Source organism: Ahaetulla prasina, chromosome 1 (assembly GCF_028640845.1).
Source record: "Ahaetulla prasina isolate Xishuangbanna chromosome 1, ASM2864084v1, whole genome shotgun sequence".
NCBI classification, from domain to species: Eukaryota; Metazoa; Chordata; class Lepidosauria; order Squamata; family Colubridae; genus Ahaetulla; species Ahaetulla prasina.
In genome coordinates this window covers 79,929,738-79,982,408 of record NC_080539.1, presented here as the reverse complement: position 1 = coordinate 79,982,408, position 52,671 = coordinate 79,929,738, and the positions used below count along the sequence as shown (strand labels likewise).

Genomic DNA, 52,671 nt, shown 5'->3' with positions numbered 1-52,671 from the left:
ATTCTGGGAGTTGAAGTCCACAAGTCTTAAAGTTGCCAAGGTTGGAGACCCCTGTGCTAAATGAATGTTTCTTTGCTGAATTAATCCAACTGCCAACGTTCACACATGATATGCCAAAAACTAAGCTAGATTCCAGCCGTACCGACCTATTAACGTGACAACTGCACTTAATTGATTGTTCTAACCGAACGCGTATACCTCAATGGAAAACACAACTCCAGTAGCAACAAGCAGCCGCAACAAGCAGCCGCGCCATAACTTTAAAAGACAAGATCCAGCCTCGCGCCAAGCAAAGCGCTTGTACTACAGCGCCCAAGTCGCAGAGCGGTGAGCCACCAAGGCAGGCTCGGTTAAGAAGTCCTTCGGCCGCGCGGCATGCCGGACCTTGTGGTCTACGCGGGTTCGTCGACTTTTCCTCGTTCTCGCGAGGAGGGCGGGATCGAGGTGGGGCTTGGGAAGCGCGCGCGGGTTGAAAGCTTCGCGCGCTGGGTTGGTTTTGCCGAGTGGCCGTAAGTGTCTTGTCGCCGGGTGACGGTTCGGCGCTGCCCCGATCCCAGCTGTTGCGCTCCTGCATCAGGTACCGGGGGGCGGGGGGGCGATGGGGCACCACATTTTTCATTCACGGGCTTTGGGTTTCCCAACTTCAGCAGCTGGACGAGATAGCGTCCCTACATTAAAAGGAAAGTAAGATCGTCTCCCGGGATATTTCCGACCCAAACTATTGTAGAGATTATGCGTAGGGCACACTGCCCGTGTTTTAGTAAAAAACAACAACACGTTGCAGCTTTGTCTCTCGTCCATTGAATGCAAAGTGATTAAGCGCGGGTTGTCCTTTGAATTCAATGGCGCGGGTAAGAATCTTGATGGAGAAAACAAGAAAAGAAAACTTTGGAATCTTTTTATCTAGGGATCTTTGTTGTTGTTGTTGTTAGTTGTGAAGTCGTGTCCGACCCATTGCGACCCCATGGACAACTTTCCTCCAGGCCTTCCTGTTCTCTACCATCCTCTGGAGTCCATTTAAACTCATGGCTACTGCTTCAGTGACTCCATCCAGCCACCTCGTTCTCTGTTGTCCCATTCTTCTTTTGCCCTCAGTCTTTCCCAGCATTAGGCTCTTCTCCAGTGAGTCCTTCTTTCTCATTAGGTGGCCAAAGTATTTCAGTTTCATCTTCAGGATCTGGCCTTCTAAAGAGCAGTCAGGGTTGATCTCCTCTAAGACTGGATAAGGGATCTAAGGTCTTTATTAAATCCATTGTTTTCAGTGCCACTTAGAGTGCGTGGCTTGCTGCTGCAGAATCGGCACTTCTGCTTAAAACTTTACTTGCAGAGGATGTCTGCTTCAAAGGAAAGAATTTATCTACTTTCATACATTTTTCCTTCCCTTTGCCTTCCTATGAAAGGGTTGGTCATTTGTATTGTTTTAGAGATTTCTTGTAAGCTTGTGCAGGGAGAAAGCAACAACTTGGACATGAGAAATTAATTCAGCAGCTTTCCAAATAAAGTGAATAGCTGTCATTTTTTCCTTAGAAGTTGTGTTACTGCTAATTCCCCCCCCCCCATACTATGTTAGATCAAAGGATTTTATGGATTTTGGAGAACATGAAAAGAGAGAAAGGTATGAACTAGAGAGGAGAATATGTCTTGCGCCTGTGGCAATCTATTCCTGAAAGTTTATTCTAATGTCAGAAAATGCTCATTTATCAAATTCAGAATCAATTCTCAGTACAAGTGAATGTGAATGCAAGTTCTGTTGGTGCATGCTACAACATATCAGTTACCAGTTACCAGTTACTAATATTTAATATATTTTATTGATAATTTCTCTGATTAATCAAATTAATACATCTTGGTGAGGGTATAGTAGAGCCCCTTTTGCGCTAGAGGTCTATTGCCACTTTGGAAATCTTATCGATGTGGGTTGTAAAGTTTCCTGGCCCAGCTCAGGAGCAACTATGAATCTGTTGGCTTTGTGTTTCTTTACTTTGCTTGCAGAATTCAAGTGATACAATACAATGGGAATCCAAGGCTTGCTCCAGTTTATCAAAGAGGCAGCTGAACCTACTCATGTAAAGAAGTACAAAGGACAAGTAGTTGCTGTAGACACTTACTGCTGGCTGCACAAAGGAGCCTATGCATGTGCAGACAAACTAGCAAAAGGAGAAGCCACAAATCAGTATGTGCAAAACTATTTGACTGATAGAGTGGGTAAAAAAGTTACGGATGTGGTGGGGGTGCCTGTAACCATTTTTAGCTTTCAGGCTTCAACAGGCTTCTAGGCCAACTGAAAGGCTGCAGAAGGTTTTTTTGGTGACATTACAGGGGAGGCCAGACCTATTTTCAAAGATTTGGGGGTGTTTAAAGCTGGATATTTCTGCATTTCACATGAAAATTCATATTTCCAACCTTTGGTGATTTTGCTGCCAAATTTCAGTGATATGCTTCTCTTACCAACTTTAAAGGGTAGAGATTAATCTTTTTTTCAGTTTCCCCTTAAGTTTCCATGTTTATTTATGTGTTCTCATGCCAAAAATTGTGGTAGCAAAAAACCCCTGCCATTTTATCACCAAATTTTGGGCACAAACTAAGAGTGCTTGGATTAGAAATGACAGATGCATATGGATTGAAGGTGCACAGCCATATAATCCCTTTAAGCATTTGAATGGATATTCTGAGGCTGATAAACTGTGAATTTTAATCCTAAATTTGAAATAGAGTTCACTGTACAGGAAAGATAGTCTCATTCTGAAAGCTGCATAAATGCTGCCCACCATTGTATTCCATCAGTAAGATGGGAAAGTTGAGCATATAAGTATGTTGTTAAATGCATGAACTCAGAAAAATAACAGAACTTAATTGCTTTTTGATGTTAATTGCTTGTGAGAATTTTAAATACAATTTCTTAAATCCCATTTAAAAATAGTAATAGTAAATAATTATGAATAGTTGGTGCATAGGATTACAGCCTGAATTAAAAAAAAATTGGAAAAGAGATAATCTTTTTTAATCCATAGGCTTTTCTTAATTTAATATACAAGATGAAATATTTTTCTCTCGTATGATGTGTTTACTACAGTTAATTAAGTCAGATGACATTATTTACTTCTGTAAGCTAAGTATTTGACTAGGCACAAAATATAGATTTAACTACATTGATACAAGCTGCAACCATGGCTGATCATGTTGCCACCCTAATCTAGTAACAATTTTGTTGTTGCAAGCGGAAGTTGGCTTTGTTATGCAAACTATATGTTATGTTTCAAGATGTCATGACAAATGTATGAGGCTGGTGTTTCTTTTCACAGATACGTAGTTTATTGCATGAAATTTGTTGATATGCTTTTATCATTTGGAGTTAAACCAATTCTGGTATTTGATGGATGCACTCTGCCTTCAAAAAAGGAAGTTGAAAAAGCAAGAAGAGAGTAAGTTATTTTGTGTATACTAAGAAGCTGGGGGTGTTCCTTTTTTTAATCTTTCCAACTCAACAGAATAGTGGAAAGAAACTGGGATTCTGATTTCTGGCAGAATAATACTTCAAAAACAAAGTTGGACCAAATTCGGTAAGAAGGGGCAAATCAGCAAAAGAAAGATTGAGATCAAAATGGACTGGATCTGACCGGGCAGTACAGAGAGAGAAAAAAATCCCCAAAGTATTCTCTACAAGTTGGGAAATGTGTATGTATCTCCCTACTATTATTAAATAATAGCAATGAACAAGAGCTATGGTGACTCAGCGCTTAATGACACTGGAGATGGTCTCTGCTCCAACAGTTTAAATCTTAGCACTTCATGTCAGGGTGAGTTCCCATCATTCACCTCAGTTTCTGTTCACCCAACAGTTTGAAAGCGTCTTCTATGTGAGTAGATAAATAGGTACCCCATTGGTGGTGAGACAAGTTGGTGCTCCACTCAGGCAGTCAAATTCCTGTCTACTTTGAACCTTCCAGATTGTGGCGTTTATTTGTTAGGCAACTCCAGAAGGGGCTGTGGTTGCTGCTGCAGGAAAAGTCACTCATCTCTCTTTCTGGTACAAAGCCCTTCTGTGGCGCACCTTGTCCTACAACAGAGCTGGTAAATTGGCAGCCAAAGTATTACCGGTACTCTGCAATAGCATTATGGTCTTCTAGCTAATGTAACAATACCATATGCTAATAACAATAATAGTAATGAACATTATTACTGGACTTTATATTGTTGATTATTGTTGTCTTTTATATTTGATTCTTAAGCTTTTATATGGTAAATCTCAAAAATGTAAGGATATTTTTGGGGAGAATAGCACAATATGCTACTTATTTGTTATGAATGTGAGACTATTAGACAATGTACCGTTATGTTATGTTATTTTGAAGAAAACGACAAGCAAATCTCCTAAAAGGAAAACAGCTGCTCCGTGAAGGGAAATTATCAGAAGCAAGAGAATGCTTTGCTCGCAGCATTAATGTTACCCATGCAATGGCTTGTGAAGTGATTAAAGTAAGTGTTTATATCAGCAGGTTCCCTACTATGAATTTCACTTTTCATGTCTTTGATTATGACATTTGCCTTTGCTATCAATCTTAAGCTTGCATAACTTAGTTTAGAGCTAGACAACGAATTGTGCTCATTTTATTGTAACCTTTAGTGGTGTATTTATAATAAAAGATATAATTTGAGACAAAAGCATTTTTCCACAATTACTAAATTAAAACGTTTACCATCACAGCTGGGTGGAATATATCTCCAGCCCCCCTCCACCCCTTTTTTTTTTCTGTCAGGGATACATATAAACCTAATACTGATCTGATTGCTGATCTATATAAAAATGATCTATATAAAAATGTATGGACCATTAGTAATCTGGTATGCCTGGGTTCTTTTAGAACTCGAAGTGTATTTAGGTTTACAAGGATGGCAGTTGATAACAGCCTTTGTACAGTCTTTTCATTTCTCCTTTACTTCTGTTTCTCCACTCCCCCCATGTGGGTTAGACCGGCAACATGTTCCCCAGCAAGAAAGTGTGGGTCCCCTCCCCAGGTTTCTATGGGCCAACTCTGTGGGAAGAAAATATTACTGTAACTAAATAGTAAAAGCTGGTTCAAGGACTAGAAAAGTACAGGTAGTCCTCGACTCACAACAGTTCAAAGTTACAATGGCACTGAAAAAAGTGACTTATGACCATTTTTCACACTTACGACCAATGCAGCCTCCTCACAGTCACGTGATCAAAATTCAGATGCTTGGCAACTAACATTTATGATGGTTGAAGTGTCCCAAGATCACGTGATCCCCATTTGAAGCCTTCTGACAAGTAAAGTCAATGGGGAAGCAGGTTCACTTAACAACTGTGTCACTAATTTAACAATTACAACATTCACTTAACGATTGTGGCAGGAAAGGTTATAAAATGGGGCAAAACTCATTTAACAAATGTTTCACTTAGCAACAGAAATGTTGGGCTCAATTGTGGTTGTAAGTTGAGGACTACCTGTATAGAGAGAGTAATTCATGAATTCAAGAAAGTGGGGCGAAAGCAGCTAGATTTAATTAGGTTAGGTTAGGTTAGATTAGATTAGATTAGATTAGATTAGATTAGATTAGATTAGATTAGATTAGATTATAGAAATCCACTTTCAGCATGTGATTTATCCAAATCACATTTGTCCAAAGAGATACAACTTGAATATTGCGACTAGAGTCCTGGAGAGCTAGTATTCTTTGTCCTAACCTCAAATACTAGCTTTCCAGAATCCCAGTCTCAATATTCAAGTTCTATCTAGCAGGTGAACTATGTATTTATTATAAAGTAGTTTTGTATGTTAATGTGTGGTAATGTGATGAGCATTTTGAATGTTGCATTATTTTTGTTTGTTTGTTCGCAGGCTGCCCGAGCCCAAGGAATAGATTGTCTTGTCGCGCCTTATGAAGCTGATGCTCAGTTAGCTTATCTGAACAAAGCTGGCATGGTCCAAGCTATAATTACGGAGGATTCTGATCTCCTCGCTTTTGGATGCAAAAAGGTAGAAGTCTTTATGGAATATCACTCCCTGATCCTGTTTGGTCCAGTGCAGGGTCTTCATTGCTCATCTGCCTTTTGCATTCCCTTCCCTTGCTAGCGTTAAATATAGCAAAATGTTATATCTTAAATTAGTTAAGGCAGACTTGAACAACCAGCCTAAAAAGAGCTAGCAAGATGGTTTAGAAATTGGCAGTGTGCAATTTATACAATAAATTTCGATAGAAAGATCGGCAGTTCAGCTGTTTGAATCCCTAGTGCCGTTTCTTGTCCCAGCTTCTGCCAACCTAGCAGTTCGAAAGCACATAAAAAATGCAAGTAGAAAAATAGGGACCACCTTTGGTGGGAAGGTAACAGCGTTCAATTTGCCTTTGGCATTTAGTCATGCCGGCCACATGACCACAGAGACATCTTTGGACAGCACTGGCTCTTCAGCTTAGAAACAGATGAGCACAGCCCCCTAGAGTTGGGAACGACTAGCACATATGTGTGAGGGGAACCTTTACCTTTACCTAATTTATACAAACGAGGTTCGATGCTTAGACTTTACTTTTTTCCATATGAGGGAGAATTTGCTTTCATATGCTTAGATCCAAAACTTGATATTTCTAAAGAGAAATCAAAATACTGTGTGTGTGTGTGTGTGCATATGAACACATGTGCTTGTAAATATACATGTGTGTGCCCTTGAAACATTTAATTTTGTTGTTATCCTTACAAGAAGGTGGGTGACTATTATGTTGAAAAACCATAGTTTATTAAGAACATTTAGGGAGTTCATGAACAGAAGTGAAAATAAAACTGGGGACTTTTGATTTGTGATGCATCTCTTTGGCACTATTTTGTACATCATCTCTGCCCTGAACTAAGAAGTATTTGTGATAAGGGCATGTAAAATAGAATGTTCTGCTAATTGCTATGTAATTAATTTCTCGTTAGGCTTAAAATTAAAATAACATTGTAAAATAGGACTCTAATTTTTTATTTAATCCAACTGTAAAATCCTCCAAAGTCTTGCATCAATTCAGTTAATGTTTCCTTACTTCAAAAATATGTCAATAGTGGTTTTAGTGTGCAGTGCCAGCAGTACAAACTGTGACCCATCAAGTCACATGAAATGTGTATTTTTGTTCTTAGCCCTCCTTCTGCCATCTGCGGTATGAGGCAAACCACAATATTGTATACTATGTACAGTATATGCAAAGTTTTCAAAACGCTACAAAAGTGTTGTATAAGCCTGGTTGATATTTGTCAATATCCCTTGGCAGGCATTTGACAAAATGGTTTTCAAGAAATATTTTTACTACATCTGAGGTGAGTGAGATTAGGTTTTTAGCTGTAGCAAAAAGAGAAAGAAAAGCTTAATGTATGTGGCTGCACTCCTACCCTTAATTTAGATAAATGTTAAGAATATTGATACTAGATAAATACTAGATAAAATTAGTAACGTTCAATAGCATCAAAATGGTGAGTGGGTTTTTAGAGCAGGGTCTCCAACCTTGGCAACTTTAAGCCTGGAGGACTTCAACTCCCAGAATTTCCAGCCAGCTTTGCTGGCTGGAGAATTCTGGGAGTTGAAGTCCTCCAGGCTTAAAGTTGCCAAGATTGGAGACCCCTGTTTTAGAGCAATCAAAGCCCCTTCCCTTTTTGCATGCACATTGAAATGAGGCAGAAGTTTGAACACCTGATCCTACCTATTATTTTGATGCAGTTTATTCACCTGGTGGATGTTCCTTGAATATACATAGTCATTCATGATTTTGTTTGCATTTCAAGGTGTTTCTTAAAATCGACAAATTTGGAAATGGCTTAGAAATTGATCAAGCTCGCCTTGGAATGTGCAAACAGCTTGGGGATGTCTTTACAGAAGAGAAATTCCGCCACATGTGTATTCTGTCTGGTTGTGACTACCTTCCATCCATTCATGGTATTGGCTTAGGCAAGTCTTGCAAACTGTTAAAGATAGCCAATAACCCGGATATTCTAAAGGTAATGGGTTCTTTGCACCTTGATTTATCTTGTGTTTTCAAAAAAATCTCTATGGATAATGAGGAAAATCTGCTCTAAAACTTCAAAATGGTGCTTTCTTCTGATAAGGGTTAAGGAAGAAACAACCCCTTGAAGCTCCTTTATGAAACAATATGGTTCCCTGGATTCAAATGGTGGAGCTTCAACAGGAAAAGGGGATTCACCCGAGAAAAACTTTTGAGTTGGGTTTAATGTCATGAATTCTCCCTCTGGTACAGGGGTCTCCAACTTTGGCAACTTTAAGCCTAGTGGACTTCAACTCCCAGAATTCCCCAGCCAGCTTTGCTGGCTGGGGGATTCTGGGAGTTGAAGTCCACCAGGCTTAAAGTTACCAAGGTTGGAGACCCCTGCTCTAGTAGTTCTTCCCATTTCAGAATCATATTTTAAATTCCATCTCATGCTAACATTTTCAAAACCTACTTTTCTCACTTGGCTCTTGACAGTAAAGTAACTACTATTTTTGGTTCTGAATAGATAATGCATTAGCAGGGAAACAGTCAAGGTAAAAAGTGAAAGTGGTTAGAATGAGGGGGGGACAGTTAGACCAGAGGTCTGCAACCTTAAACACTCAAGGAACCATTTGGACCTATTTCCCACAGAAAAGAAAACACAGGGACCCACAAAACCTGGGTGGGTGTGGCCAACTCGACATAACTCACTTCCACCAGTCACATGACACCCACTAACCATGCCTACTCAGCCGGTCATTAGGGCAGAGAACTGGTTGTTAAAAAACACCAGGAACCACAAAACCCTTTTGACATTTCTCTCTCCCTCCCTCCCTCCCGCCTCTCTCTCTGTATCTCTCTGTCTCTGACTGGGAGGGGAGGGGAGGGGAGGGGCCAGTCAGTGGTGGGATCACTGGATAGGGAGCCACAGCCAAGGGCCCAAAGAGCCTCGTGGCTCCAGAGATGCAGGTTGCTGACACCCGAGTTACACCAATTGTTGGTAGCCCACTTAAAGTACCAACAAATTTATTTATTTATTTATTTATTGTTTATATTTATATACCGCCCTATCTCCCAAAGGACTCAGGGCGGTTTACAGGCATTTAAAAAACAAAAAATACCATAAATACAATTCTAAAAACAATTAAAAAACTTATTCAAAAGCCTTAATTAAAAATATAAAAATTAAAATTAAAACCCAAGATAAAAACCACAAACTAAAATCTAACTCAGTCCTGCGCAGTTAAATAGATATGTTTTAAGCTCATGGCGGAAGGTCCAAGGTCCAAAGCTGACGAAGTCCTGGGGCAGTTCATTCCAGAGGGTGGGAGCCCCACAGAGAAGGCCCTTCCTGGGCGCCGCCAGACGACATTGCCTCGCTGACGGCACCCTGAGGAGTCCCTCTCTGTGAGAGCGCACGGGTCGGTGAGAGGTATTCGTAGCAGCAGGCGGTCCCAGATAACCCGCCCTATGCCATGGAGCGCTTTAAAGGTGGTCACCAAAACCTTGAAGCGCACCCGAAGGCCACAGGCAGCCAGTGCAGTCTGCGCAGGATGGGTGTTATACGGGAGCCACGAGGGCTCCATCTATCACCCGCAGCCGCATTCTGACTAACTGCAGCCTCCGGATGCCCTTCAAGGGAGCCCCATGTAGAGAGCATTGCAGTAATCCAGGCGAGACGTCACGAGTGCGTGGTGACCGTGCATAGGGCATCCCGGTCCAGAAAGGCGAACTGGCGTACCAGGCGAACCTGGTGAACGCTCTCCTGGAGACGGCCGTCAAATGATCTTCTAGAGACAGCCGCTCATCCAGGAGGACGCCTAAGTTGCGAACCCTCTCCATCGGGGCCACTGACTCGCCACCGATGGTCAGCCGGATTTAGCTGACTGTACCGGGATGCCGCATCCACAGCCACTCTGTCTTGGCGGGATTGAGCTTGAGCCTGTTTCTCCCCATCCAGACCCGTCGGCCTCCAGACACCGGGACAGCACTTGATAACCGTTGGGGTGGTCCGGTGTAGAAAAGTACAGCTGGGTGTCATCCGATACAGCTGGTACTTCACACGAAACCACTGATGATCTCACCCAGCGGCTTCATGTAGATGTTAAACAGTAGGGCGAGAGGATCGACCCCTCGGCACCCCACAAGTGAGGCGCCCGGGCCGACCTCTGCCCCTGTCAACACCGACTGCGACCGGTCGGAGAGATAGGAGGAGAACCACCGATAAACGGTGCCTCCCACTCCCAATCCCTCCAACCGCGCAGCAGGATACCATGGTCGATGGTATCGAAAGCCGCTGAGAGGTCTAATAGGACCAGGGCAGAGGAACAACCCCTATCCCTGGCCCTCCAGAGATCATCCACCAACGCGACCAAAGCCGCCTCCGTTGTAACCGGGCCGGAAACCGGACTGAACGGGTCTAGATAGACAGTTTCATCCAGGTGTAAGGAAACTGATATGCCACCATACTCTCTACAACCTTCGCGCGGCGGGTTGGAGACCGACGATAATTACCTAAAACAGCCGGGTCCAGGAAGGCTTCTTAAGGAGGGCCTCACCACCGCCTCTTTCAAGGCGGCCGGGAAGACGCCCTCCACCAAAGAAGCGATCGTAATCGCCTGGAGCCAGCCTCGTGTCACCTCCCGAGTGGCCAGCACCAGCCAGGAGGGGCACGGGTCCAGTAAACACGTGGTGGCATTCAGCCTACCCAACAACCTGTCCATGTCCTCGGGAGCCACAGGGTCAAACTCATCCCAAACAATATCGCCAAGACCACCCTCGAGCATCTCACCCGCGTCACCGCAATCTTGGTCCAGACCATCCCGAAGCTGAACGATTTTATCGTATAGATAACCGTTAAACTCCTCAGCACGTCCCTGCAACGGGTCATCCCGCTCCCCCTGATGTAGGAGGGAGCGAGTCACCCGGAACAGGGCGGCTGGGCGGTTATCTGCCGATGCAATGAGGGAGGAGGCGTAGCTACGGCTCCCTGCCCTCAATGCCACTAGGTAAGTCCTAGTATAGGACTTCACTAGTGTCCGATCAGCTTCGAACGGCTAGCCCCCCAGGACCCCTCTAGGCGCCTCCTCCGGCGCTCCATCCCTCTCAGCTCCTCGGAGAACCAAGGAGCCGGTTGGGACCTGCGCCGGGTCAGAGGCCGCAAAGGCACGACACGGTCTAAGGCCCCCGCCGCGGCCCGTTCCCAGGCAGCAACAAGTTCCTCAACCGAGCCATGAGCCAGACCCTCAGGAAATGGCCCAAGCTCCGTCCGGAACCCATCTGGGTCCATCAGGCGCCTGGGACGGAACCAACGTATCGGCTCCGTCTCCCTGCGGTGGTGAATGGCGGTCAGAAAGTCCAGGCGAAGAAGAGAGTGATCTGACCATGACAAAGGTTCAATGACTATTTCCTTTAAGTCCAGATCTCTCAACCACTGACCAGAGAGAAAAATCAGGTCCAGAGTGCCACCCCCAATGTGAGTAGGGCCATCAACTACTTGGGTCAGGTCCAAGGCCGTCATGGAAGCCATGAACTCCCGAGCTGCCGTCGATGACGAGCCGGAAGATGGCAAGTTAAAGTCCCCCATGACTAAAAGTCTGGGGGTCTCAACTGCCACCCCAGCAAGCACCTCCAGGAGCTCGGGCAGGGCAGCTGTCACGCAGCAAGGAGCCAGGTACGCGACCAGCAAGCCCATCTGACATCTATGACCCCATCTCACAAAGAGGGATTCACACCGCAATCTGAGGTACAGTGGTCTCCTCGGCTCCAGACTCTCTAATCACAACCGCCACCCCACCACCCCTACCCTGGCCCCTCGGCTGATGGAATGCCCGGAAACCCGGCGGGCACATTTGAACAAGGGGCACGCCCCCTTCTGTGCCCAACCAGGTCTCTGTAACGCCCATAAGGTCCGCGGCACCCCCCTGGATAAGATCGTAAATCAGGGGGGCCTTATTGACCACGGACCGTGCGTTGCACAACATCAGCCGAAGACCAGGGCTCTGAGGGTCCTGACCATCCGGGGAACGGGAGAAGTTTGAGGGCTCGGGACGCGCGATCGCCTGCAAACATCGAGCACGCGTCCCCATAACACGATATGAGCCCCCACTTCCGCCATATCTGCCCCTCCCCCTTACCGTGGAAATAGCACCACCCTCAGCCGATGGAACACAAACACCCCCCGTGACCCACGGACCTATTAACTTACCGCCACGAGCATTCTACATATACTTTTAATTACTGCCACATCTGCTTTGTCTTCAGCAGACCATCCTTTATGTATTCTAGCTGTTACCAACATCGAGTTATTCAGAGAGGGTCTAATGCTGGTTAATTTGCCATCTTAATTTGCCATAAGTTCTTGGGCAGGAGTGGGCAACCTGTGGCTCCTATTGAACTATAGCTGTATCCTGTATCTTATAAGTAGCCGTGTAGCTGTGCCTGCTAGAAGCTGTTGTTCAGCATCATCTGCAATACAGCTGGTTGCCTACCAGCATTCTGTGACATAAAAGCATCTTAGATAACAGGTGTAGTTCTGCTGCCTTTTCAGAGTTCTTTTAGGCCGGTTGTCACTTAATAAACAAATGGATCAAATAAAAAAAGGCCTAATTTTTCCCCTTTCTTAACAAGGCCCCTAAAATAGGAGAAGCAGCTCATTAAACCGCCCTTTCTCCATAACCCTGGATGCTAAGAGACAAGAGAATCTGTAGCTGCAATTGATAAATATATTTGTCACAGGGTGGCAGCACTTTGGATACAAAGGGAAAAAGATGCTTGGATGATAAGCAGGTTGTACTTGTTGGTATTTCCTTAAGCAGACGAATCATTTCATAGTATCATCAGCTGTGTGCTGCAACACAATTCCAGGAAAAGATGTGGCAGATAGACTCTACATGCACATTCTCACAAGCTCTAAAGCACCTTTCCCCCCTGCAACTCAGAAGTGTTGCACAATCAGCAGCTAAGAATTTTCCTCTGAGGAGTTCAAGGTCTCCCATGACGGATGTCCCTGGATGTCCCTGTTGCTCTGCGTGCAATCTAACTCAGTACAAGTCATTAAGTTGGGATGGGTAGATTTTATATTTATCGGGTATTCAGGCCATTGACTTAAAACATTTCAGAATTTGCCTCACAACAATATGTAAAGAGAGGCATATGGTTGTTTGTGTTGGGTAATAATTAGTGAAGGGTTTTGGCTTTCACAGCAAATTCAAGACTAGTCAACACGGTGTCATCTACTTGTTTCTTGTCACAGGAGAGTAGAAATTAAAATGGTGACATGTGAAGTATTTGGCTTGGATCTGGAACTAACTTTCCTTCTTCCCCACTTTACCCTCCTTTTTTCATCTCTTTCTTTTTCTCTGTTTTGTTTGTTTTGAGCAGGGCAGCATAACTATATCTAAGGGTTTTTTTTAAGTATTTTAATATAATTTAACAATAATAATGTATTTGGGGATAAGTTGCTATCACTGACAATCAGATGATTTCATTATAGTCAAGGAAGTGAATGTCAAATTTCAAATTTGCTACTGGTAGATACACACACACACACACACACACACTGCCTGTTAAAGATTCTGAATCAAATTAAATATTCCTTCCTTTCATTTATGTTTGTGCTAGATTTCTCCTTAAAAACCCTCTTTAGTGATACCTGTAGAAAGAAAATTATATTACACATTGGCTCAAGACCCAGTAAAAAGGTTAACATTGCTTGTGTGTTTCAAGGAGATTATTATGACAAAAAGTGTTCTATTCTGTCCTTGCTATTCAGTTGATTCAGAGGAGCAGGTTGGTTCTCATGGTAAATGTTCTTATTTAGGAATGCATCCAATTTATTTCCTCCCGCATTCAGGTAACTGAGCATGGCAGGTACCATTTTCTAGAGATGTGGTAAAGTTGGGTTTGTGTCCCAGCGTCTCAATATATTCAAAATCTACCAGTTCAGTTTATGGGGATTGGAACTGGATGGGTGGGCTTATCCAAGGAGTAGAATAACTCACAATAATATGCAAGTTATGCAAAATCAATCAGAATGCAATTCAGACAGACAATTTTAAGGAACCTTGATTCCCAGCTCAGTTTCTGTACTGGAAACCAGTTTTTATTTCTTCCTCTGTAACAACTCAATCTACATTATCGGGAGGTGATTTCTACTTTGTATCCTCCCATTTAAAAAGAGGCCATCATGCTTCCAGAGGCTGATTTGGAATCATCTAATTTAGGTAACCGTTTCAAGGAACTTCCATACAAAAGAAGTAATGGACTGGATTTAAATTTGCCCAGTAGACTGCGGAAAAAGTTGTCTAATATTGCGATTACACATCAGGATTCATTGAGGGACAAGTGATCCAAACTTCTTAACTCTTATTCAGAAAGCATCTTCTTTCTTCTATTGTTAATTCCCAATGCTTTTAACAATGTTTCTCATGGGGAACTCAGAGCAGAACCCAAGTAACCATAGACTGAATGATGGAAAGGAGTTAGAAGACTATGACCATTATCTTTCTTGACAAGTGAGTCTACTGATCTATTGATCAAGAAAAATTCTTTGCTGTGCTCTGAACTTGGCAGTTTCTGTTCAGGTTTGCATGTTAAATAGCCAGAAGCCTAGATGATCTACAAATGAAACAATCAAAATGTTGAAAAGTTGATATTTATGCAATTGCTACTTACCAAGCACATCTAAATTATACAGTGTTAAAGTAACCAAAATAACTTTACAATCTCCAAGGCATGTCACAACTTTTTAGCACCCCTAATGTTTGGAAATTGAAAGTTGAAAAAATTGACATGCCTTAATTTTCCCTACTAACTATAATTTAATGTAGATGCTTGCTCGTGTATCATTTCCTCACTGAGAGATTTGGACATTAGGATAGAGGATGGTTTTTCCCCCCTGTGAATGTATTTCCTGTTTCAGAGGATGTACCACTTTTCACATAGCAAATTTTCCAACCTCATGCAGCTATGGTTTGATTTCCTTTTCATACTGGGTACCTTAAAAGCAGTGGTGCTGCTTTTCTAGGCTTGTTCTCTATTTTAATGAATAGCAGAAAGAAGCTGTGCTCACATGATATCAAAAACACTTCTGAATTATCTTTGAAGTGAAGCCCTATTATTTTCTTACTATGTTTTTGATCTGTGCATGTTTGTTTGAATTATATTTATATTATATTGAATTATAGTTATAGTTGTAACTATAACTATTGTTATAGTTTTACAGTTTTGTAATTGGGAGAGAAAGGTTCTGTTTCATCCTAGAGACAGTTGTCCATCTTTTAGTTGTACCTATAGGGGGAAAAAAGAGGAACAGTTCTGTGCTTAGGATACTCTCTACTTTAGAAAATAACCTTTATCATAACCCAGATAATCTAGATTTTCTTCATGCGAAGTCCAAAGTACTGATATGTAGATTCATAAAAGTATTGGCTTAGATATTAACTTTCTTTCTAAACATCTGTTTCTAAGATCATTAGGGAATGATACGATAGGAGGAGAGATGATTGTGGAAATTGTCCCCTAATATGACTAAAGAGATTATTTATAAGCTAAGCACCTGTGTTTGTTATTACTCATGAGCACTATTTGTTCATTTTCCTGACAGGTCATTGAAAAAATGGGACAGTATTTAAAAATGAATATTTCGGTAACTGAAGAATACATACAAGGATTTATTCGTGCTAATAATACTTTCCTCTATCAGTTGGTTTTTGACCCAGTCAGAAGGAAACTTGTTCCACTGAATGCTTATGAAGATGATATTGATCCAGAAACTCTAGTGTATGCTGGAAAGTATCCTTTATCGAATAAAAATGTAATATACTTAGAGGGCATAAAAATGTCACCATCATTTCTGTCAGGTGGTAAAATTCGTAAGCACTGCTATTGCAAAAAAGGAATTGTTTTCAGATCAATTGCTATTTAGATTTGAATTGGCTTATGTCGATCCCCTTTGGAATAGTATTAAGCTTGAATAAATAGTAATGTTTTTTCAAATAATATAAGCCATTGTAAGAGGCCTGCCATTTCATAATCTCATTGAAACCTCCAGGAAAATGAAGTTGGGATTAAGTTATATGCAGTCTTAATCCTCAGCTAGTTATTAAGTTACTTATCTACTTAAAACAGAGGCTGAAGTTTGTTTTTCATATGTTGTAAAACTGTATGAACATTTCTATGTGAACTGTGCAGTTATGAACTCCATAAAATTAAACTATATAAAAAAGAAAGTTCTAATTAAAAGTGGTGCTTTTTCTGAGATCGATTCATTTAGATACTTCGATGATAGGACTGCTTTTCAAATTGCACTCGGAAATAAAGATATTTTCACAATGGAGCAAATTGATGACTACGATCCTGATGTATCACGGGTAATATTTTGTATCTAAAAAAATATTTTAATGGTCTATCAAGAACAATTTTGTCCTTGTGTTTTTCCTTGACTTTGAACTCAGATAAATCTGAAGTATATAGAGTTATAGGGGGAGCGGGATGACCCGCTGCAGGGACGTGCTGAGGAGTTTAACGGTTATCTATACGATAAAATCGTTCAGCTTCGAGACGGTCTGGACCAGAATTGTGGCGATTCGGACGGGACGGCTGAGGGCGGTCTTGGTGATATTGTCTGGGACGAATTTGACCCTGTGGCTCCCGAGGACATGGACAGGTTGCTGGGTAGATTGAATGCCACCACGTGTTTACTGGACCCGTGCCCCTCCTGGCTGGTGCTGGCCACTCAGGAGGTGACACGAGGCTGGCTCCAGGGGATTACGAGCGCTTCCTTGTTGGAGGGAGTCTTTCCGGCCGCCTTGAAAGAGGCGGTGGTGAGGCCCTCCTCAAGAAGCCTTCCTGACCCGCTGTTTTAGGTAATTATCGTCGGTCTCCAACCCGCTCATGCGAAGGTTGTAGAGAGTATGGTGGCATATCAGTTTCCCTTGCACCTGGAGGAAACTGTCTATCTAGACCTGCTCCAGTCCGCTTCCGCCCGGTTACAGCACTGAGACGGCTTTGGTCGCAGGATGATCTCTGAGGGCCAGGGATAGGGGTTGTTCCTCTGCCCTGGTCCTATTAGACCTCTCAGCGGCTTTCGATACCATCGACCATGGTATCCTGCTGCGCCGGTTGGAGGGATTGGGAGTGGGAGGCACCGCCATCGGTGGTTCTCCTCCTATCTCCGACCGTCGCAGACGGTGTTGGCGGGGGCAGAGGTCACCCGGGCGCCTCACTTGTGGGGTGCCTCAGGGGTCGATTCTCTCACCCCTCCTGTTCAACATCTATATGAAGCCGCTGGGTGAGATCATCAGTGGCTTCGGTGTGAGGTACCAGCTGTACGCTGATGACACCCAGCCGGACTTTTCCACACCGGCCACCCCAATGAAGCTATCAAGTGCTGTCCCGGTGCTTGGAAGCCGACGGGTCTGGATGGGGAGAAACAGGCTCAAGCTCAATCCTCCAAGCGGGAGTGGCTGTGAATGCCGGCACCCCGGTACAGTCAGCTGAGTCCACGGCTGACTGTTGGGAGCGAGTCATTGGCCCCGATGGAGAGGGTGCGCAACTTGGGCGTTCTCCTGGATGTACGGCTGTCTTTTGAGGACCACCTGACGGCCGTCTCCAGGAGAGCTTTCCCCCAGGTTCGCCTGGTGCGCCAGTTGCGCCTTTCTAGACCGGGATGCTTTGTGCACAGTCACTCACGCCCTTGTGACGTCTCGCCTGGATTACTGCACTGCTCTCTACATGGGGCTTCCCTTGAGGGGCACCCGGAGGCTTCAGTTAGTCCAGAATGCAGCTGCGCGGGTGATAGAGGGAGCCCCTCGTGGCTCCCGTGTGACACCTATCCTGCGAGGCTGCACTGGCTACCTGTGGCCTTCCGGTGCGCTCAAGGTGTTGGTGAACGCCTTTAAAGCGCTCCATGGCATAGGGCCGGGCTATTTACGGGACCGCCTGCTGCTATCGAATACCTCTCACCGACCCGTGCGCTCTCACAGAGAGGGACTCCTCAGGGTGCCCTCGGCGCGACAGTGTCGTCTGGCGGCGCCCAGGGAAGGGCCTTCTCTGTGGGGCTCCGCCTCTGGAACGAACTCCCCCCAGGACTCCGTCAACTTCCGGACCTCCGAACCTTTCGTCGCGAGCTTAAAACTCACTTATTCATCTGCGCTGGACTGGGTTAGTTTTAAATTTATGGGTTTTTTAATGGGTTTTTATTCTAAATTTTAATCTTGGCCAATTCAATAAGTTTTTTAACTGTATTTTAATTGTATTTATTGTATCATTGTGTATTTTAATTGGCTGTGAACCGCCCTGAGTCCTTCGGGAGAAGGGCGGTATAAAAATTTAAATAATAAATAAATAAATAAATAAATACATTTTATGCCAGGATTTGACATATTATACTAAAAATCCTGTATCAAAACTACAATTTTAAATGATATATTAGTTAACAACCACTTGGAGGCACTACAAAACTGTTTTTGTCCTTGCTGAGTCTCTTCAGGCATAAGTATCCTCTGTGCTAAATATTCTGTATTCAACCCTTTTATGTGATTTGAATTGACAGGACTTGCTTGTTAACTATGCATTAGATTTGACTTTATAAGTATCTTGGGTTGGTTGTCAATAAGTTTTAGGAAAGGAAGTTTCATAGACACAATGCTGAAAAGCCTTCCTTTTTTAAAAAATAGTTTCATATTGGAGAATTTTCTGATTTTGGTTTGGGTCTCATGTGATGCCTTTTTTGTGATTTTTTTCAGAAATCATGGGAAATTAGCATAATGTCAGAGAGAATTGGAAAAGGACAAGTGTACCTTACTTTCAAAAATAGGAGGAAAAAGACTCATAATTTCAGTCAATTTATATTGATATAAGCAAAACTCCAGGAGAGACTATTACGCAGTCAGTTTAGAAAATTGTTTTGAAAAAAACAGTGACATAAAAAGTATTTCTTATTTCTCATGTTATAAAGCAATTAGCTATCGTGTTTCCCCGAAAATAAGACCCTGACTTATATTTTTTTGAACCCTGAAATAAGCGCTTGGCCTTATTGCCATGAGCTCAAAAGCCCGACTGGGCTTATTATCAGGGAATGTCTTATTTGGGGGGGGAAACAGGGTATATATTCTTAATATTTAGTGTTACTATATGTTTTGTTGTTTAAATTCTAATATAAAATTTTGGTTAATGTCAGAAATAAATTTAAGTACCAAGATTCAAGAGAATCTTGACAAGTTGGAGCAATGGGCAGAAACACAGCAGATAAATTTCACCAGGCCAAATGCAAACTCCTGCGATCATATTTGGCAATAGTTCAGGCAGTACAAAAGAAAAAGATCTGATGTCTTTGTAGAACATAATCTGGAGAAGCATTGACAGCTGCAGGACATAGAGCTATTTTCAAGTGTCTGAAAGGCTATTGTATAGAAGACAATACAGTTAAACCAGTTTTCATCATCTGGAAAAACTAAAGCCATTGCATAACTAAAGTCATTATCACATAGGCAGCTGTAATTCAAGAGTTTCCCAGTTAGAAAGGTATTAAGGCATATATGAGTTGAAAAGATTGCAACAGTCAGTCTTTTCATTAGGCTTGATCACTGTCCTAGATTCCCTTTGTTCAGTGTCCAACAGCAAGGTACCAAAACATGATTGAGAAAACTCTAAACTAGTAATAAAATTATCTTCAGTGTAATTTAGAGAATCAGAGTAATATAACTTATGTTTTTTTTCTTCTTCTTTTGGTATAGCCTGAATTACCAAGAAGCCACAGCTGGGATGCGAGTTATACTCATGAGAAGTCATCCTATTTAAAGAGTATTTGGAGCAGGGACTACAAACCCTGTTTTACTGCAAAAAGTGTCACAAATTCAACACCTTTGCTAGAGAAATCCACTACCCGAGGAGTTGAGCGGCTAATTAACTTAAAAGGACTCAAGCTTCCTAGCAAAATGCTAGTGGCAAAAAGACCAAGGCATGGTATGATTGCTACATTTTTAAACACACACACCTATATATGTGTGTGTGTGTGTGTGTGTGTATGTGTATATATATGAAACAGTCTTAATCTAATTTTATCTTTAGCATGTAAATCTTGAATGCTCAATACAATGGTTAGGAAAAAATAAGCATTTACCCATAGCATCTTTCTTAATTCCTTATATATTTTTCTATATATCACCCAAAGGTATTAACAGAACACTGACATTTAAAAAAAAAATTTATTTCTTTTAACGCTTCAATTTTTCTTTTTCTCTTTTGGGGTAAACCAGTATATATCCATAATATTTGTTTATATTAATATCAATCTATTAAAAATGCTGATGTAGAGCTAGTTTCTAGTGGAATTAAACTTAATTCATCTTTTATATATTTAGAAGAAGCATCAGAAGAAGAACTGTTAAGCCAGTATTTTTTGAACTCAAAAAAAACCAAAACAGAAAAATGTGATGAAAACCAGCAACGTTTTAGTGGAATATCTGCAGTCTGTGCTTCCCAGGACTCATGCAAAAATAAGGACAATTCTTGTTTTCAGCCCAGGCTTAGAAATAAATTTGCCACTATTTTTCAAAAAGAGAATGAAAACAATGGTGCAGTGGTTGTTCCAGGAACCAAAAGCAGGTATGTGCCTTTAAACTGTATTCCCGCAATTTCAGTTATTTTTTTTTAAAAAGCAAAATATTTTTTTAAAGATCTTAAATACTATCAGTAGAATCAGATAGTCTAATCAGGACTATACACTATATTATCAAATATATATCACTATATTTTTCTACCTTGGCAACTTTAAGGTGTGTGGATTTCAACTCCCAAAATTCTCTAGCCAGTAAGCTGGGGAATTCTGGGAATTGAAGTCTACAAACCTTAAAAGTTTCCAAAGTTGAAAAACATTAGTCTATACAATTAGAGCCTTAGGAACACCTGATCACTTGACATGTCAAAAAGTGACATGAGGGATCTATGTGATTAATGTCTTCAACCCTTATAAGACTCTGTAGATATGCAATCATTTTTATGGACTTACATTTTAAAGCATTTCAATTATAAATTGCCAAAGAAAAGCTGGAGAGGCAAACAGTGACTTAATGATGAGGATGTGGCCATAAGCACCTCATGAATATTTTTTTTAAAAAAAAGCACTTTTAAAAAGTTAACTGCATAAACAAAGGTTGCCACTGTTTGATGGCAGTTCAAATACAAGTCAACTTTATACAAGCAAGATTTTACTTTGATTTCTTCCAAGGCATCTCCCAACTGAGATTATTCTAAATATTCTGTATTGGGTTATAGTTAGTAAATACTTTGCACACTATGTGAGCAAGCTCACATCACTTGATCCCTAGCCTCTGCCTACCCAACTGTTCGAAAACATGCAATATAGTGAGTAGATAAATGGGTACCACTTTGGTGAGACAAAACTTAGCTGCGTTGATGTGTGCTGAGAGTGGAAGCTGGCACTGGACTTGCGCGGAGGCGAGGCGAGGTGAGGCATTGTGGACTGAGGCAAGGTGAGACTGGAGGAGAGTCCAGAAGAGCCAGCTACCTGAGCACCCCTCATTGTTTGGTATAAAAGGTAGTTCAGCCTTGCAGTGCAGCAAGGATAGATGTGCAAGTGCCGAACAAAATGAACTAACAGTCTAGGTTTCAGGACTGCATTGTGTCTAACATGTAAATATTCCTGACACTGCACTCGCTCTCCCTCTCCCTCTCCCTCTCTTTCTCCCCCTCCCTCCCTCTCTCTCTCTTTCTCTCTATTAGTAAGGATGTCATTAGACACGGGCAATACTTTCTCCTGTTTATTTCTGATCTTATATATTCTGTGTATGGAAAAAAAAAACCAAAAATGTTATTTAGGTTAACTTAGAATCACAAAGTATTTTTTTCTTAATTGTAAGAAATAAAAAAGGCTATGCCACCAAACACTAATATGCATAGTATGTTGATGTAAAGCTATTTATTATTTCACTATAGAATATAATGAATTTAGAAAGCATGTTTCAGTGTTCTGAACCTCAAAGATTCTAGTTATAATGCAATTATGACAAAGTAGATTTGCTTTTATGTTGCAATGTGTTCAACAGATTTATTTGATTCATCTCCCGGCTTTCTGGCTGAATGACATGGCTTTCATGCCTTTAGGACCTGTGTTATATATGCATCATCTGATTCATAGATTTTTTTAACATTAAAAATAGATATTAACTAGCGTGTTTTGACATATTACATAAGCACTGTAAAATATTGAGAGTGCTAAGAAAGCATAGGTCTAGCATAGGTTGTTATAATTTACTAATTTCTAATTATTTCAGCATGTGTCCATAATTTTAATTTATATTCATAATTTCTTTTTTCAGTAAAACTAACATTTTAATATGATTAGATTAATGCACACAGCTTTTAATATTATGTCTCATTTCTTCCCATACTCGCTCAACGTATGTTAGGTTTTTTTGCAACATTGGAGATCTGCCTGAGACTGTATCAAAGAATAAAACTGACCAGCCTCTACAGGACAATGAGGCTGACAGTCCAACTAAGGAAATAAACAAATTAACAGAAGACCAGAGTCCCTGTTCATCGGAGACTGGAGAACGTCTCTTCTCAACCACACCTGGGGTAGGACAGTCCAGCTGTTTCACTTGGTCTAGAAGCTTTGCAGAGAAATCTTCGACTCCTAGCCTATCACAAAGCATAGCACTGCCAAAGCAGTATCAAAGACCCAGTAAAGATATAGGTAAAGACGATAGTGTGCCTAGCTCACAAATAACCTCACCAGCAAATAAAGAGTCTGATGAAGAGAAATCACCTTTAAAAGAACTGCAGTGTTCATCAAAACAGAATCTTGACAAGCTGTTGCAAAGCAAGGTGGATACTTCAGAAAAGTCCCCAGTGACCAAGAAAAATGCGACTCCTGCCAAAGTAAGATTATTCTATGTTTTAGTTAAGCAGTTTATTAAATTGTCATGGCACTCTCAAGGGATTGTCCAAATCTGTTCTTATTTGTTGCAATAGCTACACATCTGGCTCTCCCTTTATAAAATAACTTCTGTTTATGAAACCTCAAAGTCTGCCAGCCTGCCTGATAGTCTGTTTATTGCTGTAAACGAATACATTTTAATTTGATTAACTGTTAAAGAGTGTCAGAATGTGTTAAGCTATGAGATATTTTCATTTTCTAATAGACATTCTGATATATACCATCATTGGTTTTAATAGGGCTGACTTTCATGAAAGTTGCTATAGGATTATAACTGCTGTGTCACTTTTCTAGTTATTGGAAATTAATTCTAATATCACTTTTAAGAAGCATACAGTACTGGGTTGAAAAATCATAACTGTTTTACTCTACTTCATTTAGGCATAGCTTCAGCCATTTTACTTTTAAAAATAACATGGAGTTCACATTTAAGGTAAAATAATGCCTGTCTTTTTTTTTTAAATGGCAGGAATCTGACAGCAGTCCAGAACCAGATGATAATCTAAATTCTCAGATCCTTCCATTTTCAGAATGTAGAGATAATAAGAACACAGTTTCCAAAAATATGGTATATCTTTTTCATTTATAATTCTTGCTTTCTATCTAAATACTAAATTATGACTTGCAGACAGGACCTGTTTTTACATGTATGGATTAATTATAACATATTCTAGATATTACTTATGATCACCACCATCTTGTGATATAACTAAAATATTACTTCTGTTCTCCCCTCTATTACCTCAGAACTATTCCTAGTACTTTGAAAGTACAGGTAGTCCTTGACTTACAGCAATTCAATTAATGACTGTTAAAAGTTACAACGGCACTGAAAAATGTGACTTACAACTGTCACACACTGTCCATTGCAGCATCCCCATGGTCACATGATCAAAATTCAGATGCTTGGCCACTGACTCATATTTATGATGGTGTTTTGTTTTTTTTTGTTTACATTTATATCCCGCCCTTCTCCGAAGACTCAGGGCGGCTTACAGTGTGTAAGGCAATAATCTCATTCTATTTGTATATTTTACAAAGTCAACTTATTGCCCCCCCAACAATCTGGGTCCTCATTTTATCTACCTTATAAAGGATGGAAGGCTGAGTCAACCTTGGACCTGGTGGGGCTTGAACCTGCAGTAATTGCAGGCAGCTGTGTTTAATAACAGGCTTCTTACAGCCTGAGCCACACCGCGGCCCTGGTTGCAGTATCCCAGGGTCATGTGATCCCCTTTTGCGACCTTCTGACAAGTAAAATCAATGGGGAAGCCAGATTCACTTAACAACCTTGTTACAAACTTAACCACTTCAGTGATTCACTTAACAACTTGGCAGGAAAGATTGTAAAATGGGGCAAAACTTGCTTAACAAATTTGTCACTTAGCAACTTATGTGGTCATAAGTGAGGACTCCCTGTATATATAGGGTTGTTATATTACTCATGTTAGGATTGCAGTAGCTTCTTGCAAGTGATGTAGGCCTCTTGTCAAATAGCTAAAACTACAACTGAGCTATTTGATGTCAGCTTCAGATTTTAGGCTCTATCTTCTTTCACCTTTATTTTAAACAGAAGTAGATTGGCATCATATGCAAATTCAGTGAGCTTGGTTCAACCAAAGTAAGCTTTAAATGAAACCTGAAAATCTTTGATTTGACCCTCACATCTATCATAAAATCATTAAGTTGCCTAAGGCATCCCAGCTCAGACTGCCAATTGCAGTACAATTGATAAAGCTTATTTAATTAAGCATGTATGGAGTGCTTTAAATCGTGCAAATCTTATTATTTCAGATCATGTTATTTCTTTCACCTCTTGTACAAACAGGAAAGAGAGAATAAGGAACGTTGTCTCCTGAAGCTCACTTCAGAGGTGTATATCATGGTTTCAATCAAAGTTGTGCAGTGTTTTTTAAACTGAAAGTTACTTTATATGCTAGAACTAACTAAAACACTGTACTTGATTTCATTTTAAAATCAGATTTAGTTAACAGAAGTATAAGTTATATATATTAATAATGTTCCACTCTGATTGTAAGATTTTGGATTAGGTTGAACACAGCTGGTTTCAATAGTTGATCAAACATGGTAACTTTGGATTTTTTTTCTCTGTTTCTTTAATTTAGCTTCCTTAGTGGGAGAATATTGTTAATTTTCCTTTTGGAAATAATATTAGTCATTTGATCCCTATTGAGTAAAAATTCCGATACTGTATTTATCAAGAGGGAATGAACACTGAGCAATGAAGCCTCATATATAGATACACTGATAAGTTTGTAATGGCTGATATATGTTATTTTAACTTTTCTTTTGGTGATTTATTTGTTTTTTTAATTCTCTGCTGTAAGCCATTTTTAGTAAGGTTTGCCTACAGAATCCTCAAAATGTCATTAGTTGACTAAAATACTTCTTTATATTCTTCAGAATTATACTGACATCTTGTGGTTAGTTACTTCTTTTTCCTCATTCTTGAGGTATGTGTATATTAACCATTGTTTGTTTAATTATATTTCTATTTTAATAACATGGTTTGGATTATTATATTGTTTTCAGTGTGTTTTAATACTGGTTAACGTTGCAAAAAAAAATAGCTTGTCTCTCTCTCTCTCCCTCCCTCCCTCACTCATGCTCACTATAAAAATGCTTTTAGTAGTGTCAAGTCCTTGATGCTCTCTAAACTAGGCAGTTTCCTTACAGGGGTTTCATTGCCAAACTAAGTAATGTGCCTGCATTAATGATGTTACCTAGTTTGGTAATAAATGTCTGCAAGGAAACCACCTAGCTCAGAGAGCACCAAAGATCCCGTAGTTCATCCCTGATGTTACAAATATTTTCTTCTGTCAATGTCTACTCTTTACAGGAACAATTTATAAGACTTCACTAAAACAAAATAATTTTTTTACTCTCTCTCTCTCTCTTCAGATTCCTACACTATGTAGAACAAATTCTCTAAAATCTTCTATGGTGGCAAAACATAAATTACTGATGACCGCCAAAGTTAGTGGCTTAAGCAAGAAAAGAAGTATAAAAAAACACCACGATGCTGAAAACAAGTCAGGACTTCAGGTGAAAATTAACGATCTCTGGAAGAGCTTCCAGTTCAAAAGGTGAATCTCTTTTAATCTAAATGTTCATTTGTTTTATTTCAATGTTCTGTGGACAAAGGGAAGTATTGATGAAACAATATATGGTCCTAAAACATGGCATTAGCTTAATTACTTTTCAACAGAATAGTGCATTTATAGTCCTTAAAGTAACCATTTGAATCCCCAGAGAATTAAGTTTGTCTGCTGATGGAGGCTGCCAAGAATGGCTCACTTTAGATAAGAAAGGGGGGGAAACCATACATATTTAAGAGTATTCATTTTGCCTCTGATTTTAGGAATATTTGTTGAATTCCATCCTCTAAATGATTAAGAATAAAATATATATCAAGGAAACTTTTCTCTCCTGTGGTTGTAGCTTTATTAACTGCAGAATTCTTCTGTTGGCTTAATCTTTGCATTTATCAGATAATGGATTCAACTCTGATTTCTTTATATATTTCTTTACTCATAACAAAATATACATGTTCTAAGGGATTATTTTAAGGTCAGAACAAAACCAAACTATCAGTTATCTTCTTACCGATTCCTCTTCTATGTCTGCTAAAGTATTAATTTTTATCTCCAGGGCAGTTTTCAGAAATAAGTTTTCATTCCTTCTAGCCTCATTATTTTTCCATAAAGCAATTTCTCCTTGGCTTTGCTGGTACCTCCTGCTGCTGGGGAATAAAGAGCTTGCAGCTTCCTGAGACAAAAGCAGTATATTTTCTTCCCATCTTGGGTAACTGACTTTGGCAGGACTTACTTTCCAAAAGTAGTGGGGCGGTAATGGAGAGAGAGAGAAATCCAGCCAGCCAGTTGTTTTTATTGGTATGTAGTAAAAATGTAGCTCTGAGGAGACTGACAATAAATTCAATTCAGTTTAAACTTTGTTAATTCTCATCTATACCACTATTAACCATACATTTTTTTTTTGCTTGTAGGGAATCAGAAATACTACCTTCCTGTAGAAAATCAAAACCATTGTCTCCAATTAAAGATAACAATAACCAACTCCCTCCAGACACATGTGATGAAACTTTTGATAACTGCAATGGAAAATATTTCAGTGAAGTGGTACTGCAGATCTGAGCAATTTTGTAATCCCTGTTCAATTTCTGCATGGATTTAGATTATTTCTGGACACAGAAAAAAATCAAAGTAACACTTGTGTGTATATATATATATAGACTTCAGTTAATATTATCAACTTCTGTTTTGAAAGAAACAAAATGAAACAATATTATGCTTTTTGATGTATTGAATAAAATCTTTTGATACAAATAGATTGCTTGACTATATCATATGTATCAATGCAAAAAAAACATTTTGGAAAAAGTCAGGAAACTAAACAATGAATAATTTTGATTACAAAAGATCACGTTGCTAAACCTCTGCAACAAAGTGGGTCCAAATAATTCAATAAAGGAAGTAAAATCTGAAAAGTTAGGAAAACAGGTATTATATTTAAATATATAAGTTATATTTTATAATTAAAAATTTCTTACGTTGAATTTCAAACAACCATAATCAAGTGGGGATGATGGTGGATTACAAAGAAGTCCTTGAATGATGGCAGTTCTTTAAAATATCTAAATATATGCATGTGTACTCTAAAATTGAAGGAAGCGCTTCCCTCTTGTATCTCTGCCGAAACTCATTCATCACCCAAATTTGCTATTAGAACAATGAATGTTTCACATAAAAGGCACTTAAAATGCAATTACAGTGTGTATCCAAGTTGTAAGAGAAGGAATTGCTGGTCAAAATAAATTTGATTGTATTGGTTTGAGCGCACTGAGAGTTTAAAACACAGAATTTGGATTTAAGACAGTTTCACTTCTGGCCCAAACTACTTAGGCACTAGACAAAGGCTGCAACAAAATACAACCCGTAGGCTGTGTGTGATCTGCCAAGCAGTCGTCTGAGGTCTGCTAGTACATTTTGAAAAATATCCACTGCTATCATCAGGAAAGATTCATTGCCACCTGTGTTTTCCCAGTCACTTTCATCTTGAGAAACAAACATCTCAACAACTTCAGGCTTCACAGATACTGCCAACTCCAATATTGCCCTTCACTTCTAGCACCAAATAACTGACCGGCATGCCAGGTATTTCTTGTGGCCCACAATTCTATTTCTGTTATCAATCTTGCCCTTATAATAAATAATATGCTGTAATGTAAGTAATATGTTAAGTTTGTTGTTCATAAGATCACTTTAGTTTGTGTATCTGTCTGACTGAATGTTTTTATGAAATTTGTAGGCCTTTGGAGTTGGGTGGCCAATGCATTTAAATAAATAGAAATAATAGTTTCTCCATAAGTTGTGCAGGCGTGCACTGGACTGTTTTTTCATTCTCTCTATGTGAATAATAACCTAGATCAGTGATGGCTAACCTTTTAGCCATTGCGTGCCAAAAGCGAGGGGAGCGGGGAGGTTGACATGCATGTGCCCACACACATAATTCTATGTGCTCTGCACATGCGTGCATGATCCCCCCTTTGCGCCTCCCCTTTTGCCATGATGGTCCCGGTAGGCCTGTTTTTTGCTCTCCCCAGGCTCCAGAGCCTCTCTAGGAGCCTGGGGAGGGGGAAAATGGCCTTCTCCATCTCCCTGGAGGCCGGAAATGGCCCGTTTGCCAACTTCTGGTGGGACCAGAAGGCCCATTTTTTGGTCTCCACAGGCTCCAGATCCTCTCTAGGAGGAGTGGGGAAAATGGGCTGCCCCATCCACCTGGAGGACCTCCGGAGGCCAGAAATGGCCCGTTTCCAGACTTCCAATCCCATTGTTTCCGGCCTTCGGGGGGGTGGAGAAGGCCATTTTCTCCCTTCCCAGGCTCCTAGAGAGGTTCTGAAGCCTGGGGAGAGCAAAAAACGCCCCCCCCCGGCCCTCTGGAGGCAGGAAACAACCTTTTTCCCTACTTCTTGTGGGCCCAGAAGGCTTAAAAATCAGCTGTCAGTGCTCACATGCGCACCGGAACTGAGCTCGCGTGCCCACCGATATGGCTTTGTGTGCCACCTGTGTCACGCGCACCATAGGCTTACCATCACAGACCTAGATGATAGCTAGAACGTTGCATGTTTGTTGAGTGCAGTTTGGGGTATTTTCAGCCACATTGGCTGGGTCTATCCTGCAGGCAAGGCAATCGCCTTGTGGCAGCCTTGTCACACCTTCTGGGCTCCCTTTTGCTAGGCAACCGATCTATTGAAAGCGGCCTGCTTTATCTGGATTTCCTAAGGGACTGTGCTGCTCTAGGTACTATTGAGGGCACTTTTCAGATATTTGGATTGAAGTAAAATGTAAACACGACTTTGGTAGCCTTTGTTTTTGGCTACCAAAAGTCTTGGCCTGGCTCTGCTCAGTTCCATGCCAACTTATCCATGATGCTTACTGACAAAACTGCCTTAGTTCAGGTAAGCAGGTATGGATTGCAACCAGAATAACGTTGGACTAGCTACTTTGGACTTGGATGTGATGTGTAGTTGTAATGTGGCATTGCTGCTTTTGTAGCTTGCCCAACCCTAGTTAAAACCCTGATTTCACAGGATGTGTGAATTCACTTGTTTCCCAGGAAGGCCATTCAGGACAGAAGAGGCAAGTACCAGAAAATAAGCATAAAAATAATAATATTGGGAGGGGAGAGCTGTTGTATCTAAAGTAATTATTTCTTTTTAGAAATATTTATATTTCTCATGGTTTGTTTCGGCGCATCTGTTTCCATCTCCAAGGTCTTTCAAACTGCCAATTGGTACTCGAGGCAAAAATGTGGGCCTGTTGTTTCTGGACAACCTCCCTTGTACCTTGATGAACGTATCTTTTCTTTTATGTACACTGAGAGCATATGCACCAAGACAAATTCCTTGTGTGTCCAATCACACTTGGCCAATAAAATTCTATTCTATTCTATTCTATTCTATCATGGAGCATGGATTGAGGTAACCGCAACAAACCTGGCACATTTGAAGAGCAACTGCTTTCAAAGGACAGATGAGGTTGCTAAGCAACTGGCAGATTGGCTAATGGGTCTACAGCTTAATCACAGTTCAGCTGGAGCGTGAGATGTCTAATATGTCAGAGGCTCAAGGCTTCAAAATCTAAATTAATATTTGTGTTGGATTGAAAGGAGGTTCACGGAGGTTAGTTGCGACAAACACATCCATCTTTTCAGAAAGCAATGCCTATGATATAATTTGAAGGAGTCCCGTGGCTCAGTGTTGAATTTATTTATTTATTTTATTTATTTATTCAAATTTGTATACCGCCCTATCTCCCGAAGGACTCAGGGCGGTTCACAGGCACATAAAACATTTATATACAATTAAAATAACTATTAAAAAACTTATTCTAATGCCAAATATTAAAAAATAGAAATATAAATCTTAAAACCAAATTTAAACCCTTGTAAATTTAAAAATCTATAAATTTAAAATCTAAATTTAAAATCTAAAATCTAAGCCAGTCCTGCACAGGTGAATAAATGCGTCTTAAGCTCGCGACGGAAGGTTCGGAGGTCCGGAAGTTGACGGAGTCCTGGGGGGAGTTCGTTCCAGAGGGTGGGAGCCCCCACAGAGAAGGCCCTTCCCCTGGGCGTCGCCAGACGACACTGTCCAAAAGCACTGAATTGCTTTTGGTTTCCTGTGTCTGACATATGGTTTACTGACACTATATTTCTTCCAGCAGAAGGATGAATGAGAAACACTTTACTGTACGTAGAATGGATGATCTGACCCAAATAGCCGCCTTCCTTCAATACAAAATCAATATTATCTAATTAAGAATATTAAAGGGTTGGGCAGTGTTAAGTTCGGGAAGTAACGAGGCTGGAGACCAGGGTAGTGACAACAGCTCTTTAATATAGGGTGAACCCAGCAACAGGCTGGGGGAAAAACCTCTCCTTTTATACAGTTCTGTTGAGGTTTCCCAATCAGCAACGTGCTGATTTCCCGCTCAAATATTTAAAGGCACAACTGTTAATACATAACACTCCTCCCCTCCCAGAAAACACTTGGTCTTATTTACATATTTATTTACATGTTATTTTTCGACGTAGTCACGCAAATAACCTGGGCGTCTCCTAGTTCTTTCTGACCTGCGCGGTTCAGTTCTGGTGGTGTTTGAGCTGGTCGGAGGGGCTGTTTTCTCCTCCCAGCTCTTTCTCTGGGCCATCGGGCTCTGGATTATTGGCCGACTTTTTCTTGGCCATCCGGCTTTGGATTAATTTTGGATTTTCCTTGCTGTTTCCTCGGGACCTGATGGCGTCGCTGGAACTCTGGGACCTCAGCTAAGTCTTGCGCCTCCCGGTCATTGTCAGCTGTGGATTCAAAGTGGTATTGGTCATTACCTGTCTCTGTTGGTTCGGTTTGGTCAGTTATTCGCTTCTTAACTGATCTATGTGGCGCCGCCACATTCGGTTGTCTGGTAGCTCTACCACATACGATTTTGGCCCTGTTACTCTTGTTACTTGTCCTGCGAGCCAACTAGGGCCGTCCCCATAGTTTCGGCCCACACCCGTCGCCTATGCTCAATTCCCTTGTTTTTTCTAGCTCCCCTTGTAACCCTCGGGTGTGTAATGGGGTTCAAACGTCAAGTGGGCACCGGAGTTTTCGTCCCATTAGCAATTCGGCTGGGCTTTTCCCAGTGGCTGTGCTTGGGGTTCTATGCTGGACGGCTAGGAAAAGTCTATTTTGTTTGCCAGTCACCTGGCTTGAGCCTGGACAATGCCTCCTTAGCGCCCGGACGGAACGCCTGCAAGGCCATTCGACGCAGGGTGGAAAGGTGCAGAGAGGGCATGTCGGATGCCTTCCTCTGCCAGGTACTCTTCAAACTGGGCTGCCGTGAATTGGGGCCCATTGTCGGACACCAGAGTGTCCGCAACCCGTGAGTTGCGAATAGGTGGCGAGGGTTGCGATTACTGTTTCGCTGTGGTGGACTTCATAAGTATGCTCTCTAACCATTTGGAAAATGCGTCCACCACCACTAGGAATGTTTGGCCGTGAAAGGGGCCAGCAAAGTCAATGTGGATTCTTGACCAAGGCCCTTGGGGCTTTTCCCATTCTCTGACTGGGGCTGTTGGGGGTAGCGGTCTGACTCTTGGCAAGCTTGGCATTTCCCTACCCTCTCAGCAATCTCTGCGTCCATGAGTGGCCACCATACATAGCTTCTAGCTAACCCCTTCATCCTTACGATGCCTGGGTGACCTCGTGGAGGAGGTCCAATACCTTGCCCCTTAACTTAACAGGAATTATTACACGATCACCCCATAACAGGCACCCCTTGAGCCGAGAGCTCATCACGCTTTTAACAAATTCTTTGAACTGCTCGCCCGCGCAGCGGCCACCCTCTCTGTACCCAACCGAGTACAGTCCTTAACACAATGTCCCGGTATGATGCCCGAGCCACTTCCTTTGATGTGACTGGGCCAGAGTCCAACGAGTCAATAAGGAGGATGGGTGTCCCGGAGTGGGGTCTTCGGTCGCCCGGCAGTGGGCATCGGCTCAAAGCGCCTGCATGCCCCACTTCTTTCCCGGTCGATGCTGCAGCTTGTATGAGTAAGCTGCCAAAAATATAGTCCATCGAGTCAAGCGTGGCGACAGTGCCACAGGTGTTGGCCGGTCGCCAGCCAGTAGTCCCAATAACGGTCTGTGGTCAGTCACTATTTCAAAATTCCGCCCAAAGACATACTCATGGAATTTTTTGACCCCTGATACAATGGCCAATGCTTCTTTGTCTAATTGGCTGTAGTTCCTCTCTGGGGAGGACATCGTTCTAGAGTAGAACGCTATAGGGGCTTCTGTGCCGTTTGGAAGTCTATGGCTGAGTACAGCCCCCACCCCATAAGGTGACGCATCGCAAACCAGCACTAGGGTAGTGAGTCGTGATATTGGATGAGCAGGCTATCACTTGAGAGCAGGTTCTTTACTGCTTCAAAAGCCCTATTTTCTGACTTTCCCCAAGACCAAACAGTATTTTTCCTAAGAGCCTATGCAGCGGTTCCATAGCGGTTGCTTTGTTCTTTAAAAGACCGTAAAAATTAACCAATCCCAGGAATGCCTGCAGCTCTGCTTTGTTTTTGGGCGCTGGAGCCTTCCTAATTGCCTTAACCTTGCTCTCAGTAGGGTGAATTCCTTTCTTGTCTATCCGGTAGCCCAAGAAATCGACCGATTCGACCCCTATCTGACATTTATTTGTCTTGACTTTTAATCCGGCTGTCCGGAAAATGCTCAAGACCTTTCTTAACCGCTCCCCCAATTCCTCCATGTTTTCCCCTGAAATTAGGACATCATCGAAGTAGGGAACTACCCCTGGGAGCCCTTGCAGTAGTCGTTCCATCAGGTTTTGGAACAGCCCTGGTGCCACACTAACCCCAAATTGCAATCGGGTGCACTTGAATGCCCCCCTGTGCGTCACAATCGTTTGGGCTTCGGCTGTGCGGGCGTCTACTGGCAGTTGTTGGTAGGCTTGGGCCAAGTCTAACTTTGCAAAGACTTGCCCTTGCCCCAAGGAGTGCAATAAATGTTGCACCACGGAACCGGCACGCGCTTTTCTGTAAGGCTTTGTTAAGCGTCGCCTTGTAGTCAGCGCAAATTCTAATTGACCCGTCCGACTTGATTGGGGTGACGATTGGCGTCTCCCACTTTGCGTGATCGACTGGCACCAAAACCCCCTGATTTATGAGCTTGTCCAGCTCCTTATCAATTTTGGTTTTAGGGCAAAGGACTCTCCTCGCCTTAAGCCTAATGGGGGCTACCTGGGGTCTAAGTTGAAGGAAATAGGGGTCCCTTGTACTTGCCCAGGCAGTCCTTGAAGACATCTTCGAACTCGTTAAAGAGAATGTCTTTCAAATTGCAGTCACTTCTGTAGATGCCAGTCACTCCCATGCCCAGGGCACGAAACCAGTCTAGTCCCAACAGACTGGGCAGAGTTCCTTCGACGTACGTGTTGGGCTGGGTCTTTTTGTGAGGGCCGCACTCGACTCGGACGGAGGTGGTACCTCGAAGAGGGATGGGATTCCCCTGGTAGTCGTGCACTCGTAGCCGCTGTGCTTGCAAATGGCGCTACGCGACGGACGGCAGTGACTTCGCCAGGGTGTCCCAGGACATGATGGTGATCGCTGATCCCGTGTCTACTTCAAGGCTGCACCGTACTCCCTCGATCTTGGGCTTTGTAAAATCTTCTTTCCACTTTGGTTGAGGCGCGCCTATAATGACAGTCGCTTGGTTAGACTTCGCCTTTCTTGTTTGAACCAATCGCGGGCCGCCTTTCCGGTTCCGCTTTGATTGGCCGATTTGAATTTTCGGCGGAAGGTTGGGCCGCCTGCAAACCTGAGCTATGTCCTTTCTTCCCACACCGCCGCATGTTGCGTCTTTAAACCTGCAGCGTTGGCGCTGATGCTGCCCTCCGCAGCTTCCGTGACTCGCCACGGTCCTCAGTGTCGCGTTTCTCGGTCCGGCAGACCCTTCCTCATCCTCGCCTCACCTTCGGATTCGGACTGAATCTCCTCCTGGTGTACTGGCGTTGGCTTTGCGCCGCCTTGGATTGAAGAGGCTTTGCAGAGTCTCTGCTGCTTTAGTAGACATTTCGTGTGCTCTGGCCTCGCCCAGAGCGGTGGCTAGTGTCAGGTTGCTCCTGGCTAGCAGTCGCCGCCAGAGGCGGATGTCCTTGACCCCTCGGATGAGTTGCTCGAGTAGCACTTCGCCTAAGTCTCGGTATCCACAGTCCTTGGACGCCTTCTCAACGCGCCATGTAGTCACCGGCGGACTCGCCTCCATCTGTCTACGTTCTCCGAATTCAAACCGCTGCACGTATTTGGACGGCGTCGGTGCGAAATGGTTCTTCAGCAAAGTCTGCAGAGTCGGCCACGATACCGATTGTATCGGCGTTGGCTCTGCCAGGGCTTCCCCAATCTCGCTTACCTCCCGCCCGCAATGGGTTAGGGAGTAAGCCCGTTTGCGGTTATCAGGGATCCTGTAGTTCGTTGGCTTCTAGAAAGCTTTCGAAACGGGTCATATATGTTCCCCATTTCTCCTTGCCCGGGTTGTACGGTGCGGGTGGCGTGTTTGCCATTTCCGCGTTTCTGCCCTGATTCTGCTGGGTTCGGAACTAGCGTGCTTCAGCTCGGTTCTGGTTCTCCTTAGCCTCGAGATCCCACCTTCGTCGCCAATGTTAAGTTCGGGAAGTAACGAGGCTGGAGACCAGGGTAGTGACAACAGCTCTTTAATATAGGGTGAACCCAGCAACAGGCTGGGGGAAAAACCTCTCCTTTTATACAGTTCTGCTGGAGGCTTCGTCCAATCAGCAACGTGCTGATTTCCCGCTCAAATATTTAAAGGCACAACTGTTAATACATAACAGGCAGGAATTATTCTAGTCAGGGTTCCATTTTCATCATTCAGTGGCTACTGAGCATGCTCAGTCTATTTGTCTTTATGATTTTTATTTTTAGTTAAAGTAAATTCCTCTAAAAACTTCTCTAAATGGATATCCTCCTTGTACCAATGGATCAATTGTTTGGCTGTATGAACTGTATTACTCATCATCCTATCACTAGAAACTATTTCTAAATGGTTTTAGAAATGTCAAGAACTGCCCAAATGCCATTTTAAAGAAAATATGTACTGCAGAAGATGAGCCTACCCATAAAAATTAAGACTGTTACACTTGAAAAAGCTACGTTGAGCAAAGCACTGCTTTTTGTAATGTTAAATGTGTCCTTTGGAGGGTTCGTTGGCTGGACAATCAACCGTCAGTTGTCTGTCAGTTGACTAAAAAAACACTGTTGATTGCTGTACTGGCTGCCTGCACATATGTGCACATGCAGAGATGCCTCATTTCTCTGGAAATCTCAATTGAAGTATTGGCTGTATAGATACATACCGTACGTGCATATAGAATGAGGAGTAGGCTTCAGAACAACTGCACAAGCTTTTCAAAGGATGTGGTTGTGATTCACTCACTTTAATACATTTTGTGTTGAATGTTTTGCATGTCTAATAAATGTATAGGTTCCTCCCTTTTATTTTACCAGTTTAATGCTCAAGATAATACGAGATACGTTTGTGATGGTGAACCTATGGCATGCGTGCCCAAAGTGGCACGTGAAGTCATGTTGCCTGGCCTGTGCGGCCTTGCCTGTTTGTCTTCTGGGTTTCTGGTGTGCATGTGCATATGACAATCTGTTGTGACCCAGGTTCCTGGACCCAGACTCCTGGACTCGGATGTTTCAGAAAGTGAGGGAGAAGACCTGGCCAGCCCTGCTTCTCTTGAGCCCTCTCCCTCCCTGGCACCCACTCAAAGGGAGGAGGAGGGGCCGGCAAGACCTGATTCTCTGGAGCCTTCTTCTGATTTGGCAACGCCCCAAGAACAGTTTTGGAGTGATGCAAGGCTGCGGAGGCGTGACCGACGCGCGCAGCAGAAACAGCGTTGGGAGGAAGCCAAGTCATGATTGTCATGCAGTGACATCTGCAGAGACTATAAATAGGAGGCGGGACTTCCTGGTTTTTTGTCTTGGACAAAGTAATGAATTGGCGCGAGCTAACTGTCTCAATGGAGGGAAGAATATATTCGTGAGTAATTCTGGCCTTATCTATAATTTCCTCGTTATCTCCAGAAACTTGGCAGGCCCGTGGGTAGACGTGGCCAGGACATGTATCTATGTAAATAAAAGGAAAAAAGAAGGCCTCTGACGGACTCTTTGCTGGGAGTATTAGGGGGAGGGAAACAGAACACAATCAGCTGTCCTTTCCATGCATGGCAGTGCCAAAAAGGTGCGCATCAGGTACGCATGCACGCTAGAACCCAGAAGTTCTGCCTTCTGGACCATGACCCCAATGAGTGCACATGTGCGACATTTCCGCACGATCTTTTCGTAAGTTTTAAAATTTCTGCTGTGCACTTTAATTCAACTGTTCAGAATAGAATAGAATAGAATAGAATAGAATAGAATAGAATAGAATAGAATAGAATAGAATAGAATTCTTTATTGGCCAAGTGTGATTGGACACAAAAGGAATTTGTCTTTGAATATGCTCTCAGTGTACATAAAAGAAAAAAAATACATTCATCAAGAATCATAAGATAGAACACTTAATAATGACTTAACTAGAAAGAGAAGCAAGATGATGCTGTTAGTTCTTTGCTTGAGGACATTCCCTGGTCAGTTAGCAGCTCTTCATTATAATGCCCTTTTAAAACTCAGAATTTACTGAAAAGGCTTCAAAAAATTCATCAGCGACAATGTTCAGATAACTTTAAAATTAAATAGCATAGGAGCGTCAGTAGCCTTGCAGAACTGCTGAAAACACCTGGACTGTGCTATCAGCTTGCTCAGGGTATTGCAAATAAAAGACCTATCCACTGTAAACAGTGGAATAGTACTAGACAAGTATTTAAATAGTTAGCTGAAAAGAGATTAGATACCTTTCTGTGTTGCTCATAAACTTGCGGTATAAGCAGTTTGCATGGCAACTTGCTTGCTTCATATGCCTTCGGAAAAATTACCCTATCATTGCTTTGATTTTTTTTTTTAGTTGCTGAAGTAGTTTACGTAATGCATAAGTCTGATAAAAACATGTAAGATGTGTTGGTGGAGATGTTTTCAGTCCTAAACAAATTTCCCTTAGTATATAACTAATTTCAATCTGATTGAAGTCCATTAAAGCTTAACCTGTTCAAAAAATGCTAGCTTTTAAGATACTACATGAGTTTTTAAAATTATTTTTAGCCTCTGTAGACCAGTACTAGGTAACATAAATCTGACTGATATGTTTAATTAAGTGTAATTTCTATTAAAATTTGTAAGAATGGTTGTTGATTGATTTTCTGGTTCAGTGTGGAATTGTTATTCCACCAGCAAAAGTATTCAGAAAATTCATGTTTGCAGAAAGCATTTCTTATTCACTAAAGCTTTAATGGCATCGTTTCAGAAAAGCTGCCAACTCTACAGAGAAGATTTCTGAGTAACATAGGAAAGAGAATCAGCAACAATTATATCTTTTCCCAGAAGAAAGCTCTCCTGATCATAAACTTCATCTTGGCAAAGGCTGGCTCGCAGAATCCATGCCTTTGTCTTATGCTTTGAACCAAATGTTTTGATATCTTGGTATTAGAATTAATTTTACTGAAATTCAAAGGAATGTCATCGGTTATCACAGCCCTGGTAGATACCACTTTATTCCTCCACATGTATGCATATATATACAGTAGAACTGTGCATACTGTAAAAACGATTCTAAAGAGGTGTTTTAAAATGCGAAGAACCACACCTGGGATAGCATTTTAGGGTAGCCACATCGTTTTTCAGGCTCATGTAGACTCCGAAAAAAAGTCATAGCTACTTTAGAGATGCTATACTCACACTTCTACGCAGATTGAAACTCTCTTCTAAATCATTTTTACATTTATTCATTCACAGTGCTAATAAATATACTTTCATGAGACCAATTTCTATGATTCTGTTCTATAATATTTTATGACGTGGTTTTATTTTTAATTTCAAGGATATAAATGATATTTAACTGGGTGAGCAATAAATAAAAATAAGATCCCGTATTAAGATGACAGAGGCTTGAGGGAGACCTATCACTGCACCATTTATATATAAATCAAATTGCCTCCTAATAGAACTGTACCATTGGCAGTTTGCCTACGTGGGAAGTAGACCCACAAGATCTGCCAATTCTAAGTCCATTTCAAGACAGCCAAGGCATAGGGTGGCACTAGATTCAGAAACAATCTAACACAGCATGTCATCTTAACATGTTAAGTTGTTAACTTGTTAAGTTTGTCTGTCTAAGTTTCCATCCCTACTATTTTTCCAGGTGAGTTATCCAAATAAGCGTACCAAAAATAAGATAGCTTGGGTAACACAGTGTCAATCAGAACTTTTAATCAGATCTAGAATCCCTGCTTCACCATTAAAACAAATTTTAATGAGAGTTTGCTATAGCAGCAGGTTCTGTGGGTATACTTGGAAAGGTAGGATGAGTTGGAGGAGGAACTATGCTGAATTCTTGAAAATCTAGAGATTCATATTCCATTCAATTTCTTTCTGAGAAGGAGGACAACCTAAAATAAATAAAGAAGTTGCTGGCATATAAAGTATCTGCTCCTTGGACAACATAATCTATATTTTCAGCATTCCTTTTGAATGCATTTTGTTATTCTCTTGCTGCGCAGAGAGCCCATTGAGAGAAGCAGTCTTGGTGGGTCTGTTGCTTGCTTTTCCTTGAGCCCAGTGTTTGCCATTTCCAGGAATTTTGGCTCTCTCTAGACTGTGCAGAAGGCTTGAAGGAATATGTATATAAATAGAAGTTATGGAAGAACCTTGACAGTAAGATATTTCAGTAGGCAAATATAGCTTTCTGTCTAAAAAAAACTGCTCAGCGACTTTATGTGAAGAGAATTTTACTATCGCTCAGTATGAGTTAATAATTAGAGAGTAAATAACCCTTTCAATGTTTTTAAATCAGATAGCCAATGAAGATAAGGAGTGGAAAAAATCCTTTGCATGAGTTTATGTTATTGGCTTAAGGCAATTAAAGAACACTAATTCAGTTTTAATAAGTTGCTGAGTGCCAAAGAAGTGTTGTTAGTCTCTTTAGGCAAAATGTGCCATACAGTAACTACTGTAGTAAGAAATACATCAAAACTTTGTAATGATTCTTGGATTTGATTCATCAAGAATAGCACAGATTTCAAATCATCACATCCTGAATCTGCCTCAGACCTCTGGGGCAGCTCTTGCCTGTCTTGTTCTCTAGACTTTTCCACTTTTTTTTTGTCCAGAATGTTTATTATTTTCATCCGCTTCATCTTTCCTTTGAGGTATTTGGAAGAATTTAATATTTTTATTTTTATTTTATGTTTTAATTCCTTTGTGGGATTTCTTGCATTAAAAAAGAAAACATTGCCTAGTCATCAGCATCACGATTCAGGTGCTCTTTAGTTAATACTGGAGTTATTGCAAAAGAACTATAAACTTCAGCTGTCCTTATTTCACAGTTATGCATCTTGAATATTATTATTTTTGACAAAGCATAGCTCTGCCTGAAAATATTTTATCGATGAGATTTCTAGATCCCATCCTTAAACAAGTTTGTCGGTACCCATCTGTTGTTTACCCAAAATATGAAAGAGCCTTGGTGGCGCAGTAGTTAGAATGCAGTAATGCAGGGTACTTCTGTTGACTGCCGGCTGCAAGCCATTTGGCAGCTCAAGTCTCACCAGCTCAAGATTGATCAGCTTCCATCCTTCCCAGGTCGGTAAAATGAGGACCCAGATGGTTAGGGGCAGTATGCTGACATTGTAAACCGCTTAGAGAGAGCTGGAAAGCACTGTGAAGAGGTATAGCAATAGCACTTAGACTTATATACCACTTCACAGTGCTTTTACAGCCCTTTCTAAGCAGTTTACAGAGTCAGCATACTGCCCCCAACCATCTGGGTCCTCTTTTTACCCACCTCGGAAGGATGGAAGGCTGAGTCAGTATAAGTCTATGTACTATTGCTATTAGCTGTTGACATGATTTTTGTTCTTTAGCGTAGAAAGGGTATGTAACAGATTCTGGAGGCTTGTTTTTAGTTCATCTATGCTATTCTAGAAACTGTTTTCTACTCCTTTTTCCACCTGACTCATTACAAAAAATATTTGGCTAGCTATCAAGGTCATTGCATTTCCAACTGAAGTAATCTCAGTAGCTAAATTGCTTGCTGTTTCATTCTGTACTAAGGTGTATAAACAGTATAGCCCCATTGATCAATCCACGGGGGTCATCTCTAAGGCAATTTCTTCATCATAGCAGGTACTTGAATGAGGGGAAAATAAAACAGTAATCTTTTGCATGGAAGGACTATGAAAAGAAAGTGAGAGAAGGGCCCCTGGTGCTCTCTGAGCTTGCTTGTTTCTTACAGATGTTTCATTACCCAAACTAGGTAATATCAATGATAGATTAGACCAGTGACTAGCACCAAGGACCCCCTCATGCGAGTCCTGAGCTATAAATATTCTCCTTTATTAGAGAGTGAGAGAATATGGTTGAGGTAGTTTACTTTTGTGACATGGGCAGAATTAAATATATTATTGAGGAATATTATGATTTTATCATAAATATATCATAAATCATATTTCAAATTAAAATACATTCTATTCTGCCGGTGTCCCAAAAACCAAGGATCCCATTTGTTTGCTATCTGCATTTCCTCTGGAAAAAAATGCACTGGTGTGCTCATTCGCTCCTTTGATCTTGTTGCAACTTTGGTCACTAAGTGAAAGGTTGTAAGTCAAGGATTACCTGTATTCAAAAAGTTCCTATTACAGTTCAATTTTATGTTTTTTTTAAAAAAACAGGGAATCAACCATTCTTTGTTTCCTCATTTAACAACTCTCTATGTACAGCCTACTACAAACTGAAATGGTGTCTAAAAAATCTATTTTTTTCCCTGCAGATTCTATTTTAAAACAATAAATCACTTCGGTCTCCTCTCCTCCTCCAACACACTCTGTACAATTTAATTCTATTTTGCATATAGAAGAGAGAATTTGAAAGCCTTTCGTTTGGTCTTGTAATCTATAGTAGAATTGGAAGAGCTAGTTCCCATGCTGTTGTTTCACATATAGTAATATATTTCCCCTGATAATATTGGCTACTGATGGGTTGTGCTTGTATATAGAGCATGTTATTGGCCATCCCTGAAAATATTTTATTTTCACCCATCTGTACCAATTCCCAGCAGTTTACAATGTAGTCATCAAATACATTATAATAGTAATTTATTATGGAACACTAATAATAAAAATATAAATATATAAAAGTATTGAAATCAAAAGCAAATCATAATAAACAAATGAACAAATTTATGGCAGCATTACATATTTCAAAGGTTCTCCTAAAGAACTCTGCTTTCAATGGTTTATGAGAAATTAGTTATATGGAAGCCTACAGTGCTCTTTCAACTGCATATAATCCTACCTTCTTATAAGGATATAAATTATATAAAGATACATTGCTAATGGTATAGGGTTTTCTGTTTGAACAGGGGGTTGGACTAGAAGATCTCTAAGGTCCCTTCCAAGTCTATTATTCTGTTATTCTATTAAGAAGACATGCATGCATTCACATTCCATTTGTATTGTCCAATTCCTTAATACCCCAGCTAGCTTGACATATGTAATTTGTATAGAATGTCATTTCCCCTCAAGATTCATTCAGCCTCTGTTTTGTTGGGGTTTCAAAGGGCCCTGAAGACCTGGTTCACTGACCAGGTCTTTGGTAACCATAACTGAAGAACCCTCTCTGCTACCTATACTTTTTTTCCATTGTTCCCATCTCGCTTAGTCATCTCTGCCATCTTTATTTGGGGGAGGGAGAGAAAATCCTTATTTTAAATGTTAACTATTTGTAAACCATCCAAAGTAACTCGAGTGGAGCAGCATATATATTTAACGAATTATTAAAGTATCATTAGAACCTATTAACTTGTAATACATTTAATACAGTACATTTCATTTTGGGGAATCTAGCATCTCAAGACATTTCAGACCAGAGTTCTTTAGTTATATCATGTTTAATTTTTCTTCAGTTCATTCTTTTCATAATGAAACCACAATATTTCAGTCTTTTACTCTCAAGAAAGAATAGCAAATCATTCCAAAAATAGTACACTTAATAGCTTGAACCTACTATTTGACTCTCTTCGAGAAAAAGAAGAAAGAAAAACATACTTGCAAGTGAGAAATCCTTTCAGGGGCAATTATGTTTTAGCTACTCTGAGGCATCATATTTTACACACATTCTTGCAGCAATTCTAATGATAAATGTTGGTCTTACCAAACAGATACTGTCTTAAATGCCATAACGGCTAAACGCTCTCTTAGTTGAACAAAAAGCAGTTTGTGTCACAAAGTAACAAAAAGGCATTTAACAAAATACACATAAAAATGTGCACCCCTCCTGCAGGCGCAGCCATAAATATAGACAAAAACATCTACTTTAATGAAACTGTGTCATCTTGTTAAAGCAAAAATGCATGTCATTTTTAGAAATGCACAAGAAGTTGTTGGACTATGCATATATAAAGGATATCCAGAGAAACACAATTTTGAAGGACAGATAGTTTAAAATAACTGATGTGAGTTTTCATTTTAATTTTTTTCAACAGATATAGATCCATTTCACTTCACAAAAAAGCATCAAGTATAACTGGGTAAGATGTTCTTAAATTAGGTTAGGGAAGCGGCCCCCAATCTTTTGGGCACCATGGACCGGTTCTGTGGAGAAAAGTTCTTCCATGGACTGGAGGGGGTGTGGTTTTGAGTGCTGCTGCATCCCACGGATGAGGCTTCGCTTGTTTGAACAGCCCAATTACTGGCATGCCATGGACTGGTTTCAGTCCAGGGACCGGGAATTGGGGATCCCTGGGTTAGGGTCTTTGCATGTGAGCTGGAACTTGTCCATTAAATAAAGCTTTGTGTCTTACCAGAACAACATTTTTCTTAACAACAAATGACTTCTCAAAATCACTATTTTAGCCATGAAATATATATCAGTCTTCCTGTCTATGTTGGAGGTAAAATTCACAGCATTCTCTGGTTTGAATGCCAGCAACTCTGCAGGCTGTTCCTTCCAAAACTCTCCAAGATTTCCAAGTCATTTGGAAAGTGAGAGGCTACCAGCAGGATTTTAACCCGAGGGCAACCTTAAGTCAGTTCTACTGAGATAGAATTATCTTAAGTATGGCATTGATAGAAGAGTCTCAAAGACATGATTTTATTAGCTGGTTTTAGACTAAGTAGCTTGTAATCCTGGTGCACTTTATGAAATACAACATATGACTCTATAGCACACACATACACACACAATTACACATGCATATTCATCCACACAGCTCATCTTTATACTATAATCTTATCTTCAATCAAAGTTAAAGCTCAGAACAGAGTTCAAAAGGCAAGAACATAGCCTTGTGATAAGGCTACTGTTCTAGCTTCTGGAGTTGCTGCCTCAGCACCAACGCTGTGTTAGTCAGATACAAGTTAAACAATTGCGAGATGCCATATAGGAATTTGCGTTCCTACTTAAGCAGCTATGTTCTTGCATTACTTGACACAGTCATCACCATCCCCAACACAACTCACTAATTTTTAGCAATTGATATCTGAGGAATGTGTGTGTGCAATAATGTTCTCTGAAGGACTGATAATTTACATGCCATCAAGTTGTCAACTCTTGGTGACCATACAGATTTTCTTTATGATACTCTGTTCCTAACCTGGTACACTCATTGTTACGGTAACTGAATCTATCTACCTTGTTGCTGGTTGTCCTCTTTCCTTCCACCTTTCCCAGCATTAGAGTCCATTATATTCCACCCTATTAGTCTCAATTCTACAAGCCACTTCTGTGTAGTTGCCACTATTCAGTAAAGGGAGCGACTTCTAGTCTGTGGAAAGACATTGTCCTGTAAAATTTAAAGTGCCCTGATACTCATCAGCAATATTCCTCTTGGAGGAAGAAAGCAGATGGCTTTGATAAAAGCAGACAATATAAAAGCCAGGGTTGGCTCAGCCTTGCAATGTTCAGCTAACTATGACAGCATGCTACTCTCTAGTGCACGTTATTCTCTGTTAAGCAGACAATTTGTGTCCAGGTCATTTAACTTAGTTATAAAATTTCATCATTTTCACTCATCTCCAATTACGGTAACAATTTTTTAAGCAGATACATGATTTAAGGGTAACACTGAAGCATATCACTAAGTTCTTTAGCTGGCAAGGAGCCAAATTATGGAACTGTGTGTCCATGTCATTTGTTTGGGATGGTTTATCCCACTCCTCAGTTCTTTAGTTGGGTCTTGCCAACTCCTGGGCCATTAATTTTGTAGAAAAGCCCACATTAGACAGAGCATCTTTCATCTTCAAGTAATTTGAATGATGCACAGCTCACTGTTCAGCCACGCTGTCACCACGCGAAGATTTATCTTTTTAAGAGATATTCCTTACATTTTACTTTGGAAGAAGTTAGGAGACCTCCAAACATCTCCTGAGAAGCATATGTCATGTATACAAATCCATCTTCATCTTTGTAGTCTCGGTATACTTCGGCCAAAGTTAAAGACATACTGGCTAAACTCTTGTTGTTTATCAGCAGGTAGAAAGCTTGGGTAGCACTCAGTGCCATTCTGCTTCTGGATTAACAAAGAAAACAGATATTTTTCTAAAATATGCAAACTCCTTCATAGTAGGTAGACAGTAGATTAGCTAGACACATGGTCAAGTGCAAAGTTGCCACCAGAAAACGTCATATTGTACTTTAAAGAAGGGGTAAGGAAGAAGATGGATTTTACATTTTACATTTTACATTGACCAGGGGTAGTCAACCTTTTTATACCTACTGCCCACTTTTGTATCTCTGTTAGGAGTAAAATTTTCTAACAACCCACCAGTTCCACAGTAATGGTGATTTATAAAGTGTACCGTCGTCTGTGCATGCCTCTCGTGCATTGTGGATTGGGTTTGGGGGGGGAGCACCGGCTACCAGCTCTGCTTGTCTGTTACAGCTGGGTGGTATGGGGGAAGATGCGTGAGCTATTCTGAGACGAGGCTCTTTTTTTTGTGGTCGAACTATAGCGCCATTTAGTTTCACTTACATAATGTGAACTAAACTTATGCGCAGGCAATACAAATAGTATATTTTCAGAAATTTAAATTGTCACAAGGAATTTTATGAAAACCTAATGAAAATGTTTTTAAATAATGCTATGAAAATTTTTAAAAAGTCAATTAAATTAAAAAAAAGGAAAGTGCTTCAGTATCGAACAAAACCCCTACCGCCCACCATGAAAGCTGGAACGCCCACTAGTGGGCGGTAGGGACCAGGTTGACTACCACTGGTCCAGACTATCCAAGAACAGGTATGCATTCCATTTTTCTGGGATAAGCTTTACAGTGTTTAGTGTAGCTTTTTAACATTTTTTTACATTAGTATTTGTTTATTTATTTTTGTGCCTTCTAGTCGGTTTTGACGCCTTGTGACTGCCTGCAGTTTTTTGTCAAGTTTTTTTCAAAAGTGGTATGCTTCTGCCTCCTTCCTAGACAGCAACTGGCACTAAAGCCACCCACCCACCCAGAACTAGAACTCACAGGCTCCTGGTTTTTAGCCAGACACCTTAACCACTGCACCAAATTGGCTCTAAGGTATTTATTTAGCTTGCTTGTCCTTAAGGCATTTATTTAGGGGTTTAGATTCCATAGTGAGGATAGTACAGGAAGTTTACAAAAAGCAAAGATAATTCAACTTGTTCCTACAGTGCAGAGAGTAGGAGAGGTTGAGGGTGGAGTTCCTTGACATTTTACACTAATTTTAGCTAATTTTATTTTGCTGCTTAAATGCACACTACTTTTTCATGTAGCCACAAAGCAATAAGCATACTGCTTATGTAATAATGTAGCGTACCTCTTAATCAAAACTTTTAAATATTTTTTATAATTCCAAGGATCCAAGGATTATACTCTTGTAGGCTGAATTGGATGAGTGAAGATTAAATATTCTGAGCACTATTTGTGAAATTCTATTGGGTAGCACATATTGGATAAGCCTATAACCTTGAAAATGGCAGTTAATAAACATTCCAAGTTTCTGTAATCTCACTTTGTATGTACTGCCTTATTTCATTTGGTTATAAGAGATTTTAATCAATTTTGAGATCAACAATAGTCATAGGAGCTTAAAGAGTTCTTGAAGCAGTAGAGCTGAGATAAAAATAATGTTATGCAACTAATTCTACAGACCTGAAGGCTTTTTGGATTTATACTTCTTAAATGCCCTCACCAGCACATAAAAATGAAGGAAAATTTAAAAGTAAATTACTAGATGGAATGAATAAAGAATCCATTTTTCCAAATCAAAAATGCATAGTTACATCCTGGATTCTAAAGAATAAAATGTCAATGTTTATTTCAAGATATGCACATGCGTTTAAGACAGCTTTTCCTAAAGCAGTACTTTCCCTATACTTTGGGCCAATGTCAATATTGGAATTGAAAGCTGAACATATCTGGACTGCATAGGACTGGGGAAAACTAGCTGAGAATAAAAATAGATTGAAATAAATTTAAAGCATAACTGCATAATTTTTAAAATTAAACCTTGGTCATTTGTTGCATCAGGCTCTTCTTGAATACATGGTTGAAACAGCCTAGGTCTTTTTTAAAAAAAACAGAGGGGGGGGCAGGACTGTATTAATCTAGCATAGTTTTCTCACCATACCTTTGTGCAAATAATGAGGAATACTTTGCAAGAGGGCTCAAAGGACTGAACCTCATCAAAGCAATGGGAGAAAAGTCACAGAAAGGTGTTGGGTAACAGAAGCCATATTACTTGCCAAGTTCCCAAGTTTTTTCAGAAGCAAAAATAGACAGGCAAGGGGGTGTGCGCAGAGAAGCACTGACAGCCAACAAATAATAAATAGCCTATCTGTGGCTTGCTACATACCTAATGATGGTTATAAATTGTGTCATAGTTAACTCTTGTGGTACAAGAAACTTTGTTTTGTCCAACAGGGGGAGGTATTTTTCTTTCTGATATCTTTCAACAATTACCTGATTCAAAAAAGAAGAAAGCACAACATGTTTAAAAGCAATGTGACATGCTACCAGTGGAAGCATCTACTACTATCAGCAGGAGACACTCCTAAGCAGACTTCTTGTTATCTACAGAACGTAATGAAGTCAGTGATACCACTGGCCAAGAAAACCTGCCCTGAGTCAGGTACACTTAAAAAAAAAACACACCCCAGAAATTAGGCAAATGTTAGGGATATTTAACAGAGAAGAGAAGGGAATGAAGAGAGGCTTAGAATAGAATAAAAAATTTTATTGACCAAGTGTCGACACACAAGGAATTTGTTTTGGTGCATATGCTCTCAGTGTACATAAAAGAAGAAAAGATACGTTCATCAAGAATTCTAAGGTACAACACTTAATGATAGTCATAGGGTACAAATAAGCAACCAGTAACTTACTGGAACTTTTGTCGGGAACTTCCCACGAATGCCTGCTACTTCTTCCACTCTGGTAGCTGGGAAAAAAAGACAAGGAGATCCATTAGTTTTCACTTAATGGGGGCGTTGAGGTGAAAAACCTCGACTCCCGAGGCAGCAGGTAGCGGATTTCAGATGGTCAGCCCTGCAAAGCCGAGCTGCCTCCACGGAGGTCAAATCCCTGGAGGCGTTTTCCTTTTCTCCCCTCCCAAAGAGCGATGGAAAGGCCGAGCGCCCGGCTGTGTTTTCAGCAACCCCGTTCCTGATCCCGGAGCAGTTCGTCCCACGGAGATTAGCGGTTTCCTCCAGAATCCGGGGGGTGGGAAAATAAGCCGCCAGCCTGATTTCCCAAGCAATCGCGACGCGCGGAGAGTAAGCCCACTTCCCGCCGCTTACCAAAACTTTTCCTCTGCTTAAACGGCCTGACGGGCTGGCAGCTTTGCTGTAAAGGTTGCATTTTCCCCCCGCTTTGCAAAGAGCCTGCCTAGAAAAAAACACCCACTTCGGGCCCCGCAACAGCTGCGCTCCGACTGTACAGCCGGAGCAGAAAAGCCCCCCTTTTAACGACCGGCTTGCGACATCCACGTCACTCTTTGCCCCTAGGCATGGCCCCCCTGCCTCTCTTCCCCCAACCGTGGGCGGTCGCGGGCGGTCTGGCCGAGACCCAAACGGAAAAAGTGCGTGTTGGAGACAAAAAAAAAAAAAAAAAAGACGCTCGGGACACGTGGGGCTGCAGGATGGCAAGTCACATCTTTTCTCTGGTCCAGGGTAGCCCACGCGCAATCTTCTTGTCCCTGCAGAGCTTGTGGGGAGGGGGAGGTCGCTGTGGAAGAATTCGCTAATAAGAACAGTTTGCCGTTGTGAATTTTTTTTTCTGAAGTGGAGGATCTCTAGACTGTTTTTCCTTGCCGTGGGAACGGTTCCTGTCCACTCTGCTGCCGGGAAGTACTTTCTGGTGAGGTAAACATCAAGTTGAATGCCTGACCCCATTGAGATGGGTTGACCGTAAGCCGTATGACTTCCCTCTCTAGTTACAGTGGGATAAATCAGCTGTTGGGGGAATGATGGTGACTTTAGTCCAGGGGTCTCCAACCTTGGCAACTTTATGACTTGTGGACTTTGATTCCCAGGATTCCTCAGCCAGCGCATGCTGGCTGAGGAATTCTGGGTGTTGAAGTCCACAAGTCATAAAGCTGCCAAGGTTGGAGACGCCTGCTTTAGTTAGTTCATCGCTGGAATGCTAGGATGGCACCCAGAGTATCTGTCTGTAGCTGTTAACGGGCAAAACCATTTCCACCCATTTTCCAACTTGGGATGGACTAAGTGGACGGACTTAGCTGTGTAACAGTCTGTCACACAGACACAGCTGGGTAACCTATGGGTCATAAAAATAAAGTTTATTTTAAAGGAAATAGCTCTTTATCTCGCAGGGCTCCTACCAGAGCTGTATTGGGGGGGAGGGAGGGGGCGGGCTGTAATTTCATCTGTTGTGGCTGCAGTCCTAGCTGCATTGCTAAAATTCGGGTTAATTATAGCTCTTGTTCTGCTTTGAGGAAAGCCTCCTTGAGTCTAGTGACACAGCAGATAAATACAGGATTGTACATTGAAAGTTGTTGATAAGCAGATAATTAGCCCCTTCATTACCTGATAAGTTTAACCAGATGTTAGCCAATCTTCAATTTCACCTCTTTACAGTATGTTGTTAAACTTCTTGGCAATAAATGGGTGTAGACCAGACTGATGTTTCAACCAAAAACCATGAGATTGACCAGTTCTTGATTTCCCTTGTCCCTTTCTCCACCATTTCTGCTGTTATTGCAAGTTCACTCATTTAAAAAAATTCTTATCCACTTCCTTTATCCAAACTTCTTGTTGTATTTCTTTGGGTTGTCCCAGAGCTGTACCCAGAATGCACTGGTTTTTTTTTTCCTCTGGCAGGTGTTGACTGGTTCAGTGCAGCATCTCCATTGATGGATTGTTAGAAATGTTTCTGATTCAACTGAATGTGAAGATTCTGCCTGTAGTGTGCAATTCGAGGTTTGTAATTGCTGATCTTTTGATTATAGTTGTTATTTTTTGTCTTATTACCCAGTCTCATCAGAAGCTCATGAAAGTGTTGGCTTAATCTTATGAAAATGGAATGGTGAAATAGGTGCAGGTGTAGACTGGGTGTATGTTTAAATATGGCATTCAGATCCTGATAATTGGTCCATGGGCCATATCAGTTAACACAGAGATAGAATAGAACATTGTAGCATCCCATAAGGTGAAAGCTGAGAAAAAAAACAGTAATTCCCCAGTTTGCCTATCTCAAACCTACCCGAATGATAGGAATAAAACCGCAAGTGTTCACAACTATCAATTTTTGAAAGTGGTCCAGATGGTATCAGAAGATGTTGAAATATATGCAAGCACAGCAGAGACAAATTACCGAATTGTACCCTCTGCTAGACCATCCATCAGAGCAACTAAAACTGGCCCTAAAGCAGCTGTAGATCAAGTTCATCTAGAGATGCTTGGAGTTGTTCTACCAACAATTATGTTGGCTGGAGCTTAGAACAGCGGATGGATTTTATTTGGCTTTGGCAACACTGTAGCAGAATTAAAGCATCTTGCTTCTTAGGGTTCATCATAGATCTTATTTTGAGAAATAATGCAGTTTGATGTTTTGTCAGAAATGTGTAACGATAACCTATATCATATATGCATACATACTGCACAAGGAATGGTAAACCTCACGAAAATCAATGAGTCAATCTGAATGCTTACATTCAATTCTGGCGTTCAAATTGCCAAAATTATTTATTTATTTCTGGAGAATCTAATTAATTGTACGTTGCCTTTTGTGATCTTACAGATGCACTGAACTGCAACTCCCATTGCCTGAATTAGAACTGGAATTGTACTACAGTTTCGGGAAGGCTATCCTTCAGCCTTGGGTTGATGTTCTTTTTCTGTTATTTATTCAAGTGTATGCCATGCTATATAACTTCATGGCACTTTCCTGAGTTGCAGAATTCCATTCCTTATATTTCTTTCAGCCCCCTTTACTTTCGGTCTCTACATCTGTCTCACTGTTGCATTAGTGTTTCCTGTTCAACTGATCTTACCATTTGAAGCATCCTCTCTTTTGTGGCGCATGCTTTCTTGGAACCTCTCTCAAACCATTTGCAGTCATAGAAGCAACCCAGGATTATTTTTCCACACAAAGAGTTTGATACTTTTTCAGGAATTGGCAGGTTATGTCATCACTCTGCTTATCAGACTGGGTTTTGAATTACATGATGTAATTACTTAAAAATGTGTCTTGCACGCACACGGTACTGAACAAAATGTTCCACAGAGATTTTCTGGAATGCAACATTTCTAGTCTAGTAATCTTCTCCAAACTTGTAATAGCCAAATAGGAAATTTAACTGGCATTGGCTTGGAGAACTCAAGATTGTACAGATATGTTCTTCACCGGGAGACCCGGAGAGCGTCTCAGTCTTTGGAAGACTTATGACAAATAGTATGGGAAGCACTGAAGGTATGAAATAATGATGTATTTTCCTGGATGCACCACAATTTATTAGGGGGGATTGGGGGTGATGTGAAATATAAGAGATGAACTTTTTGATCTTCTTCAGAAACAAAACAATAATAAAGCAAGTCAGCTGGACAGGAAGCTCTTAATATACCATTATCCCATGGGTTTCATTTCCAAGTTTTCCCTGTCCTTCCCAAGATACAGGAATGAACACAAGAACAGTTCATTGTGATCAGGCCAATTCTTGTAACAATTCAATAACAATTCAAGAATAGTTATGAATTGAAGGCAGACCTATTGATCACTGAACTGAATCTACTTCCTCAATACCATTCCCAACAGACCCCTCCCCTTTTAAACCAGTTGCAGCCATCTCATCATTGGCCAGGCTAGAGAGCACTGCAACAGCAGAGCAAGATCATAACTCTGTTGAGGACTTTGAAACGGATAGGTTGGATTGGAGCAGTGTGAAATCTGAACCAGTTTACTACTGGTTCCCTGTCTGTGCATACGCAGTGCGCACCACGCATGAAATCTGAGGTGCACGTGTGTGCGCAGTGCATGCCAAAAGGAGGTATGGGGTAAGTAGAACAGCGCGGGGGGGGGTGATCAGCTGTGGTGCACAATCTTTTTTTTACCTTTTAAAAACATTTTTAACAACCTAGGGCCTCTGGTGGCTCAGACTGCTAAGACAGTCTGTTATTAACACAGCTGATTGCAATTACTGCAGGTTCAAGTCCCACCAGGCCCAAGGTTGACTCAGCCTTCCATCCTTTATAAGGTAGGTAAAATGAGGACCCAGATTGTTGGGGGCAATAAGTTGACTTTGTATATAATATACAAATGGATGAAGACTATTGCTAACATAGTGTAATCTGGGTCCTCATTTTACTGACCTTGGAAGGGTGGAAGGCTGAGTCAGCCTTGAATCTGGTGAGATTCAAATTGCCAAATTGCAGTCAGTCAGCCGGCAGTCAGCAAAATTAGCCTGCAGTACTGCACCCCCAACCACTGCGCCACCACGGCACTTATGTATGTGTGATCAAAGCAGAAGAAGGGCCGGTTTAGCTCACGCTGGTAAAAGCCTGT

General features: G+C 41.2%; 2 protein-coding genes and 1 long non-coding RNA gene across 4 annotated transcripts; 2 read left to right on the top strand and 1 right to left on the bottom strand.

Annotated features, from left to right (window-relative positions):
* The first annotated feature begins 465 nt into the window (after positions 1-465).
* Positions 466-28,174, top strand: EXO1 (exonuclease 1). The gene is made up of 14 exons (XM_058165734.1): positions 466-577; positions 1,993-2,173; positions 3,303-3,422; positions 4,353-4,476; positions 5,862-5,999; positions 7,772-7,984; positions 15,578-15,765; positions 16,247-16,343; positions 19,710-19,938; positions 20,337-20,580; positions 22,404-22,878; positions 23,406-23,504; positions 25,859-26,043; positions 26,964-28,174. The coding sequence occupies exons 2-14, from the start codon at positions 2,013-2,015 to the stop codon at positions 27,109-27,111; spliced, it is 2,421 nt and encodes an 806-aa protein (XP_058021717.1). The 5' UTR covers positions 466-577; positions 1,993-2,012; the 3' UTR covers positions 27,112-28,174.
* Positions 28,175-41,770: 13,596 nt separating this feature from the next.
* MAP1LC3C (microtubule associated protein 1 light chain 3 gamma) lies at positions 41,771-48,974 on the bottom strand. The gene is made up of 4 exons (XM_058165696.1): positions 48,450-48,974; positions 48,036-48,091; positions 47,507-47,613; positions 41,771-45,200 (listed from the first exon to the last, which is right to left on the bottom strand). The coding sequence occupies exons 1-4, from the start codon at positions 48,508-48,510 to the stop codon at positions 44,990-44,992; spliced, it is 435 nt and encodes a 144-aa protein (XP_058021679.1). The 5' UTR covers positions 48,511-48,974; the 3' UTR covers positions 41,771-44,989.
* Positions 48,882-51,912, top strand: LOC131189547 (uncharacterized). Of its 2 annotated transcripts, none has more exons than XR_009153070.1 (3): positions 48,882-49,008; positions 49,992-50,090; positions 50,911-51,912. It is a non-coding gene; the product is annotated as an uncharacterized LOC131189547 (long non-coding RNA). The 2 variants fall into 2 exon arrangements; XR_009153069.1 differs by having other exon boundaries at positions 48,890-49,013.
* Positions 51,913-52,671: the final 759 nt, after the last annotated feature.

Excerpts from the sequence above, each read along its gene's own strand:
- EXO1 (XM_058165734.1), top strand. The coding sequence starts at position 2,013 with ATGGGAATCCAAGGCTTGCTCCAGTTTATCAAAGAGGCAGCTGAACCT. Across the intron at positions 3,423-4,352 it reads GTTGAAAAAGCAAGAAGAGA|AAAACGACAAGCAAATCTCC; the intron begins GTAAGTTATTTT and ends GTTATTTTGAAG. Across the intron at positions 15,766-16,246 it reads ACTCTAGTGTATGCTGGAAA|ATACTTCGATGATAGGACTG; the intron begins GTATCCTTTATC and ends CGATTCATTTAG.
- MAP1LC3C (XM_058165696.1), bottom strand. The coding sequence starts at position 48,510 with ATGCAACCTTTACAGCAAAGCTGCCAGCCCGTCAGGCCGTTTAAGCAG. Across the intron at positions 47,614-48,035 it reads AGTTCCCGACAAAAGTTCCA|GTAATTGTTGAAAGATATCA; the intron begins GTAAGTTACTGG and ends TTTTTGAATCAG. Across the intron at positions 45,201-47,506 it reads CAATTTATAACCATCATTAG|AAGCAGAATGGCACTGAGTG; the intron begins GTATGTAGCAAG and ends TTGTTAATCCAG.